This window comes from Andrographis paniculata, unplaced genomic scaffold (assembly GCF_009805555.1).
Source record: "Andrographis paniculata isolate CXL003 unplaced genomic scaffold, ASM980555v1 Contig69END, whole genome shotgun sequence".
Taxonomy (NCBI): domain Eukaryota; kingdom Viridiplantae; phylum Streptophyta; class Magnoliopsida; order Lamiales; family Acanthaceae; genus Andrographis; species Andrographis paniculata.
Genome location: NW_026137605.1, coordinates 6,976,228 through 7,048,316, shown reverse-complemented (window position 1 = coordinate 7,048,316; position 72,089 = coordinate 6,976,228). Strand labels below are relative to the sequence as shown.

Sequence of the window (72,089 nt, the reverse complement as noted above, 5' to 3'; positions counted from 1 at the left end):
AAATTATATTTTTAATAAATATTTAAATTTTAACTTACATTTTTATATAATTTATAAAATTATTAAATTTGAATTAATATAAAAATAATTGTTAACTTTTGTTGTATGTGTGCTCAAAAGTCTATTGTACTATTTATTTTTGCAGCATAAACATTATACAAAGAAATAAAATAAAATGTTCTTATGTAACATAATTAAATTGGGTTTATTGGACTATTCAATATCAATTATTCAAAAGTTGTATAGAGAAGAAGCTTATACAGAGGAATCCAATCTATAAGAAGTCGAATCTCATATTCTTTTATTATTCTAATTTAAAAGAATTTATTATTAGATTTCATCCGTGCACAATTAGTACACATGGAATCACTTTTCTAAATTTCTGTATCCTATAGGACTTATTTTTATACAATTAAAAATATGTCATTTTCATATTTTCAATGAAAACCGAAGAGAAAAGAGTGCTCCTATTTTGTTATGTTCTTTAATCGTATTCTTCTTGATTTCATATGGTATCAGAGCAGATTATGTGATTTTAGAGATTTATCATGTCTCATATTTTACCTCAAATGAAATCCTTTAACCAAGCAATAATTGTTGAAACAGTTCGTACCGCTGAAGCAACAGCTTCATTTGGAATTGAAATTGTCTCCACACAGTAAGCTTACTTGCCCAAAGCTTTGTTGTTAACTAATGGAAATCAACCAAATCTATGTCTATCCTCAGTCCCTCTTAACGGAAATAATTACTTCACCTGGTCTTGTAGAGTGTGGAATGCACTCATTACCAAAGGAAAAAATGAGTTCCTTACTGGAAAGTTATCCAAACTAGGGGAGGACAGTCCAGGGTATAAAGCATGGCTAAATGTAGATGCATTGATCAAAACTTGGTTGATCAACTCTATGATTCTATAACTTGAAGGCGTATTATCTTTGTCTCCGCAGCCAAAGAACTTTGGAAGAACATTAAAGAAAAGTATGAGCAATCAAATGGCTCAATTTTCCATCAACTCAATTCATCACTTACATTTCTAAAGTAAAGTGATGATTCCATTGCTGCTTATACTACCAAGCTTCAAGAACTTTAGCAACAATTACTAACCATTGATCCACCTTCTAAGAGTGTTCATGTAAAGCTCACTCAAAACTCATGAAAAGGTAAATCATGAGTTTTGGGAGATTTAAAAATATCTTTAAGATACAAAAAAATGATATATCTATAAAATAAAAATAATATTGTGCGTGTTCATGTAGTAACTCCAAAAACTTTGTCAAAAATAAATAAAAAAAATTCTTTAACCGGTGAGTGTCCAGGTCGAACTCAGAGAATATGCAAATATCTTATATTTAATTAAAAAAATGCAATGAGTTAATGCAATCGAAAGGGCTGAAAAGATAAATACGTGGAAATTAAATTGAACTAAAAAACAATAAAATATACGTATCTCGAAGATAATAGAATGAGACATTTGTGTGTGACTTTTGCGTTCCTCAATGGCTATATTTATATGGATGAAATGAGCGGGATGACAATGGTGTGATAGCGGATAATATATGTATAATTGCGGGACGGTTCGGTGGAACGAACGTGATCATACTTTTTCGCTTAAACTTGACTTTTGACTCGGTTAGTACTTGACCTTAGGGGATTTACAACAAAGCTTCAGCGACATCCGACAAAGAACATTATTTGTTAGAAAAGCCATTGTCATTGAACATTTTTATGACCCGATAGGCAAACACTTATGTCCAATGAATTATTCTTCTAACGTTTCACTAGTGACGCTATCCCTCTGATTCATCTCTTTAATTGGGATTAAATTCGGCTCACAACTAAGCAGGTCAACAAAGCTCTCGCGTATTTATATGCTACGAACCACCTAAGTCTCTCACTTTAAATAGATGTCATTATTCCTTTAACAATTGTTGATGATTATTCTTTAGGCATATGGACCTATCTTTTGCCTAATAAACAAAACATCCATCAAATAATATAAACTTTCCTTGTTCTAGTCCAAAATCAGTTCAATTCCCAAATAAATAAGGTAAGAACTGATCATGGAACATAATTCCTTAACCAAAATTGTAGAGCCCTGTTTAATAAATATGGCATCATCCATGAGCACTCATGTCCATATTCTCCCTAACAAAATGGATGAGTGGAGATCAAGTACAAGCACTTGTTGCAAGTGACCAAATTCTACCCTTTTATGCTTCCTTGCCCAATAAATTTTAGGGATATGATCTTCTCCATGCCTTATAGCTACTTAACAGAACCCCTACCTCAGTTCTTGACGGGGTCATTCCCTACAAAAACTCTATCAAATCCAATCAATCTATGATCACCTTAAGGTGTTTAGGTGTCTCTTTTATGCAACCAACATCACACTTGATAAAACCAAACTTGACACTAAAGCCCTCAAGTTTATTTTTCTTTATTATCCGGTCAGCCAAAAAGACTTTAAGCTCTTTGATATAGAGAACCAGGAATGAATTGTTGTCTATGATGTAATCTTTTATAAGCATGAATTTTCCTATTATGTTGTTAATTCTCAATCACCACCCCTGTCCAATATTCTTGCTTGTCCTAGTCCTTATGATCCTATTCTTATCACCATTGATCCCATATTAACACCGCACACCACCCCTTACAGCACAACAAACACCACTCCTCAAAGTAATACCATTACACTGCTAAAAGAAGAGTCATCTCATAGTCATCACTTTGGTGATACTGGATCTAAATCCAATGAGCCTTCCTACCATTCTTCTATCCTTCTTAACACCTTGCCAACTGAACTACCACCTAAACAAGGGAAACCACCGGCTTGGCTTAATGACTACATATGTCCTGCCACTAATTCCATAGCAAAAAATAGGTCAGCATACCTACATGTGTGGCATGCTACATTATCTGATCATGATCAGAAACCGACTTCTTACATTCAAGCTCAACATGTAAAAGAATGGAAAGATTCCATACAAGAAGAGTTGAATGCTTGGAAAAGAAAGAAACATGAGAGATCATCATTGTCTTGGTAAATGGAGCTCGTCCAACGTCATGCAAATGAATTTACCAAATTAAAATGAATGGTGATGGAAGCATTCAGATGTACAAAGCTCATCTTGTGTCCACATGATACCTTCAAATTCCTGGACAAGACTTCACTGATTCATTTTCTCTTGTTGCTAAAGTTGTCATAGTTCAAATTAATAATGCATTCTTGCATGGATCTTTGGATAAGGAGATATACATGGTTTCACCTCAAGGCTATAATGTTCCTCCAGTCCATTTTTGCAAGTTGAAGAAGTCTCTTTATTGGCTTAAGTAGGCCTATGGTACAAACAGTTCACCACCAAGGTGTTGGAGTATGGTTTCAAACAATCCACTCACGACCACTACCTATCCATCCTTAATAAAGACACTGACATTATTATGTTATTGGTATATGTTGATGACATTTTTATCACATGAACTAATTCCCAAACCATCACAAGAGTTAAAAAGTATTTGGATCAAACATTCACCATCAAAGATCTGAACCAAGCTGACTGATTTCTTGGAATCCAGATTGAAAGATCTGTTGCTTTGGCTGTCTCCCAACATAGGTTGATTCAAGATATTCTTTTGGAGACTAGAATGCAAGATGCTAACCCTGCGACACTCTATTTGTCACAAACTGGAAACTTCAGCAAAATAGAAGACAAGTCACCTCAAATCCTGGAAACTATAAACACATTGCGGTAAGACTCCTATATCTCACCATGACAAGACCAGGCACGTGCTACTATGTTCAATAGCTGAGCTAATTCATGGCCAATCCAACTATTGAACACTAGAAGGCTGTACAACGGATCCTAAGACATTTAAAGGGAACCATGAACTTACATCTCCTCTTTCCAGTTGGTAAGGAGCTCAAACTTAGGGAATTTTCAGATGCAGACTATGGGTCATGATCGAACTCTCGGAAATCTCTTATGGGTTATTGCCTATTTCTTGGATCATGTTTTATATCGTGGAAAATCAAGAACAAACAATTTTGGCTAAATCTTCTGCTGAAGTAGAGTACAGAGCATTGACTGCCACAGTTTCTGAGGTACTGTGGATGACATACTTGATACATAAGCTGTAAATTCCCGTCACCTCTTACATACCAATTTTCTGCAACAATCAATCCACAATTCATATGGTGGATTGCCACTTCATTTGCCATCATTTTGCAGAAGGTGTTATCACTCTTCAGTTTGTCTCATCTGAAAAGTAATTGGTTGATGTGTTGACGAAGGGACAGTCAACTACCCATCTTCGTCGCGTCTGTTGCAAGTTGAACTTGGGATATACTACCAAAATTCACCTTGATGGGCGAATGTTGAGAGAAGCCAATATAGAGGAACCCAATCCATGAGAAGCCCAATCCCGTATTCTTGATTATTCCAAATTAACAAAATTTGTTATTAGATTTCATCCGTGCACAGATGGTACATTATTTTCATGGGACCACTTCTTATAATTTCTATCATATTAGATCCTATAGGACTGATTTTCATGCAATTAGAAATATGTCTATTTCATAACTTCAATGAAAACCGAAGAGAAAACAGTTGTTCTATTCTTTAACCATCTTCTTCTTTATTTCATCAAATATCAACTATTGAAATGTTGTATTTGACAAATTTTATCTTTTTTTTTTGAACTATAAAACAAACAAATATCTTATCTTGATTTAGACCTATTTTTATGTCACTTGTTAGGTTTTGATCACTTATTATTGAGGTAATTATTTTTTGCTCTTGTTTCTTTTGATTTCCATTATTATATTATTATAAACTTAGACAATTCAGATAGTGAAAAGAAAAATACTATTACCTCTGTCACATAAGAATGACGGTATTTTTTTGTGTCATTGTACTTAACATAAAAAATATCATTATATTTGTATAATTTACTCCACAAATGTCATTGTATTTGTATTATAAGAAACTAATAGAGGTATTTTTGTTCTTTTCTCTTAATTTGGAGTATGTATTATATAATAATTAATATTCAAATATCAACACGCAAAAAGTTCATGGTACCCTTAATATGGGACGAAATGAGAAATACATTTAGAAATATGCATGGTTACTATGTTGAATTTTAACTGTGCTAACAACACATCGTGTGCTAATAAACATCACATGATATTACTATAAAAAAAATACATTATATATATATTAATTTAATATAAATCACCATATAAACTAACATCATATGATATAATTTCACATATCACATATAACAATTAATTTTAGCATATGATTTATTCATATACAATATACGCTATAAACATAAATTACAACATATCTTTTATCGGTACTGGTTTTGAAAAATCTAACATGGTGTTGATTTTTCCTCCCATCCAAATACTATTGTATTAAGTATATATATACATTTTAGAATTAATTTATTTTCTCTCTGTCCGCCTCTAAAGGTCACATTTACCTTTAGCGTCATTGTACTTAATATTAATAATATATTTGGATTTGTATAATTTTTTGTACAAATGTCCTTCTATTACTATTATAAGATACTAATGAAAGTATTTTTGTAATTTTTTTTTTTAATTTGGACTATGTTTTGAAATAATAATTAATATTAGAAAATCAGCACGCAACAAGTAAATGAGACTCTTAGAGCCGGACAGAGGTAGTAGTATTTACTCACTTATTTTCCCACTCCAAAAAAATATAATACTCTTATATACAAATTTGTATAAGAGCAGCTCAGCGTGCACTATAAGAACTCTACTATATATATATATATATATATATGTCATGGTTGACATTCCTGCCCCAAATTTTCGGCCATAGTCTGTCCCATGTGTGCGAGTCTCTGTTATGTACGACTGATTGACGGCATATGTCTTGGTGCAGATACGTGTTCTACATGATTCTTTCATATTGTATGGTATAATCCCGGGCGTGTTGCGGACAAGGGACGGGTGGTCTGGACCTCAGTGCGGGTGTGGTCTACGGGTCGGACGTGTTAGCTTTCGGACACGTTATACATATATATATAAATATATTCCTTTTGTCTCTTAAATAAGTATTCGGATTTTTTACGTAAATTTTTTAATATTGATAATATTGATATGTAGGACAAATTAACAGAAAAATGCCAAAAATAATTTTATTAGTATCGTATGATATAAAGGTAATGGTATTTATATATTTTCTTCGTCTGCCAAATTTATTCTCACCTTCCTTTTTCGTCCGTCCGTTAAATTTATCTCATCGCTATATTTAGAAAAATAAAAGAATCTATATTTAATTATTACTATAATTCAACACTTATTTATTACAAATATCACTAACGTTATTACTTTTTTTTCATTTTATATTATTACTAACTAAATTTTAAAAATACTCCCAACTACTTTTTTTAAATTTTTTCATTTTTTAATAAAATATTTATTTTTCTTAATTTATGTGTCGTGCTTAAACGAACTAAATATGATAACAGAGAGAGAGTAATATATTGTAAATTGTAAAAGTATTTTTAATGTAAAGTAGATAGATAATACAACTATTATAAAAAAATAATAATAAATAAATAAATATTTTATTATGGTTCATTTAATGTTAAGTAGACAGATAATATAACTATTATATATATAAAATTTTAAAAAAAATGAATATTTTATTATGATATCTAAAATAAAAAAATAAATAATTTATTAAAGCACTGAGCGACAATATATTTTCAATATAGACAAGTCATAAATTAAACACGGGAAGAAAGATGTTGGCAAAAATAGGGATGAGCAAAATATTCGAAATCCGAAAATCTAATTCGAATTAAATCGAAATTTAAAATTTGGTTCGAATTTTTCGGATTTTCAAATTGAATCGGATTGAATTTTTAACAAATTTTGGATTTTCGGATCGAATCGGTATACTTAAATCCGAACCAATCCGAAATATAATATTTTAATATATTTTGTATTATACATATTTAATATTTTATTAAAAAATATTATATTTAATATAAAAAAACTCAAATTTATTAATTATATTTTAATATATTTAATATTTATATATTATGTATATTTAATATTATAAAATAACAATAAAATATAAAAGAAATTTAAAAATTAAAAAAATAATAATAAAAATATTTAGAATTTCGGATTTTTCGGTTTAATTCGAATTTTTTAGTTCGGATTACGAATTTTGGGATTTCGAATTTCGATTATTTCGGTTCGGTTCGATTCGAATTGATTTTTTCAAAAATTTCAAATTTTCGGATCGGTTTCGAACCGAACATCCTAATGCTCACCCTAGGCAAAAAGAAGCAATACGGCTTCTGATTTTAACATTACTATTAATTAAATTCACTTCTACACCGTAGCATTAGACTTCTTCCGCCATAGCAACAAAACGAAAAATAGTATTGGGACGACGACATCCATGAATATTAATTTCCCACATTTATTTTGCACCATCCCTTTAATTACACTTTGCATAATATAATAATAATTGCCGCATGAAAAAGGAAAAAAAAAAAAAAAAAAACAAGAAAAGAAAACCAGAGTCGATCGAAACAAGCAAAAGGAAAGGAAAGAGGAGAGAAGAATTAATCAATCAATCAATTAATGTTTACGTATGCATGCATGCATGTATCTGTTTCTTCCCCAATTAATCAATTAATTAACAGTATTTCCCCGGACGGCACTTCAGAGCTCCGGCGGATCTCGTGAGCCTGCCGGCGTACGAACCAGGCTTGAACTTCACCATATTCTCCGCCGTCAACTGACTGTTCTCGTGCACCAGCGGCGGCCCTGACTCCAGGAAGTAAGCTCCGTTCTTGAACATGTCCCCTTCCGACCTCCATTGCCAGTTCCTCCACTCGCTCTCCGACGCGTAGTCCCTCTTCGTCACCTTCATTCATATTATTCAATTAATTAATTAATTGAATTCAATGTTTAAAATATTAATTAAATAATTAATTACCTGCTTGGTGTAAGGGTTATTGGATGCCCTAAATCGATTGCCCTGGCTGATAATGGTGGGGTGAGAGCTACCGCCGATGGCGTAGAGTTCCCAGTGGGAGTAATCATTATTGACGACGTGGGCGAATCCCCACCGTACCCTCGGCATCCTCTGGATAAGCCCTTTGCCGAACCTATTAAACGCGACGGTGACTTGCATGATCGAGTCCTTCTCGCTGTCGTCGTGGGCCCCCAAAAGCATGACGTCGTTATGGTTGTTGAACTTGCAATTGGAGATGGTGACGGCGGTGGAGCCCTCGATGACGTCGATGAGGCCGTCGGTGCCCTTGGAGAGCGACACGTGGTCGATCCAAACACGGCTGGAGCCGTAGACGGAGATGGCGTCGCCGTCGCTCCTGGTGCGCAGGCCGATATGGGCCAATGCGTCGCGGATCATCCCGCCCGACTTGGGGATTATGTTGTGGATCCATATGTTGTGGATGATGACGTTGTGGACGAACTGGATCGTGATTCCGGCGCCGTAGGCGATGTGGACTTGCTTGCCGCGGCCGTCGATGGTCTTGTCGCTCGTCATCATCAGCTCCTGCTTCAGCTGGATGACCATGCTGTGCTCGAAGATGATCCAGAGCGGCTCGGTTTGGATCACGGCATGCCTTAGAGTACCCGGCAAAGGGTTGTCCATGACGTCATCCGACGGGTCAGATACCACGTAGTACCGACCTTCTTTCCCGCCGGTTGTCTCGTGCCCGAACCCGCGGGCGCATTCCGCTAGCCGTTTACGGTTCTTGGCCCAGTTCGGGTCACACCGCCAGCAACGGTCGATCGGGTTCGTCGCCATGCACCCGTCGTCTTCATCTTCTTCTAGATGCCTCCTCGAGGAGTTCTTATGCTTCAAAGATCTGTTTAATGATTGAAAAAAAAGTAAAAAGTTAGTATTTGATAATACAATAAAATCTTTGCTTTGTCCTGTTTTGTGGGAGGAGGGGTGGGGCCCGGGATTAAAAACAATTAATCCTGACTTTTTGACGAGACTGGTGAAGTCGTCCGCGACGCCTAGGGGATTAGGGTTGTAGGCTTTCATGGAATCCTCGTAGGCTTCGGCGGCGGCTTTCCGATACTTCTCCTCCAGAGTGGCATTGGTGACGACGTCTGCGGTGGCGGAGAGGAGAACAGAGAAGAAGAGGAGGAATGCTATTAAGTAATGAGGTTGATTGGTAGTGGTGATCCCCATTTTTGGGATTAATTGATCCTTATTTCTTTCTGCCGATTCTAATTCTTCTGTGTAGCGAAATCACTGGAAGTTTGAGCAAACCAGTGATTCGCTGTTATTGCCTTCAATGTGTTTATTGAAGATTGTAATTATTGTATCTGCGATTTGTGAGAGGTGCTTCAGACCCAATTTATACAGTAGGATATGCCCAAAATCTTTGTCTTTAATTTGTGGTTTTCCTGTTTTTACGACAGAACTTTGTGGGATGCCATAGAATTTTTGGGGTACTTATTCCTTAATTTGTTTCATTTCCGACAAGGAAGGCTCTTTCTGCGCAACGCACACGCACACACATAAATAAGGTTTCAATTTAGGTTGGCTTTGGGTTTGGATTTTGATTTTAATTTTAAATTAAAATTATTATTTAATTTGATATAAAAAATATATTGGTATAATATTTTAAATATAAAACTATATTTGAGAGGTATATAACAGCATTACAGTTCTTATTTTATAAAATGTCATCGACGTTCGGAGTCGAGCTGAAAGGTGATTGGTCAGAGTGCATGGAGTTCGGAGTCGAGCTGAAAGGTGACTGGTCAGAGTGCATGGGTTGGTTTGGAGGTTTTTGGGATTTTGAAAATTTGAAAAATAAAAAATAAAAAGTAAAAAATTAGTATTTAATTTGATGTTTTGTGAAATGAAAAATGTATTTGATGTGATGTTTTTTTTTTTTAAATATAGTGTCAAAAGAGTGAAAATAAATTTTAAAATTTTCTTAATTAAAAGATAAAATAACAAATTTGCCCTTAGAGTGGTATGATCACAGCTACGAAGAATGCTTTCTATGGCTTTTGTGCATAAAGTTCAATATGACCGCACCTAGGCACCCGATGCCTACTTTAATAGTTTTTTAAATTCTCCATTGAGTTTTTCTAAGTAAAAAAATATATATATCAAATCAAATATGGACGATGGTTTAAAAAAGACACTAAATAAAACAATATAAAAAGAGTTAGAAAATTTAAGTTGCTTTTCAATAATCATATTTATTTAACGTTTTTAGCTAGACATAATTTTTATGTTATCATTGGATGGCACTAACTTGGACTGTCCCATCCACTTCAATTTGCGTATTTTATTTTCATGTTTTACTCTAAGAAAACATTCATATAGCCATGAAAATTTGCTATAAAATAATTATATAACAAAATTGCTACAAGATTTGTTCATAATATAATTAAAAAATATTTATTCATAACTATTTCCATAGCAAAAATAGCAATACATGTTTACCATGAAAAATATTGAAGCACATTAGCTGCAAAATATTTTAATGGCAAATTTTTTTTACTTTTAGTCACACATATAAATAATTATACATATATATTTATTCATGTCAAATATTGTGGCAAAAATTTTGTGTGATAAAATTATTCTTAATGAGCCATAACTACCAATATTATTAATTTGTTACTCCATCCGTCCCACATAACTTGTCCCTATTTTCTATTTTCGTCAGTCTCACGTAACTTGTCATTTATTTTTTGGAAATATGATTATCCATTTTAATCACATTTTAAGTTTTAAATTTTATAATTATTTTAATCTTAATTAAATTATTTACTTATTTTAATTTTAATCTTAATCTATAATTATTTTTACTAAATAATAATTATTTCTATTAATACACTTCTTAATTATCTATTAATTATATTTTACCTAAATTCTCGTATCTACAGTAACACATCCAAAATATACGGGACGGAGGGAGTAATATATAGTTATAAATACATAATGTGCCAAAATATGAAATTATATATATTATGATAAATATAATTAATTAATAGATTTATTAGAAAAATAAAATATTTATAATTAAAGAATAATTTAATTTGTGATAGTTATTTTTATCAAATGATATAATAGTCATTAATAATTATAGAAAGAAATACATGTTATCTAATAAATATTTATCAGATTTTATAATATAAATAAAATAAATTTGATATGTATAATATTTTGTGACATATAATATTATAATATATTATTCTATCTAATTTAATACATGGACTTTTAACATAGATATTTATATACATAAACATTACAAGACTGTTAAATATTTGTGAAATTAACCAACAAAATATAATAAAATGTTAATATAAATATAATAAGAAAAGTTAAAAAAAATACATAATTTACATGATTCAGGATAAATTCCTATGTTGACGGACAACAACAACAGTAATTCTACTAATCAAAAGAAATTTTCAAATATAATGTCTTCAACAATAAAAAAATAATTATAATAAAAAATGTCTCAATGAGTAAATATTTTTTATTGCACATGATTAAAAACCACACTAATAACAATTATAATACTCATAATAACAGTAAAATTGATCATATGTCCGTTAAAAAACTATATTCCCTCAATTCTTTAACAATATATTTATTTTTTCAATTTGGTCCGTCTCATAATAAAGTATCAATTTTATTTTTAGTAATTGTATTATCTACTAACATTACAAATATCCTTCCAATTTGTAATATATTACACAAATATCATTACTTTTATATCATACAATATTATAAGATTAGTTTAATCTTTTTATTTTTATTTCTAATATATCCTAATATAATATTAATATTTCTAAAATTTCGGAAAAAAATCAAATGAATAGATAGATATGGACGGAGGGAGTATAATATAACATTATCATATATGAAATATATTAATAATAACAAATACATCCAACTTCTTTTTTAAATGGGTGCATAATTTATTAAATTATCGTTATAATATCTATAAAGAAAAAATTACAATTGCTCTTTAATTATGACAATTATACACAAATAAGTGGGTTTGTTTTGTGTTTGTTTGTTTTTTTTATTTTTTTATTTTTTATTATGTGAGTTATAGAGAACACTGTATATATTATAAAAATAATAAGGGTAAATTGTTTTTTGACCCCCTTATCATTTTAGTCCCGTAAGTGGAGCCTGTCGCAAATTAGTCCCATAAGTGAAAAATTTTCGTTGTTTTAGTCCTCCGGCGCCGGAGATGCCCGCGTGGCTCGCCGGAGGTGACATGTCCGCCAGGTGTCGCTGATCTGGCAGACACATGGATTTTTTATTTATTTTTTCATTTTTTAAAATTGTTTTTAAAACTTATTTTTAATTTTATTTGTATTTTTTTATTTTTTTTATTTGATCCAATTTTTAAAAAAATTAAAAAAATTAAAAATAAATAAATAAATCCACGTGTCCGTCATATTAACTTTTTTTTTTAGAGAAATATGTTGAACTTTCTTTTAAAAAAGAAACAAACCCGTGTTTCAAACATTCATATTTTAAGTCTCGTAAGGAATGACATGGTGGTGTAGGGTTTGGACTTGTGACCGTTAGGTCATGGGTTCAAATCCCCGACGTCTCAAGTCACCTGCCACACATGGTTCGCCTAGTGTATTTTTTTTGTCGAGCATTAGGTTCGGCCGAAGGTTTACCCCGTGCGTACTCTTGGGTAGCGATTGCGAATTCCCCCATTATTAAAAAAAAAAAAATTTATATTTTAATCACAACATTCATATTAACAATTTTCAATTAATACCCAAAGTTACAATCCAAACGAAGAAATATGAATTTAAAGAAGAAATGAGGTTGACCTGTGAAATTACAGTGTAAATGAAGAAAATTCAAAACATCGTCAACTTGATGCCCCAAATTTATATGTTGTGTCGTGGTTTGAATAAAAAAATATATAAAAGAAAAAAAAGGAGAGTTTGAACGAAAAGTGAAAAATTAATGTATTATACTATTAAGTATTTTTTAAAATCTAAATGAGATGTCTTAAAATAATTATAAGAATATATTTGTGGGTAAAATTTGTTATTTGAGTGTTTAAATTAAAAAGAAATACAATATATAATTAATTCAAAATCTAATTTTATAAAAATAAAATAAAATAAAAATCATGAGCTCCTATGACTCCACTAATGATAGTTAGGTGTATCCTTCTTTAATACACAAAGACTACCAACGATTTCACTATTAATCGATTTTTTTTCCCCATTTTGTCACATATTTCCTTCATCCTCGTTTTGTTACTTGATTATTTTCTAATTTGACTTATTATGGAGTTGGTATAGATCTCAGCACAATACAATAATATTTGATATGTGTAAAAAGTTAAACTAAAAAACTGAAGTAATTAAGTAGCAGAGGTTCTCTTGTGTACTGAAAGAAGCATTGAAATAATTCTGCAAAATTTCAGGCACATTAATTGATTTCTTGTTTCTGAAAAGTACGATGTCTTACTGATAGATTATTTTGATAGATTGTTTTGTGATTTTTCTTATTGATGATTTTGTTTGGAGTAGAAAAAAAAAACGCAGTAGAAAAACAACAATCTATCTATATATATATATATATATATTGCTATTGTTATTATTTTTTTATTTTATATTATAAAAATATTCCCTCCGTCCCGACTAATTTGTACCCTTTAGCTTAGATACAGAGTTTTATGTAGTGTGTAATTAGTAAGTAATTAAAAAGTGTATTAATGAAAATAGTTATGAATTAATAAAAATAATTATAGACTAAGATTTAGATAACTAAATAGTTTAATTAAAATAAAAAAATATATATAAAATATAAAATTTAAAGTGTGATTAAAGTGTATAATTATATTTCAAAAAAAAAAAGACAAATTATATTGGACGGACTAAAATAGAAATAGTTGACAAATTAAGTGAATGAATGAGTATATATATTTTTAAGTTGCTCCTCTGCAAATATGTTTCTTGTATATCTCTTAAAAACTTAGAAGATTAAGCCGTTACATTGATAGAGAACCTTTATATTTGCCAAAATGCTTAGACATAATAACACAATATCTTGTACATTATATTCTTCGAACTATAATCACTCTCTTAGTACAAATAGATCACATTTGATAACTGATGCATGTTTTGATCTTTTTTGTTGTTATTACTACCTACTACTTGTTAGCTTTTCCTTTTCATTTAGCAAATAAAAAAATAATTTTTGCATATCCTTGAACATGAACTAAGTGTACTCCTACATCGTTTAAATCTATATACAACCAATATTATTATTACTTCTTATAATATAATGTTATTTTAATATTAATATAGTAGAATTGAAATTTTATAGAATAACGAAATGTATATGCTTCTATTGGACATGCACAAACTATTTGGAATTTATAGGCTAAAATTACATTAAATCCCATCAAAATATAGATATTCAGTTTGTTAACTCAGCGTTTTTAGATGAATGGATTTTTTATATGTGGAATGAGAAATTGTGTTGATAATATAAAAAATAATATTTTTTGTTGAATTATTGACTTTCTATGAGTACATATATTTTATATTAACGTGTGTATATTTATATTTTTTTAATAATATTTATACATAATTGTTCCATTGAAAAATGTTAAGTGAACAAAGCAATTATTCTATACACTATTTTTTTCCTAAACATATTTTTTATATACATATAAACTAATATTATATTAAATATTATCTAGATATAGTATCAACACTCCTAAATGATAATGAAATGAGAATGACTAATTATATTCAAAATAGAAAAAGATTATCATCTCCGCAACGATTGCATAATCTAGTAATTAAACACTTCAACCATTATAATATAATTCAGATAAAACACCCAGACCACCGCAGGCAAATCTACTCAAATCCACCTTCGGCCAAATGACATGGAGTAAGTTGTTTACTAACGTATGAATTCAAAGTTAATAAATATAATACACAATATATATTTCAAGAATTAGTGCAAAATTCATTTAGTGTGTCATTTAAATTATTTTTTTATTTATGTACGATCGAGATTTTAAGAAAGCTTTAGGAGAGATCATCAAGAGTTCATTTAATAAACCTTGAATCTCATTTAAAAAAGTTTCAAACAAAAATAAGCAATTATGATTTCGTCAAATAAAGGTTCTTAAGCTAAAATTCGTCAATACTATTTACATTTTCAATAAGCTATAATATTTCATAATAAATAGTTCAATGCAACTGAACATCTATAGACGAAAGTCATTTTTATAAGTATTTCAAAGCAAAGGCCGGATAATGGATGAGAAATACATTTATGAAGTTATGTGATGCGAAGAAAAATGACACATTGGACAACGATAAAAGATAATGGATTACAAAAGAAGATTGGACAACAATGCTATAAGAATTGAATTCAAAATACTTCAAATATATTAGTACTAGAAATCGTCGGAGTCGAAGTGCAAATGCAAACACCAACACAATATTGTATTGAGGGGCCTCGACTTCAATGTCTTAACATATGAGGAAAATGGTAATACTTTCATACTTTCACTTTATGTTTATTTTATTTTTTCATAAAACTTGATATTAATATGAAATTGTTTCAAGTTTTATTAAATGTTGGAATTGGGAAGGGAACCAACAATAATGAAAGGTAATACATTAATACCAAAATACTCTTAACATTACTTCAATTACAAAAATATCTTTACACATATAATTACTTTATACGTAAACTCAAATAGAAAAAATGTCAAAAAAATCTTACACACTTCCACTAACTAATAAAATAATATTATTTCTAAATCTTCTACAAAACCCCAAAAGGCGCCTTCGATTTAGGATAGAGGGGCTAATATGTATGTTAATATTCTTTTGCAGTATTTTATTTTGTTTACACAATATAATTTTTACATTTAACCTAATTTTTTTATATAAATGTTGAAAATAAAATCCTATTAATTTCGGCATGATGATCTTCAAACATCAGGCGATCAAGAAATCAACATCGAGAGGATTGGGATAAAGAAGAGAAGATTACCAAGACTTGATTCTGAAAGTAAAATAAGACATAAAGTTTCTCAATCTATCAATTTCAAGGGAAGTTCAGAGGAAAATGAAGAAACTATCAAACGTTTGGAGGAGTAATGTACAAAATTTTAGATTAAAAATGTTGAAATAGAAGAACGACAAGCACAATTAGAGAAACAATGACAAGAGTTAATATCACAATTCCAAGTTCAAGTAAAAACTCAAAATAAAAAGTTTCAAGATTTGATTAATTTAGTTTTACAAAGACCTTAATTGATTAGAAAAATATCGTTGAAATTGTTAGATTTTTATTTATTAATTTTTATTGAATTAACTACTTGTGTTTTATAATTTTTTGTTTGGAATATTTAATTATTAGTCATTTGAATATTACGTTTAAAATTTTGATTTTGTACCGTAGTGAATTTTTAAAGTATTGTGTTTAAAATTTTAAATTTTGTGCTAATAGTTTGAAATTATTTTTGCATTCAATTAATATTTATAATATTTTATTTTTAGAATGTAAATATTATATCATGATTTTTTTGTTGCATATATTATTTATGTGAAAAAACTGCATAGTATATATAATTTATATAATTATTTTATTTTATTTTAGCAAAACTCATTGTAATGAACCATGACAATTTATGTGACAAAATATTGTAAATTTATTTTATAGAATTATTCAATGACAAAATTCATAGCAAACATATTTTGTGGCTATGACAAATAAGTTTATGGAAAAATTATGTAGCAAAATTTTGTGGTTGTTTATGTAACTAAATTAGATTTACTACTTATAGCCAATAAATACTTCGTTGTGGCTAATTTTATAACAAAATAATTTGTCATGTATATTATATAATTTTTCTATATCTAATTATATGGTTATATAAGTATTATCTTGTAGTGTTTAAAATGATGATTACTCGCAAATTTATTATTATTTTTTTTTTTGCAAGATTCATATAATCATTTAAATAAGTAGGCTCTGACTGATTCGGTGGGGGTTTCGATTTTATGTCAAAATTGATTTGTCATTCAATCTCAAAACTCCCTGCATATTTTTGTCAATAATATTCATATTAAACAAGATGTTGGATTCTCTAATTTATTTCATAGAATCGAAAAATATTAAATTGAACTTCCTGACTATCAAATTTAATAGAAAATATAACTTGTTTCACATCAATTTTAATTATGCAGTGCACATAAAGAGTCTACCAAGTAAAATCGGTGAAGAATTTAGAGATTTATCATGTCAAACACATAAATATCAACAATAAAAAGTCAATTCGTTAACCTACACCAGGTGATTTAACATTTGCAGTTTGGATGCGTGCAGATCAAACACCATTAAATAAAAAAAAGGCCGAGGGAGGAGTTAGTAATAGAGTTTATGAAATTACGAGGAAATTTGACACAATTTTAAAAGTATGTGAAATTTGGCATAATTTTGTGAAACCAAATCTTTTATTGTTTTGCCCTATTAATATATTTTAATTGTATAATTTATTAATATCATATTGCATACAATATGCATAGAGATAAAAATGTGTATATGTTTATCGTTTAGTATTGTTATTTATTTTGATATACATTATATTTTCGTTTATACCATTAGACTTTTGTTATTTTTCATTTCAATAATTTCAATTGAAAAATTGTTATAAATAATTTATTCAATTTATTTTTAAAATTTTTATTTATCTTAACATTAAATAAATAAATAATGATGATTATACTACTCTTTTATTGAAGGATAAAACCACACATACGAAGCTCCTATTGGGACGCTGGTACAAGCTGGAGAAAGGACGAATAGAAGCCGGAGAAGTGAAATTAGGGAAAAGGAGACCTCAAAACCCCAGTCCACCGGTCGGAGGAGCCACCGGAGCGCCGGCGAGGTTAAGCCCTACCTTTCATGAACGACGGGTCGCCGAAGTGAGGAATCAGCGGGAACAGCGCCAGAGAGGAAATCGACGGATGGCGACCGTGGCGGCGGGAGGCGGAGGGAACCGAACCGGCTTGGCTCCGGAGGGCAAAGAGGAGGAGTCGCATATCTCGTGTAAATCTTCTTCATTTCGAATTGTCTGTATTTATTGTATTATATTATTTATAGTATATTATATTTATATTTATTTGTATTTTTATATTTATAAATATAATTTATTATTATAAAATTTTTATTTTTATTTATTTTATATTAAAATTGTTAAAATATGTTTTCAAATTTGAAGTTTAATTTTTTAAAAAAAAAAATTATTAAAAAAATATGAAAATACGTGTTCATTTATTAAAAAAAATATTTATTTATATTAATTTTTTAACTATATTTTTTTTAAATTTTAATTTGTTATTTTAAAAAATATTTTATATAGAATTTTTTTTAATTTTTATTTACAAAATATATTTTTATGGGAATATTTTTTATATTTTTTTAAAATTTAATTTTTCTATTATCATTTTTACTTTGAAAAATTAACTTTTACTACTTTTTTGTAAAGTTTGAACAAACGTAACAAATATAAATAGGACGATATTTTCTAATAGTTGCAGTTGTTACAGAAGAAATATCGCAAGAAAAACAAAAAAAAGTTGACCAAACAAATTTTTTTTTACGAAATATTCGGTTAAAAAAACAGCTTTTACAACAAAATAATTATTGTGGATGAGAATCCGCTATAAATGGACATTATTTTGGTAGTGTCAACACATTTTTTAAAATGCTTTTCAACTTAATGAAATTTCTTGAACTCTTGAACTTTATAAGTGTATTCATTCACAAAGAAATCATTTCAAAGTATCATTTCCATCAAAAAAAAATAAAAATAAAAATAAAAAATTCTCACTATCAACTTCAACAACATCATCTTTAGGACCTGAAATAATATTGCAATATAGTATTTAATCAATTTCTTATTGAACTTTTACAAATATGACATTTGTGTGAACTTTTTGGAGTTGACCCTTCCATTAAAATTTAATTTTGCATGCTTTGATCTTTATTTTTTAATCAAAGTTTGTCATAAATTATTTCTAAATCTTCTTGTCAATTGTCACAACATGTTATTATATGAATTCTTTCAGTGTGCATCTTGAGTGGATATAATCATAAATATATGTGTGCATTCCTTCACTTCTTTGTGTTGAAATCTTATCAACTCATAACATGTATTCAAGCAAATTGAAAACCACTTTTTCTTCTCAACATATAAATCTCAAAGCCAAACTTTGTTTTTCAACCCATATTTGACTAAAAATTCAACTCAATTTTTTTCAAAATTAGGAACCGTAATACTATCATATACAATTCATTTAAATTCGAAAATCATCTTATTATACTCCTGAATAACCTTAAACTTCAAAGGTAATCTCAACGTTATATGCCACAAACAATATCGATGTTTGTCTAGAAACACCTCTCTTACTGCTATTTTAATGTTTTCACATTAATAAATCAATATGGCTTTAGGTCGCAACTCATACATTGCTTGAACCCAATTTAAAAAATCTATTTAAATAAAGCCGAGTCTTTATGTGTCATCAGAGTACATCCTAGCAATATAGACTGACTATGATGATTAATTCCAACAAAAGCTCCAAACGGCATGTTGTATTTATTGACAATGTATGTTGTATCAAAGTTCACTACATCATTGAAGTTTTCATATGATACTTGACTTTTTGGATAAATCCACAACACATTTTTTAACCTTCTCATCATCAATGTCTATCGCATAAAAAAAATTCTATCTTGGATATTGCAATTTTGCAAAAAGTTTGTGCATAACTTATGCATCTCCATCATCTAATCTCAACATTTTTCTACTCTTCATAAAATTTTTACAATCTTTTGGAAGACATTAATGCTTTCAGGTTCACCAGTTTTAACTTCACACAATTGCATGTTCTTACTTGGCCTTATGCCCGCAATGTTATTATCCTGCAATTGTCTCTTAATCTGTATACCAATTTTCCTTTGAGCAGACATTAGAATTTACATATTTTGATGGAGATCATGATTGTATGTTGTAATTGTTTTTAAAATAATTCATGATCCATCTTCTTACTTATGATATTGAGATGGATGGGATATCCTACTCTTTTGGACATCTTATGTGTCGAGGCTATTTGTGGTTTATCTCGTACTATGTATGCATATTTTTCTTTTGTTAATACCCTTTTTAAAACACTATTTTTTTTTTGATATCTTGACTTTTTTATGTACTTTTGATAGTATTGAAATATACTTTAATAATTATCATATATCATTCTTTTATATGACCCATCAATCTGCTTAATTTAATTTTCTTTTGGATTTATGTCAATAACGTGTTCTTGAATATGCTATTAACTATTAATTTTAAACAGTACCAAAATTAAATTAAGATTGTGTAATAATAATAATACCGTTGGTTATTTTTAATCTCAATTCAATAACAAAAATTTTCATGATTTATTAATAAATCTTCATTTTAAAAAATATAAAACTAAAATAATTAAGCCTATTTACATTTAAAATAAAAATAAAAATAAAAATTATTATTATTTCTATCTCTAAACAAAATATATATCATAAAAATATAATCATTAAAGATAAGTTATATCATTAATTAGACTAAATATTATTTCAAATTGATGATGTCGATTGTTTGTTCAATTTTTATTTTTATTTTATTTTATTTTTGAGCAATATATTTTTTTATTTATTAATGTAAGTAGTTTTTTTTGGGCCAATGTATTTTTCAAAACTTTTCTTGTTTTACGGAAAATTAAATTCAATCATTTAATTTTTATTTTTTTTTTATCTCAATCGAAAATAAATATGTATTTACTTATATCTTGAAAAAAATTATATGATATCGTTTATTTTTATATTTTTATTTTCTATTTTTAATTTACCGTTTTATTAATTTTAATATAATTTCTATATATGTATGGTTTTATTTTTAGAAAATTATGTATTATTTTTTCTTTTTGTACTCAACAAAATTTTTCACCTATCTCTTTTCTTATTCATATTTATTTTCTTCTTTTCACTAGCAACTCTAAAAAATAAAATAAAATTCTCAATAATCTTTCTTCTCTTAATCTCAAATATGAGTAACGTTCACCTAAAAAAATCATATTTTTATTTTAAAATAAGAATATATTGTCATATAATATAAATTTATTATACAACATATAGAAAATTATACTAAGCAATAAATTCAAAGAAATACAAAAAATTGCATAAAATTACAAAAAAAAAAAATCTTCTATAAGAAAAATAAAATGAGAAGAATATCATGGATGTTTGAGCAAAAAAAATCAGAAAAAAATTGTTTATATGTGAGAAGAAATAAAATATCAACAAATTTATTAACATGTTTAACATCAATTTCGGAATTTAGGTCAACAAAAGTTTATTCTTGAATATCACCGTTCACCGTATCATCAACTTGAGAATCTTAATATTGAACATTTGATCATTTTCTTCTAAATTACTACAAAATAAATCGTATATAATATTTGCTATGTTGGTATCCATATCCATATGTTCAAATTGAAGAAGGAAATATGAGTTCAAATAGAAGAAATAAAAAAATTAACTGTTAATATATATATTAATCCAAGTTTTAAATATATTTTTTCTTTATATATTATCAATAAAGATTTAAATTAGTTATCAAAAAAGACAAGTGACTATTTTTAATGAATAATTACGGGTTTATTTGTTTGTAAAAAATAAAATATATTTTCAAAAATAACTAATATACACATATATTTTTTTATATTATTTATACAATTAGGTGAATTAAATAAAGCAGTCCTTGTCCGTCCTCTTAGGGCATCCACATCGGGGTTTCTCCATTGCAGAGAAACCCCGGCGTCATTTACCTTATAAAAAAAAATTAAAAAAATGACATGAAAATTAAGGGAAAAGAGCACTGGTGCTCTGCCCGGCAATTCAACAACAGAGTTGTTACACGTGTCCCAATTAAATTGAGATATTAAAAATTAAAATATGAACATAATAATAATAATCATATTAATAAATATTTGTTATAACATATAAATTAAATTATTAAATAAATATTAAGAAATATGTATATTAGATAAAATTATTTTAAAAATTAATAATTTAATAATATAGAAAAAAAAATTAAAATTTGTGTAAATTAATTTTTTGATGTGTATATAAAATTATATGGATTTTTAAGATAACGTGTAAGAGAGAATATGACGTAGAGAAGAAGAGAGATGGAAGAAACCCATTATGGGTTTCATTGACGAGGACTTACTCCCGAGCAGCTCCAACAATATATCTTTTAAATTTAAAATTAATTTTTAATATGATATTAAAAATATATATTTGATTTAGAGTCTGTTTCTTTAGATCAATTTTTTAAAATTTTATTATTTGAACTTTACGTTTTTTTAAAAAAAATACACTTTTCTCACAAAATATCTCATCAAAATATTATTTTAATACCAAATTCAAACCAAAATTTTCCAACTCAAGCAAAATGAACATAAAAAATAAAATCCGTTGGATTGTAAAGAAAAGGATCAAAATTGATAAAAATAATTTTAATTGATTTTATTTAATGGTAAACTTTTGATTTTTGCTCGAGGAGTCCAATTTCATTGAATTGTGTGATGTGTATTATCTTATCTCTACATTAGCTACACAAGCCATAAACAATGTCCGAATGGCATGAAAATATTACAGTGACTAATGTAAATTGAGAAACCCTTTATAATTAATTCTAAATTTCTCATGTGTCTTCCAAAATAATCAAATCAGATGCCAACAATAGGAACCACAATATAAAACTTACATTACACTAAGTAACATTCACCCAAGCTTCAAACTTTCCTAAAGATCAGAATCACAAAATATCATCATAAGCAACAATTTCCCTGCCCTTGAAAGTCCGATCCATACCTGAATCAGCAGCAATGGCGCCTTTAAGCTTATCATCTTCACCAATGGGATCAATAATTGTACTTTTGTCATCTCTGGGATTCACAATAGCTGAACCAAGCTTATTACCTCTCCCATGTCTACTTAAGGGCAACTCTGCCCTGACCAGTTTTGAAGACAGACCGTCATTCCTCCCAATTCCTCTCTCCCACTGCGGAATTGGATCGCTGGCAAGCACTACCTGCACCTTCATTGACGAACTGAGTCAAATTCAACTCTAATTTATATAATTAGGGTTTCCGATAAAAGAGGAGGGGGGAAAGGGCAAATTGGGAATTTGAAAAGGTAAAGAACCGAGGGAGCATACTGGAGTCGAATTTAGGGTAATCGGAAAGCTAGAATCTCGAGCTGCGTCGACGGCGGACTGAGCGGCATCGGCGGATCTGAAATTGACGTGAGCGACGCCGTTGGGCTCCATCCGCGTCCGTGATATCGGCCCGTACATCTCGAATCGGGATTTGATATCCAGCACGGAGCAGTCCGTCGGCACTCCGATTACCACCACGGAGGTCTGCAGCTTGGCGGCGGCGGAGGTGGAGGAAGAATCTTGGAGCGCATCGTCGGCGTCGAGGGGCAGTGGGCGGCGGCGGCGCTTGTGGAGGGCGTAAGGGGCGTGGCGGGAGGAGTAGGGTTTTTCTCTTTTCCTGTTGTTCATGATAATTATTAGGGAGAAGAATAGTACGATTTGGCCTTTTTTATGGAGAGAGTTAAAATTGATATCTCTAATTTACAGAGGGCTTCTTTTTTATTTTATTTTAAAGTTCGATAGAGGTTCAGGTCGGATATATTGCAAGTTAAATTTAAAGATTTGAATTTTTGTATTGATTTGGATTAAATTTTTATAAATTTTGAACTAATTAAAAATCTAAAATACATGTATAAATATTATTGGATATGAATCCAAAAACACCTGAACGAGAAGGAGACTTAAAGATAAAAGTGGTGCCAGAGCTCATTAGCCACGAAGCCGCTCAACAGCAATAGAGTTTCAAGCATCGGAGCCAAAGACTGCTGCTTCCACAGAGCCGAAGACAATAGTTTTCATTAGATTGTGGTGCTTTCACAGAGCCGAAAGCAGCAGCATCCATGGACCTTAGGGCAGCAACTCCTTTAACTATGGCGACTCCATCCCGGAACAATGCTTCTATAAGGTCAGAAAGTGTTATCTCCATTGGGTTGAAAACAACTACCTCCATTGGACTGCGGTGCTTCCACAAAGTAGAGAAAGGCTGTCTCCACAAAGTAGAAAGCAACAGCTTCCACAGATCATGGAATAACTACTTCTGTTAACCCTAGGTTAATAATTTCGTACTTAACATTAGTGGAGGCCAATACACTCTCATACTTTATTTAAAAAGCTCTATGGAACAAGCCAACAAGAGGAAAATCGAAGATTCCATTTAACTCGAGGTTGTTGGGGATACATCCCCGTGGACCGGTTAGGAGTACGATGGAAACAAGTCGGAGTAAACATCAGATATGGTCCAGAGGCAATGGAAGAAGTTCAGAGCAAGTGGAACCCGGTCGAGAGGCAATGGAAGCGGTTGAGAGCCGATGGAAGGAGGTTACAAGATGGTTAGGAGCTTATGGAAGGAAGTTACCAGGGAGTTCATGGAAGAAAGTTACTAGGCAGTTAGGAGCTAGTGGAAGGAGGTTACCAGGTTGGAGGTAGTAGTGGGAGGTTACCAAGTAGTTGAGAGTGGTGGAGAAATAATTGTAATCGCTCCTTTTAGTGAGAGAGGTGGTTATTCTAGTTTAGGATTAAAATTAGGAAAAAACACAACACACAGCCACAAAAAAATCAACTCGTATTTTTCTCTATTTTCTCTTCATGTTCTAGTTCCGTTTTTAGGTATTTTAATTCGAATTAGATGGCTTTATGTTTCTAGCTTATCTTTATCCATTTTCCAGTAGATTAATTCGAGTTTTAGTAGATGTTATTTTAAATCCATCGAAATCGGTCGTCTAGGCTCGAAGCCTCGTGTAAGATCGAAGCTATGCAGGCTCCATCGTAGGAGCAGCCTCCAATCCGACGACGGACAGGCTCTTTAGAGTACTTCCGGAACTCACACCAACAAATCGACGAACATTCTTGGAACCTCCGAATTTTAGGATCCAACAAGTATATATAGTTAATATTTTAATGAAAAGTATAAAAAAATTATCAAAAACTTTTGGATTTTTTAAATATATTATGCAATTTCACATTTTTTTTTATGTTCAGATTCTAGATTTTCAGTTCCGTTCTGATTTTATAATCAAATTTCAGACAATTTAATTGGTCCGAATTGATTTTTTCAATAATAATAAGAAAACCATTTGAATTTTTCAATCAATAAATCCGACCCTAAACCCAAAATCCAATCCTCACAACTGTTTTTTATTTGTTAATGGATTCTATAAAACTGATCCATTAATATAATACCCTATTAATTTTTTAATATTAATTAAATTAATTAGTTATTTTAATTTTAATTTATAATTGTTTTTATTAAATTATAAAAATTTGCAATAAAAATACTCACTTAAAATATCTCTACACTTTCATATCACACGTTATCTTTCCTCCATGTCATATTTTTTCTCTTCCAATTCAAAAAAAAAAAAAATATTTATATTTATATTAAAACTAATTATTTTTAAAATTTTAAAAAATGTATCTATATATATATCATCATGTAGAAAATAAAATTTTATATAATACAAAAATATAAAAAATAATTAAAATATAAATAGAAATATTATAAAAATTAAATAAAACAAAAAGTAAAAATTTGATGAGTATCTCTGCAGAGATATTTACTAGATATTTTTTTTGGGTTAAAATTCAAAATGAAAATTCAAAATGCTGACCTGTCATCTGACCTGGGTATCTCAACAGGAAGAGACAGCCAGTTGCATGTCTTAATTAATTATTAATTATACAATACTTAAAACTTTGTACACAAATTAACTGAAACGGAGAAATCAAGAGGCAAGGAAGCAATACGTTCTTTCCATTCTAGTTGGGGGCGTCTCAGTGGTGGCAGCAGTTGGTTCCGAAGTTTCGGCTTTGTTTAGATAGAAATTTTTAGAGGTTTTTGAAAATTTGAAAGTTTTAAAAAAAATGTAAAATGTTAGTATTTGATTTAATGTTTTGTGGAGAAAAAATGTATTTGATGTGATATTTTTTGAAAAATGAATAGTATCAAATGAATGAAAATATATTAGGCAAACAAAGTCTTTCATCTTTTATGTATATAATATATATATATATATATTTGTGGAGTTACGACCTAGACTCTTACTTTTACGGGCCTCCGTTTTTTTTTTCTTTCTCTTGCGGAAATATGTTGTATTTTTGTCAAAAATAGATATTTTCTTGGCTAAAATTGGTTTTTTTAAGTGAAAATACAATATGTTTCTGCAAGCTTGCGGAAACATGCTTTGTTGCATCGGAGCACAATAAATATCAAGATTGTATATTTGTGTTTTTTTAGCTTGTAACATTTTATTTTTTAAGAGGTAATATCATGGTTTTTAGTGTATTTAGTGAAAAATTTCTCAGTTATTCACGGTAATTTTTTGATGCACTGCTGAATCAAATTAAAACACAAATGAAGATTACAAACAATTTAGGTATAATATTTATCAACAAAAATAAAATATTTAAAAGATATACAATGATGAACACTTCACTCACACAACTCGGCCTTACTAACAAGACTTGACCGCATTAAAATTATATTTTGCAATAAATTGCCCGACAATCATCAACTATTTCCTACAAATACAAAAAAATATATATTCAACAAATTTGAAAATTTTTAATATAAGAAATCAATCGATTTTATTTAACAAACATCCAAAATTATTATTCACGCAAGAAAATACAATCAAGATAAAAGAAAACAAACTAACAAATAATTTTGATAATATTTTGAATATTTTCAATATAAATAACTAGACCAAATAGCTACATTAATAATAAAAACATATAGAACACATTAAAAAATAAATAATACTACAAAATAAAATTAAAATTATAGAATAACATTAACTTAAAATAAATTTGTTTTTGACGGAAAGTCATTGCGGACGGTGTGGGCAGACGGCTGGCCAGGTAAGCGAATGGAGACGACGGCTGCGGCGGATCTTGTCAAACAGATTCAGTTAAAGCAAAAGAATTTGCACAATTTGAAAATTTTGAATATATTTGATAATTTTGTAAATTAGTATTTTATTAAAAAATAAAAATAAAAATTTGAAATTAAAAAAAATATAACGAGAGAGTTTTAGGAAAAATATAAAGTGAAAATTTTTTAGAAACTTTTTTGATAATTTGATATTCTCCATAAGTCGGTCAAATTTATTCTTAGTTTCTTTTTTAGTTTGTTTATTAAATTTATTTTATTATTAATTTTGGCAAAATCAACAAATTAATATTTAATTATTATTTTTTATTCAAATATTTATTTATAACAAATACTACTAATTTTATTATATATATTTTTTTTATTTATTTTTATTTTTTAATTAAAATTTTAAAAATATTTTCGTATAACTATCAATTTTTTAATAAAATATTTATTTTTTTAATGGGCCGAGTCCAAATAGACTAATTTATAATAATTGGCATTAAGTGAATTATTATTATTTTTTCTATTGCTTTTTTAAGTCAGTACTCTTTCATCACCCAACTCGCCGCTTCATCTTCTCCACAAAAAACCCTCACCAAACCCCTCTTTTTCCCCTCCTCTCCGCCGCCGCGGCGTAAAGCCTAATCGCTTGCTGCAGTAGTTGTGTCACCGCATCAACCGCTAGCTAGCAATGGCGTCTGTATCCTCAGCCTCTGAAATCGCCATCGAAGGACCTGTCCTCAGTCTAGTGAACAAGCGCCTTCGAGCCTTGAGGAAGAAGCTTAACCGCATAAATCAGATGGAGGAGTCTCGGTGTCAAGGCAAAACGCTCAATAAGGAGCAAGAAGAGACCCTACTTACCAAACCCTCGCTCCTCGCCGGCATTGACGAACTCGAAAAACTTCGCCTGCCTCTCTCGCGAGCAGTGGATCAGGAAATTGAACTCTACATGGAGAAAAATAAGCAAAAATCTGATGTGACTGCAGAAATCCAGAATGAGGCGGAACCGGAAGCGAATGGGGAATACGACGGCGTTTCGGAGGTTTCTGATCTGCTTAATCTTCTGTACTTTGCTACAGTTTTCGATGTGAAGACATTGATGAGGGCTCACGATAATATGCTTACGAGAACGCACGAGAGGAACTGCTGCTTAACTTATGATTACGTCACCGATGAAGATACTGCAGAGGATCCTCTGAAAGAGTGGGATTTAGACATAATTGCTACACTTGGAGCAATGCTAACTTCACGCCCAGTTAACTCACGCCTGTCGCATAAGAACGCGTTGCAGAAGTGTGTGGAGCATGCCAAGTTGTGGCTTGCGAAAGCAGATCAGCCGATTGAGCCCGACTCCACCATCACTTGTATGAAAGCTTAACCATTGCTCTTAAAATGTGCATTTCGTTTTAGAATCTCTTTTCCTGTTTCAATTTCTTATGCTCTCTCTGATTGATGAGACTTTTTTATTTTGCTTAAGGTATGATCCTATTGTTTATAGTCATTCTGTGTTTTGCTTAGAGAATACAATGCTGTATTGAAGTGTACGAGTAAATCATCTTTCTTGGTGTGTTACATAGATTCTTCTGTGCTGTTATATATAAATGCATATGATTAGAATAGATGATAATTTTTGCTTTCTAATTTGCAAGCATTGCATAGTTTCTGTTGCTATGATTGCATGTATATGTATGGTTTGTATTCATGTGGACAATATGCTGAATTGTGTGGTTAGTGGTCTCTCGAACTGAAACATGACTGATGTGTTTGATGAATAATACTCCTTCCGTCACCAAATTTATGTCCATTTGGGTTGGATAAAGTTTTTAATGAATATGGTATTATATTAGTTGATTGTGACATGAAGAAGGGATATTTTGAGATGCATATGAGTGAAGTAAGAGAAATTTTTTTATAGATTGAGTGTGGTATGTAGTTGTGATATATTTGTAAATACATGTAATATTAAATGTTATAAATTAAGGAGTGTATATGAGCTAGTTGTTACAAATAGAAAGTGTATATTTTTGTGGACAAACAAAAAAGGAAAACAGGTATAGATTTGAGGTATGGATTTAATGGAGAGAGGGAGCAATATTTTTTGTTTGTTTAATTTTGATTACCATTGTAGTGATCTCTAATAAGGGGGTTTGTGCTCATTTCGAATGTTGTAAATTGATACTTATTTTCTACATTATGTTCCTGCAGCTTATTTTTGTTGGCGAGTCTTTTCCAAGATGGATTAGATTTAATGAATTTTGAGTTTGTGACATTTTTGTATTCTGTGGCTGTCGTAGATGCTGGCTTGAGGGAAAAGTTGAGTAAAATTATGGCTTCAGACTACTTCACTACTGCTCCAGAAATAAAAGCCCCGGTGGAAGTGGCAGCTGCTGCTGGAGATTATGTTTTTCAATTGCCTGGGCATGCATCCATTACCATACCAGTCAGTGCGTCTGAACCAACAGAAGGATCGGCTGTGAATTCCCAGAAAGAGGTAATTTTTAGATGTTTATTCTCAACCTTAATTGATTCTTAATGTGGAACCCATTCGTTTGTAGGATGTATATATGCTATCACTTTAGGACATGCCGATTAACATGCCTAGTTTCTAGTTTCAATATTCTCTTATTTCGCATTACACGTTTCTTGATTTTGATCGAGTGCAGTTTTGCTGTTATATTACAGTTGTATGAGGACTTGGTTCACAGCTTTAATCGCCATGTTTATGATGTATTTTCTTGTATGCTCGCAAATATATCAGATTATGACCCTTAAATTGTATATATAATGTTACTTGTGATGTACTTTTTTGTCTGTGTAACAATTTTCAAACTCCGTGCAACACAGGAAGAACAATCCCCCACTTCACCCAGCAACGATGTTTATTACGACGAAACTGGAAAAGCCCATCAAGTAATAATTAGTCATTGCTTTCCTTATTAAAATTGAGCATATAATTGTTGAAGGCGTTTTTGTTCATTTTGGTTTTAGGAAGTTTCTGAGGTAGAGAATGTATCAGAGGTCCAGCCTCAAGCAGAGCACGCCATCCCTGATACAGAAATCGAACAAAATTCAAGGGATGAGGACTTGAAAGAGCAGCAGCACACCACTCGGAAACCATATCAAAATTACAGAGGTGGCCGTGGTGGCGCCAACCGTAGAGGATATGGAAACAGCCGTGGAGGGAGAGGCAACGGCCGAGGCGATTATCAGAATGGGCGCAACCTATACTACGACCAACCTGGCGGTTATTACCCGAGGAACAATTATAATTACAGAGGGCGAGGCGGGAGGGGTGCAGGCCCCCCCAACTATAGTCGCCACCACGCTCCTGTAGTTCACGAAAACCATTCCCAAGTGACATCGTGAACTCATTCCCTTAAGGTGGTTGTGATCGTTGGTGGTATTCCGACTAGAAAGTCGGTAGTTGGAGGCACTGTGCCTATTAGTCTAAGGTATTTATGGTTGTCTCCAGGTAACATCTGTTTTTTTGTAGTTGAGATTAATGGAATCTTTTGAACTGAAATGCTGCTCTGCCGTATTAAGATTATTATTATTATTATTATTATTTGAAAACAAAATTATTAGTTGGTTGTGTTTTGTTTTGTTTGATTGATGATTTGTATGTGTTTAGTTTGATTGTGTTTTATGTGATATTATACAATTATAGCATGTTTTTGTGTGTTTTAAATCATCTGGATAACCATAATGGCTAGAAAGCTGTATAAGATAACAATTGCATCTAGATAGGATTCTAGTAGAGTCTTGACGTGGTGCAAGGGGATTAGTTTTGCAGCTTACCATCCACGGAATCGGTCATGAACTCACCTTATGTGGGTTATGGTTTATTTGACTGGTATTAATTTGAAATTATTGTTATTTATTTCTATTTTGAATTTGAAGTACTCAGAAGAGTATTTAAATTTTTGCCTCGGACTATTGGGGTTACGGAAGAAATAAAGTAATGGTGAATTATCGCGTATTCGCAATTTCCGTCTCTATATTTAACCGTCTTTTCAATTAGTGTTCTTGTAACAATAATTTCGTAAAAAAATGTTCATTTTTTTTGCTAGTTTGCGCAAAATTTAGTCTGAACGCTAATTAGAAGATTATTAAGGATAATTGAAGAACGCCGTTGACAGAGTAAGCACGTGCCATTCACGTGACCTTGCATTAGACCGAACTGGTTCGGTTCAATCCCGATTCTGTTCAAACCGCTTTATATTTTCTCCAGATTGATTTCATTCTCCATTTCTCAGTCCAGTCGCGAGAAACCCTAGGTCCTTCGAGCATCGCCATCCTTAAACGAGCTAGATTAAAGGTAGAGTTCATTAAACGAGCTAGATTGAAGGTAGAGTTCAGTAGCTCATTCCTCCAATTCTTGCTGGATTTCAGAGAATGAGCTCGATGTTTTCATCCCGAGCCAATTTCTCAAGAAATCCGCGGATTAGAGTCCCCAATTGAGGATATTCCAAAGTTGGTGTGTAGATGTGGATATGAGCTCCCATTGCTTACCTCATGGAGCACAAGCAATCCGGGTAGGCGGTACAAAGCTTGTCCTAATTAGGCTGTACAAAACATACCTCCGTCGGTGCACATTGGCTATGTTAAACAGCATAGCAGTTTAATATTACTTAATATGGGGATTATTGCGCTCATTTTTCTAGTATTCGGCTTTATGGCGATAGTCAACACCACCTCACCTCCGAAATTGGCTATCGCCAAATAGTAATATTAGTGATAATGTGTTGCGTGATCCAGGGGTTGGATTGTTGTTGTTATATCGTAAGTTGAAATGTTGATGTATTGTGTCGGTCTATTGTGTTGTTGTAATATTTTTTGCTTGAAACTCGGCTTTGGATTCTCGTATTGGAAGGAGCATTGCTTGTTATTGTATGAAGAAATGTTGTAGTCGTAATATATTTCGCATCTTTAAGTTTGATCGAGATCAATTCGTTTGTATGGAATGTGATTACAAATTGGAGCAGCTTGTGTTGTGTATAGGGGAACCTGTGTTCGTTTGTATGGAATATCAATGGTGTGTAATTATACAACTCAGTGCATGAATCAACCTATGCAAAAACGTAAAATAAACAATCACAATTAGACAACGATTGATGAACCTGTGTGCATTGCCAAGAAAAAATAAAATTTACTTAAAAGTAAATCACATAAACAAATGTCAATACCTAAGTCCCCAAATATTTCAAATTGCATATCACATTGAAATACCAACAATCCATGATGTTCCCCATCAAAACATAATTCCCAAGAGTTTTCAAACATATTGACTCACAAGATGAAATGCAAATTAAGGGCAGTAAATTTTTATTAGGCGCATGAAGTTTCTACTTTTTCTTTTTGGTGGGTTTATCTTGCTTTCTTGGATTGGCTCTCTTTTTATCATTTGAGGCACCTCATGCCCTTATTTTTTATGTTGGCTGGATGTGTGCTTCGATTGGTGCCACGACTGTCGTGCTGCCACCATATACTCTATTGGAAACACACGATTGCAGTCTGGATAAGGTAATGAATGTGTTTCCTCCTTTTAACAATAACAAATGTATGAATGGTGTTGGACGTCGAAGGTATCTACAAATAAAGAGAGTTCATTTAGTACCAGAGTTGTGATAAAAATTGTATCTAACATTCCCAAAAAAATATTACTGTACTTTAATTGAAGCCATTTTTTTCCTTGGACTGGTGCGGATTTTCGCTTTTGAACGAGCATTGGTGTTAGCCTAGAAACACAAACAGCAGACCAGACAATGAACTTGTGAAATGAAAGTACATATAAACAGACCATACAATTACCTAAGTTGGTGTTTTTTTTCTTCCTTGGCCTAGTGCATGATCTTTTTGTTGATGGAGCATCACCAATATCCTGTAAACATTGAAACTAAACACGACGGTTATCAAGTGAAATGGAATTGAATTGAAGTTTTACAAAGCATACCATTGTGAGATTATCCGACTCCCTAATAGAAGGCTGCAAGCCAACAGCCATAAGTCCATCCACATTTGCTATGAACTTCATTCATGCTACGCAACTGCCATGCTTCATCACCCTGCACATTGGACACGAGCACGAACCACCCACACCTCTGTTTCTTGCATGTGGCTTTCAACATACTCTTGTCAATCTTTTGGAAATTGCACACTTATCCCCCTCTTAAAACAATGGCTTTCAATGGCAAACTCAGCCTCAACCCTCAACTTAAACAACAACTCCAATTTCAGCTCTAGATTTTCACCACCAGTGTTTGAATTATATATTTCAAACTGGTTTGTCCCCTCATTCTCACTTCTATCACTTTCCATCCCACTATTTAACTCACTATCACTACCCATGACATCTGCCTCACCATCCTCTTTTTGTAAAATGTTCAAAACATCTTCAGCAACTGTTGAATCATCCACAATTGATTTTCCTTTCATCCTACCTTCAATGTCAACCCCGAGGACCCCACTCTCTAACTCAACTTCATTATCTGAGTCATCAAAATCAGAATCATTTTCTTCCATTTCACTTTCTACACAATCACTAGCCTGAGGAACTTCACCACCTAAATCTTCTATTCCACTAATTAGATTGGATTGAGGATCTTGGCTAAGCCCGATATCCAGATGTTCTAAGTATATTTCGAGTTCATAATTATCTGGAATATGTTTTGTCATCCACAATATATCCTTATAACTTTCCAAACACTTGCATTGTCTATCAAAGTTGTTACCGTACTTCAGCCAAAATCTAACACTATTCGCTTCTTTATATCCCAATTCCTCTGCATATCCCCACATTTTCAACACACTTAATTTATCCATATCAACAAAATCAAAATAATCATGTTCTCCCCCTAAATATTCCCTACGAGGCTTATGTCTCATCACCCCGCCAAAATAAATTTTCAAAGTAGCAGAAGAATCTTCATTGAACATCGCCCCTACATTTCAATAATGCTAAGTGTTTAACATAATGTAGTATATTCATTCAAACCAGTAGAACAAAAGAATATAAATCAACACGTAACCACAATGTTATTTACTGGACATAATTCAATTTCTAGCACAATATAATCTCTTTTGTTTACCTCATTTTATTGAAATTTAAGCCTTTCATAGATGACATCAAACAAATTAACCACAATCCTATCATAGACTGAAAAAATTATAATACGTAAACCGTAAGCATATTTCAAATTAAGGGCTTTCAACTTACTGTAATTGGGGGTGAAATCAAGAGCGTGCTTGCTTCTACGCGCCATTGTCAACCACACACTGGAATCTACGCCTCCACGACGGAATTGAACGAACGAACTCCTGAACTAACTCCGCCTTCAATCCAACTCGACTAGAGATGACAATGATTGATGAGAATTAGGGTTTTGCAATTGTAAATATGGGTGGAGTATCGGTGGGGAAAATGGGGTGGCGATGCTCGAAGGACCTAGGGCTTCTCGCGACTGGACTGAGAAATGGGGAATGAGATCGGTCTGGAGAAGATATGGAGCAGTTTGAACAGAACCGGGTTCGAACCAAACCGGGATTGAACCAAACCGGTTCCGTGGAGAACCGGGTCTAATGAGAACCGATTCGGTCTAATGCAGGGTCACGTGGGTGGCACGTGCTTACTCCGTCAACGGCGTTCTTCAATTACCCTTAATATTTTTCTAATTAGCGTTTAGACTAGATTTTGCGCAGATTAGCAAAAAAGAGGGACATTTTTTACGAAATTAATGTTATAGGGACACAAATTGAAAAGACGGTTAAATATAGGGACGGAAATTGCGAATACTCCGTGAATTACCTTTGATTGTTCTTATATATGTTCCTAACAACTGGTCAGAATTTATGGATTTTTTTCCGTTGGGATGGTTCTGTCGAACGGGGAACGTTTGACTAGATTGGAGTTAGATGAAAATGAAATCAAGGAAAAGATAGATGCGCAAGATGCGAAGCTAGATGCACAGGTGACACAACTCGCCGATATTGCGGCATCTATGGCTGCCTTGACAGTAGGACTATTTCTTCTGCAGCTGGCTGTGCAATCGGCAAATGGAACACCACTGAGGGGGAAGACGCCATAAGTGGCAGTAGATGAGATGAGCCCGACGAGTGGGCAGGAAGGGGGCATACTGCAGTCGGGTGGCAATGCGACAACAACTGCATGGGTGACGAGAGCACTGAGTGAAGGGAAGCGCATGACACAGTGGGATAATAGTGCAATGGCGAGGGCTGAACAATAATTCGAGATTTACGGCACGTCACCGGAGCAGAAGGTAGCAATGGCGAGGGCCACAATGGAAGGACTAGCATTGTATCGACTGATGTGGCTATGTGCACGTTGCCTGGGGCTACCATGGGAGGAATTCACCCATGCACTAGTGGCGCGGCTTGACATGTGTTTTAAAGGCATCTGTTTTGAGCGATTATCAAAGGTGAAGCGACATTGAATAGTGGATGAGTATATATCGCACTTTGTTCAATTGACAAGTCAAGTTTCCGGATTGTCGGAGGTGAACTACAACCGACTAATTTGGAGACCGCGATGAAGTTGTCCAGGGTTATCGAAGATAACTTGAGTTTGCAGAATGACAAGCAAGGGAGCCAGTCAATTGGTAACTTTGGACACCGTTCATAGGGGTTTTCTTGATCATCAGACGATGGTCCAATTTCCGGAAATATGACCAATATGAGTGGTAGTGGCCCAAGGGTTGGAAGCCAAACTGTGGGTATAAGCTCGGTGTCATCCGGACTGTCGACGGCACGTTTTCGATTTACCCGACTTCCACCCAAGGTATTGAAGGAACTACGTGCGAAAGGATTGTGTTTTCGTTGCAAAAAGTCATTCTCGCCGGGACATGATTACCCCCTCAAGCAACTACAGGTACTAATCGCTGAGGAAGACGAGGAGTTAGCTCTCCAGCAGTACGGTTTGCTAAATTATAAATATCCATGTATTTTTACTTTAACAAATGCTCTGCGTATTATTAGTAAAATTTCTAGCTTGACAGCGCCGCCAGACGTAGTTAATCTTAATCGAACTGAGTAATCAAATTTTTATTTATTGTGTTTTTGTTTGTTTTCTTCTTGATTCTCTCAAGTTTTGTAACAAGTAACAAGTGGTATCAGAGTTATATCTGGTTGATTAATGATATATTCGTATAAGTTTGATCTGGAGAAGTTTAATGGGTCGAATGCTTCACGCTTTGGAAGGTCAAGATGAGGGCACTTCTGATTCAAAAGGGATGTGCGGTTGTGTTGGAGGGAGAAAACAAGTTTCCTAAAGACACGAAAGAGAATGTGAAGAATGAAATTTTGGCAAAGGCTCATTCTGCGATATTGTTGTCAGTTACTGATTAGGTGTTATGGAAGATTGTAGATCAGACGACGGCTTTTGGATTATGGGATAAACTGTGTGAAAAGTACCAGAACAACTTTCTCACGAATAGGTTATATCAGAAGCAACAATTTTACACCTTTCAGATATTTGAAAGTACTCAGGTGAAGGATCATCTCGATGCTTTTAATCGAATTATTCTTGATCTTCAAGGAGTTGAGGTTAAAATAGATGATGAAGATCAAGCCTAATTTTACTGTGTTCACTACCTGGTTTATATGAGAGTTTTGTGGATACTATGTTGTATGGTAGAACTATACTTTCTGTTAATGACATAAAAAAAGCTCTTATGTCTAAAGAATTAAAAAGAAAAGTTTCTTGGGAAGGAGGTTCTGGTTCAGGTTTTGCACCTGTTGGTCGATATTCGTGATTTTTTAACAACAATTTATTATTTTGTTCGGTCAACAAAAGACATGTGATTAGTTCAGAATATTTCTAGAAGATTCTTTTGAGATAAAACTGCTGCAAAAGCATATTAGAAACATTAAAAATGGAGAAAGTTTTTCCCATCGTATTACTTTTAGATATATTTTCGCAACAGTGATATAACTGCGATGTTATTTTAAATATGACATAATTGTATTCTTGAACAGTTCTAAAGACCTAAAGTTGAAAACTTTACCATTCGCTTCTTGCCATGGAAATAAAGTCAACTATATATTATCGGTCTTTTTTTCAATATCTCTCACAATTCGAGCGAGGATTCCAGTGTCATATATTGCATTTTCAGTACCTCATCGATGTGATGTCACAAAAGATCATGACTTTTGGATGATCTTGGCTCGTGGGATTTTTTATCCCAGACAATAGTATTTTCTTAGCCCATTCACACTAGATGCTTTTTCACATTGTGAGCTCATGCTATATAGTTTTGGCTAAGACGAGTGAGAAATTCTTGTTTGACAAGATTACTCAAAATAAACAAATAAAATATCAAATATTACATTGCGAAAATTTTAAAACACAATCGTGGTGATAACATGTTGTGATATTATTTTAGAGATAACTAATAAAAATATTAATTATTTTTAACACTAACTATATATTTTATATATATCGTACATATATATGTAATGTATGAATGGCGGACTGTGTAATATATTTAAGTATATTATGTATGATGTATATTTGAGCAGTATGTAATTATATATATATATATATTATCAGCATATGTAATTATATATATTAGATATATGAGTGCATGTGTTTCGAGTATCATATATGCGTGCAATGCATGTATGTAAATGGTAATAATGGAAAGAGAGTTGTGAGAGAGAAGAGAGAGAGTAGATAGGATAAACTTGAGACATTTTCATTCATTAAATGGGATATATATATATATCTGATTTAGTGATTTATTTTAGTGAATGTGCTAATTTGTTTCATATAGATTGTTGAATTGGTATATTTGGGTGTTATATTTTATATGTATATTTATTGAAACGTGAAGGATCAGGTGCTGATATTATACTTTAATTCAGCATTGCTGAATTGAAATTTAATTTTTCTAAATTTACTAATGTGCTTTCTATATTTATTTATTGTACATTGAATTATATAGTTGTTTGCCTTAAATTTATACAAAATGGAATCTACTTGTTTGCATTTTAATGGTGTTGATTTTATTTCATAAAATATTATAAAAATTAATTAATTATTTCCTGTAGATTTTATGAGTCGAGCAGCAAAGGAAGAGACACATGGGTGTGTTTGTTTGGCATTATTCATCTTATTTGTTTTTTCTCGAAAACATCAAATTAAACATATATTTTTCATTTTTTATATTATATTAAAAATCAATTTTACATTCAAAATATCATATCAACACTTATCTATATCACATCATACAACTATTCAAATTCAAAATTTTTACTATTCAAATCCCAACTTAAAATCCAAACCTCCAAACAAATACATAGACTATGATATTTGGATGCGAGAAAAAAAAAATATATATATATATATATTCTAATTCTCTTTGTATCTTAACAAGGAAATTATTTTTTATTTTTGTTCATTTTAAAGCAAAATATTTAATTTTAAAATAATTGTCTTCTCTATTTAATATTATAAATATTTTTAAAATTTATAATATATTACAAAAATATGTATCTTTATATTACACAATATTAATAAAAATATTTTAACTTTTTTAATAATAATTTATACTATATATAAATAGAATACTAATATTAAAAGAGGTACGTGTAAAAAGCACATTAACTAATATTATTTTAGTTAATCATATCTAAAATTACATATTTATCCTCTAATTAATCACAACATTTGGATTAAATTTAATCCAACAATTTAGCCTTAAATCAACACCAAAATTTAAAGCTTATTATTAACATTTTTTTTTTTTGTGAAAACTGCAGCCGCTACCCGAAAATACGATTGGGTAAACCCCCGATCGAACCTAGTATCTGTATTAATTTAAAGCTTATTATTAATTGATTGTGATAGGACTAGTTTAAGAAGTATTACCAAAAACTTAATGAAGAGAAATATATATATACATATATATATTTTTTTGTATATAGATTGTGTAAGTAGTTACAATATTTTTTTGTAAATAAGTACTCTTTCTGTCCCAAATATTTTTTAATATTTTTAAATAAAAAATTATTAAATATATTTAATTTCTACGTCACATTTTATTCCATCACATTTTTTTTCTCATCATATCAATTTAATACTCAAATTATTCTATTTAATACTAGCCACTTAAATATTGCACTATATTTGAAATAGAGAGAATATAATATTGAAGATTATAAATAAAAAATATATATAAAAACTATTTGCTATAAACGAAAACAAGATACTTTTCGTGGACAAAAAAAAGGAAGAAATAAATAGAAAATGAATATATATATATATATATAATTTTTTAAAACACAAAAAGGAAAAATACACATAGATTTTGGGAGATGAAGTAATATAAACTTAATATCAATAGTACACGACTTAAGGTCTTATAATTTTTCCTAATTTGTATAAAGATTACATAGAAATCAATCTTATTTTGCCCAATAAAACATGCTATTTTATCCAAAAAAAAAGAAAAAAAAGAAGGCCCCTTATTGGTTAAAGTAAAAGAACACATCCAGAATTCGGTGTCTAAAATGAATTCGATGCCCCAAATTTCAACCCCAATTGGATGTTAATTAACAAATGCAACACTACATATATAGCTTTTACGTACTCAATGTCCGATCCTAACATTCCCCAAAACACTAATTTGATTCCAACATTATTTTACTGACACGACAGATGAATAAAAAAATACATAAAGCAGCATATCGAATATTGCAAAAATCATCAAACCATAAAAAGCTGTATTTACAAGCAACGGCTCCAATGTCTTCACCTTCTTTTAAAAACACATAACCTAATTATGCCTAAACTGACATATTTAAACCAACGGACAACACACCAGCATGTCCTAATCAAGAACATATTCTGCAGGCCCATATCTAACATTTCTCCAAAAAGCTTCAAAATAAAATGAACAGCCCAAACTCTTTTGACCAGTATAAAAGGGAATGGTTACCTCAGTTTAGACGATCCACACTCCATTCTACAAATCTGGAGAAGAAACTAAGATGGGGGCCAGTGTTTCCCATGTCTCCGATCCGTTGCCGCCTACAAGATTCGACGGACACGGTCAGGTTATTGCATTTCACTCATCGTCAAAGCTCAAAGTCCATTTCGAAGCATCAAAGCAAAGCAACAAACTGGTAAGAATGTACTTTTGCTATTTCATGCTGGTGTCTTGGGGTTTCTGATCATCTGTTTTCGGATGATGCAGGTGGTTGTCGACTTCACGGCTTCTTGGTGTGGCCCCTGTCAGTATATACAACCTGCAGTTAATGAATTTGCAGAGACATATAGAGATGTGGAGTTCATCAAGATAGATGTGGATGAACTGGAAGTAAGTCTATATGTGTGTAAACTAAATGCCGTATCTGTTAAAAATCAAGATATGACTTTGCAGACAATGACCAAAATTACGAATTGTGTGTGTGTGTGTGTGTGTGTGTAAACAGGATGTGGCGAAGCAGTTTGGGGTGGAGGCAATGCCGACTTTTGTTCTTATAAAGAAAGGGAAAGAAGTCGACAGGGTTGTGGGGGCGAAGAAGGAAGAGCTTAAGAAGAAGATTGAGAACCACAGGCTCGGAAATGCATGATGCAATGTAGAGCAAGAGATTCAGCATTGCTGCAAGAAACAAGACAAGAAATTACGAGACTGAATTAAAGAAATGCTTAGATTCTTATGCATGAAATTAAAGTACATATCATGGGCTAGTAGTATACACATAATTGACGCGATGACGATAAAGTTTCTAAGAAAACAGACTTCTTACAGCATTGGATTATTCAGAGAAGTAATCTATCATCCAATTATTCAACATAAAAGAATTATGGAAACAGCTACAACAGCATGAAAATAACTCAACACTTCAAACCAAGTTATGGAATTTGTATATTTATCGAATGTTAAAGAAAATGAAAACGTAGTCTTTCCTTCCATATATACACAACTTTACCAGTCAGAACCGAATTCATATATACACTACATTCCACGCTTATAACTACAGGGAATGACATAGCAACCATTGAAAAGAAAACCAGTGCTAACCCGATGATCTGCCCAAGATCCTCTGCAAATCTGACTTCTGTTCGGAAGTAAGCCTTGAAGGGAACTTGATATTAAATTTGATCCTCAAATCACCATTTTTGCCAGGCTCTTTAGATATGGGCATACCTTCGTTTTCAACTACAAGTTCATATCCAGGCTTAACAATGTCTGTTACTTGAACAGATATATCTCTTCCGTCTAAGGTTTTTATGCTGAGAGACTTTCCTGTAAGAGCATCCACTAGAGATATCTTTTGATTGATTATTAAATCATTTCCATCCCTCTTGAAAGCAGGATGAGATTTCTGATCTACAACAAATATCAGGTCACCCGGTGCAGCACCTGGTTCGTGGTTCCCTTTCTCGGGGAAAGTAATCCTCGTTCCATTTTTCCAACCGGGTTTAATATGTATAGACAAGACCTCTTCAACAGTTACCGGCTTCCTGCAATAATAACATTAGTTACTTTGTTTAGTAGCTATATCATCGGAACAGAAACATTTATCGAACACTCTAAATTACCTTCATTCACAAAAGACCCGAAAAAAAAAAAATGATAAATACTAACTATTAGATTCATCAAGAACTGAGACAATGCATCAGAGTAAGCATTTTCATTATACATAACCAACACTATAATGCTTCGATTCTCTCATCATTTCGAAAAAAATGTCTATTCCTTTACTGTATCCCAATTTTATGCAAACTCATAGAACAATCAAAGATTCCAATCCACATAATTGCACCAACCATGAGTCATCGACAACCAGGAAGCAAAGTAGCTATGAAATTTGCAATTAAGGCAAACAAATTCCACCAAATTCCGACCCCTAAAATATCATTCAACAGCCACTCAATCAACACATCAATTGCATCATGAAACTAGACTGAAATTAAATCAAAATTGAGCCAATAACAATGAACCTACCCTGAATCGTCAAGAACGATTCTGGATATCTTCATTTTCCTCTTCGACCCCTTGTACAGCTCCTCCAAGCTACACGGCAACTTGGTCTCCATAACCGCCGCCTTCTTCAGCCTTCCTCCGCCGCCAACGGCGCACTTACCTTTCCCTCCATCCAGTTCACTGAAAAATTCCTCAAAAATGTCCTCCGCATCTCTCGGACTAAACTTGAAACCCTTAGACGCGGAATCTCTGCCCTTCGAACTCCGCGGCGGATGCAAACCAGATTTCAGCCCTTCCTCTCCATACGAATCGTAGATCTGCCTTTTCTGTGGATCGCTCAATACATCATACGCCTCACTCAGCTGCTTGAACTTCGCCTCTGCTTCCTTAGCGTTTACTGCATTCTTATCCGGATGCCACTTCATCGCTAACCGCTTGTACGATTTCTTCACATCCTCCTCCGTCGCATTCCGCGAAACTTTCAATATATTGTAATAATCAACCCCCATTTCCAACAATGCAACAATTACCTCCTTTTACCCTCAGATAATACAAAACCTTGATCCTCCCCAAAATCTGATCAAGATCGACCTCTTACACGCACACACGAAGGATCAATCTCTCAAATACTCCAACTACTAGTGATAAACAAATGGCCGGCGGTAGAACGGCCGCCGACGGTGCGGAAAACGATGCGCAGCGACGGTTTCCAGGAGGTAGTTAAAGTGACATGGGTTGCAGATTCTCTGATATACTTTGCAAGAAAAGTAGTTGTGACTGGTAGAGGTTTGTCGTAGGCTTGAGTTTTAGAAAATTTGTTTCTTTTAATATTTTATACATATCGTTATTATTTTTATATTTTTTATATTTTTACATTAAAAATATTAATTCATATTATCTCATAAAAGAAACCTTATATATATATATCTATATATATTTTTAAATCTAATAAATAACGTGAAATAATAATAATAAAAAATACAAAAGAATACATACATGTAAATAAGATTTTATTAGTACATATTCTTGTAAAATATATTTATTTTACTATTTTAATTTATTTATAAAATATTTGCAAATATTAGTAAAAAGTAAAAATGTTTAACTGTTAAGTTAAAAATTATATAATTAAAAATATAAAAATAATATTAAAAGATCATTTTTTCTTTTTTAATTTCAGCGTCCAAAACTTTTTAATACATTTTCCGAAGAGGAGGTAGTAAGTTTGTTTTTTTAATCACATAGTTCTCATAAATATTATAAAAAATATAATTTATAATAAATATTAATACAATATATATAATATATTCATTTTATGCATTCACAAAAATTAATTATTTAATATAAAATATTATTTTTTATATTACCGACATAATTTGTACTTAATGTAAAAAGAAAACACATTGATCCAAAAATATAACAAAAGTAGTGTGTTCTTAGGCATTTCTCCAAAAACATACACAATTCCATGTCCTTTGCATAATATTTTTTTTTCCAACCAATTTTGCTAAACAAACACACCTAACACACAAAATCTTTATTTGGTGATTTTATGTATTTATTATTACATTTGTTTTGAAGAATATTTGTATTTTTCTGTAAAATATTTATCAATATAAAAAATTATTTATCTAAATATTATTTCAATAATTTATACCAATCACGGATCAGTTCACTAATAAAGTATTATATTGAGTAAATTATTTAAATTAAAATTAAAATTTCTAAAATTTACCTAAGTAAATAAACTATTTACAATGAATATATTTCATATAAAGTATTATTTGTAAAATATATCATTAAAAATCATACATTTTTTTTTTTTTAAATTGTCACGGAGAAGCGTGGGAGGGAGAACGTGGGGGGAGCGTAAGGGATGGGGCCTGGCCGACAAAGTATCTCCTTCTTTGTGTTAGGAAAAAGCGTGCGTTTCCGTACCAACTATCGAATCTCCTCTGCCGTTCAATGCTGGCAAAGGAGCCAAAGCCAATTTCAATTTGGCGGTTAATACGACGCCGTATCCTGGACCGCTTGCAAACTACGTCGTTTTGCATTTCCGCCCACCATTACTCAAAGTTTTAAACTTTTAAATATTTGATTCAAGCCAAGTTGAGTTGAGCGGGGCTGTAATGTATTGTTGCTGAAAGTTAGGAAGAGTACACGTGGTATGGTACTCACAACACATTTATTTAGACATCAAAATTTTGACCGTTGCTTTTAGAGCTATTAAGAAAGGCGGATTGATCAATCTACAGCTTGCAGTAATTCATAATTTAACAAGTTTTTTGGTACGTCGGTACCGCAATTTGGTTTATAGGTTGTTTTTATTATTTATTTATTATTATTTTATAATTTTTATTAAAATATTATTTATTTTTCATTTAATTTACAAATATTATTGTTTAAATATTTGCGTTTGTATTATCAACTGGATAATGAGAGTTCCAATATCATATATATAAATATCTCCCAAATAATAATATATAAAAATATGCTAACTCTTTCAAACTCAATGTGGTAAAGTAGAAACTAATTATATTTGCAGTCTGATCCTCAAAAGAGACAAAAGATAGATGAACATTACTTGCAACAATATGCTGGCGAACAAAGTGACAATCAATCTCAATATGCTTGGTGCGCTCGTGAAAGACATCATTATGGAATATTTGGATTGCGCTCATGCTGTCACAATGGAGGGAAGTTGATGATCATTCGGGTGCAACGTAGGGGTTGCATTCTAAAGTGGGGGAGGATGTGATACCCCCAGAGTTGGGCCGGTGCTAGGCCAACTCCCATGGATGAGATAGTGTCAAACCATCCGATGTTGAATATAGGTTAAATGGATTGAATAGACTACTCATGTAAACAATGTGCACATTCCTTTTCGAGAGCCCTACTGAAAGAACTCTATATTTAAGTGTGCTTGCTCTAGAGTAATTTGAGAATGTGTGAACCCCTGAAAAGTCTTTCAGGGTGCACGCGAGTGAAGACAAAAACACGCTGGAAGGACTCGTGTTGACTTGTGGGGCCAGTCTATTGAGGATAGGTGACCCCCTGAAAAGTCTCTCAGGGTGCACGTGAGTGAAGACAAAAATGCGCTGGAAGAACTCGTGTTGACTTGTGGGGCCAGTCTATTGAGGATAGTTGACCCCCTGAAAAGTCTCTCAGGGTGCACGTGAGTGAAGACAAAAATGCGCTGGAAGAACTCGTATTGACTTATGAGGCAAGTCTACAATCCCGACACACCCAGCTTTTCGCGGCTTGCGGGCTGGGGTGTTACGAAAATGGAAGAAGACTGAGAAACCCCGAGATAAAAAAGAAGCCGACGAAGCCAAATGAGCTTTGAAGTCAAATCCGCAAGAGCATGATATTCAGCTTCTGCACTGGAGCGAGAAACTAAAGTTTGTTTTTTAATGTGCCAAGAAACAAGGGAACTCCCAAACAAAAAAATAATAATCTGTGATGGAGCGATGATCAGTTAGATCACCTGTCCAATCAAAGTCATAAGAAGATGCAGAAGAGCCATACTGAAGGAGCGCAACACTAAACTTGGTGAACCAAGCTCGGGGCGCTTGCTTCAGTCCATAAAAGGCACGGCGCAGCTTACATACCTTCCCTGAAAAATCTGAACCAGGTGGAGGAGTCATGTAGACATCCTCAGAAAAATCTCCATGAAAAAACGCATTCTTCACATCCAACTGTAATAGTTTCCAACGTCGAACAACGGTAACAACATGGAGACAATAGACAGATGTCAAGCGAGCAACTGAAGCAAATTTCTCCTCATAATCAATACCATACTCCTGCGAGAAACCCCTGGCTATAAGGCGAGCCTTGTAGTACTCAACAGAACCATCGGAGTGAGTTTTGATCTTGTACACCCACTTGCAGCTAATAGGTTTCTTGCCAGGAGGGAGTTCGACGATATCCCATGTGCCGGTTTTCTCAAGAGCCTGCAATTTCTCAAATTTAGCATTGCACCACAAGGGATCACAGTTCGCATCACGAAAGGTCCTGTATTCATGGTGAGATAAAATGACAAAAAAACAAATTATAATCACGTAGATGAGAGGGATGACGACTTACACGGGTGAGTTGCTGATCAGTGGCGGCAGGAAATGGAACTTTCGGAGGATCAAACACAGGCTCAAAAGGCACAAGTGGTCAGCTGGTGGGGAAGGATCAACATCAAATAGATAACAAAAACGGATGGGGGTTTGAGACCTGCAGGAGGAGGAGAGAAATCCATAATAAAGAAGGGAGACTCCGACTCAAAGGGAATGGAAAATTTAGACTCAGAGGAAAAGAACTTATGCTCCCAGAAAGTAACATCCCCAAAGATACGTGGACAATTCGACATAGGATCCCAACATTGATAACATTTATGTTCTATCCTATACTCGGGTGCGTGGTTCTGATTTTTTTCGTTCTTGAGAAGGAAGATGAACAAAGCTGACACAACCAAAAGAATAAAGATGAGAGTAATCAGATACCTGGCGGAAGAGCCTCTTAAAAGGTGTGGCATCCCGAAGAATAGAGATAAATAAATTAATAGGAGTATAATAGTCTTTTGACTATATTAATACATAATTATTAATTATTCTGGCATGGGCAGAATCTGTCCATTTAGCAGCACCCTTAAAATAATAACAAACTTTACCTACAAAATTCAAATGATCATGGTCAACATAAACATATAAAGCTACTTATATTAATTCATGTGTTCTTTTCTTGTTTTCCGGTGGTTAACTGCTATGTTCTTCCGTCACCATTTTTCAATTGCGATTCCTCAAAAATATAATAAAAACACAAAATATTTTGTACAAAACTAAAAAAAAAAAAAAAAAACTTCAATACTCATTATAAAAAAAAGTCATTACAAAAATTAAAAAAGTCAAACGTTCAATCTAAAATACTATATTTTATATTTTTGTCACAATTTCTCGTACCACACCCTAAAAATCATTTCATCTAAAAATGCTAGGTGAACGGATTATGTTTCAATTGTTTTTATATGTTTTCGCATTTTTAACACACTTTTTATGTGCAAAAATCCTAAAACAATATTTGTCGGCCTCAGTCGTGCTGGCAGTTATAAGATGGTAGGTGTTGACATATGTTAGATATTCAAATTTAGTAGATTTATATCTAGATTTGATCTTATTCATAGATTAGATTACTTAGATTTGAGTCTATTTGAGTCTATTTTGTATGACTTATATATAGGCTTCTTATTTTGACGATAATAAGACAATCATATTATTTTTCCCCCAAAATTTCTAACAGTAGATATGGACAAACTTCTTTTGTCCAATCCTCTAATCCCAACAGACCGCCTGCTGATCGACTAGTGGATTCCAGACAACATCCGGAAGCCCCAACCCGGATTGTACCCTCAGAACAGCACCTCGTCGACGCCAGCATGATCTTCAGATTGTTTTCTGGATCATTAAATGCCTTGATCACATTCTGGCGGTGCTTCTTCTCTAGCTTCGGAATTTCCTGCCAAACATTTCACTAGTGGCGGAATTAATGTACTGGCGGCTGAGATAAACACTGTTTCCTTCAACATCAAACTGAGGTGGAGAAACTACAAGATGAATTTTGTATAATTTTGACTATCTGTTAGGATTGAGCTTGCATGCATCAACTGCTTGTATATATCAATGAACAATGGCTGCACAAAGATCACAGAAGCCTCTCCACGGCACGGTTGATGGCTCCGGGAGCGAAGCAGGCTGAGAGCTTTGGCCTTTTATTCGAGGACTATCTTTTTTTTTTTTTTTTATTTGAATGTGAAATTTCAGTGAAAGCTCAATCTTACATCGCCATTTCTGCCACTGTGGGCCTAAAAATCTTCACCTTGATTTAACATTCTACTCTACAACCAATTCGTATAATCTTGATATTTTTGAATTCTAATTGCTTTTTGAAATGTGCATAAGCTGCATTATATATAAAGGAAAAAATAGATAAGATTTTATTACTTATTTAAAATATGTCCGAACGTACTATAAAATCCAACTATAAAGAGATTTAGTTAAAAACGTGAAAAATTCATTATCATACTCAACATTTTAATCAAACACACCGTCAATATTATTTTAAAAATTTCAAATAGAAAAAAATGTACAACATAAAATTCTTAAAATTTTGTAAAAATTGTGATGAAATTCTACAATTGTATAAAAATTGAACATATACAGCAAATTGTAAAGTGTAGCTAATCCCAAAAAGGCCTCGCCTTTTTCCACGAATGTGTTTTCACCATGAGGATTGCCTTCATATCTCTGCATCTAATACTCCACATTATTATTATTATTATTCGCAATACATTATCTTCTCTAGATCATTAAATAACAAAAATATTGTACAAACAGACCTAACAAGAGACAATTAAAAGATAAAAACTATTTTCAAAGTTTTAGTTGTTATATATAATAAATCTATGTAACAAAAGGATAACACAGTATACCGACAAACAATCACTATTTCGATATTCTTAAAACCTTATAAACTTAATCTATCCAATCGAACACATTTAGTCCAAACTTAGAACAATTTCAAATTAACATTATGTCAAAAAAATATATGCTTGGGAAAAAATCCCTAGCATATCAAGTTATCAAATTATTTCCTTTGCAAAATCCGCTAGCGAAAGAAGTTGTACAGGAATAAACACCATCGCTATTCACCTGCTCGCTAATTTGGATTTGACGAGAAATTCCCTAGCAACTTTTTGCGAGTGAAATTTGGGGAGGGAACGATACCTTCATAAAATTCACTTTTGTAAAGAAATAAAGTCCCTCGCATTAATTTATTTGCAAAAATCCATCACAAACCATTTTACAAATTTCTGCATCACATTCATTTCAAATTTCATTTCGAATTCCTATCCCTGTCTAGGAAAAATTATAAACTAGAAATATAGATTCATTTCAGAGTTGTGCACCTATCCCTAACAATTACAAATTAACAATATAAAAAGTCATTCCAACAACCTGAAGGGACGGATGCTCGTTAAAGTACGAATCATCCCATTGTGTGAATTTAGTAGGAAACAATAACAATAGAATAATCACGCCGAAAATGTAATGCAACCAATCAACAAGGACACGAGCAATTTTTTACGTGGAAAACCTCCTCGATTTGAGGAGTAAAAACCACGGGACCGAAGTCCACAAAATCTCCACTATAATCAAAAGGGGTACAAATCGTTCAATACAAAAATCAACCCAAGTTCCAACTCACAAAATATAATACCAATTTTGTCAACGAATATATGAATGAAATAGAAAACTTACCCTTCTGTTCAGACCCAAATACTCGATGATCCAGACGTCTGATCACGATCTCCCCCATTCATAATTTACTCCACGATGTCCCAACAACATACTCAAATTTCAGCCTGATCCAACAGTTAGATCTTCCGATTCGATATCAACACCGAAACTAGTCCGAAAGAATCTGGGAGGGAACAGAGCTCACTGTTAGTGTCTATATCAGAACTTTTGATGTTCCGATTCCGATCTCTACTGTTCAGAATGTAGAAATTTAAGTGACAAACCTTCTGTGTAAATTTGGGGACAATCCGACGGTTGGATATTCGTAGATCGTCGTTTTACCGAGACTGCGCACACGGTGAGCAAAGTGGCGGCTGCACCTTTCTTAATCACTCTGTAAACCCTGCGTAATACAAAATAAACTTCGTCTCCAATACCATACGACAACATAAAATAAACCAATCATTCCATCAATCCTGAGAATGCCAAAAGTAAGCAAAATAGTAAGCGAACATACATCATGCAATCGGGGAAGCACCGGTATCGCCATCTAGGTCACGACGGTCTAAATAAGCAGGAATTTTCCGTAACTGTTCCATGATAGTCATATTTTGTTCTCTCGTGCTCCTGCTCCTGCTCCATGTCCATCAAGGGTTCTCTGAATATGATCAGAGGGGAACTCTAGTCAAGGCAACAAACATTGATTATTTGTTTATCATCGAATAAAAAAAAAAAAACACTAGCATGGCACCTTCATTAAACATGGCACTTGAAGAGGAAAACGTTCAGAAACAAAGGAAGCAGAAGCTGCAAGTCAGGAAAAACCATTAGCAGACACAAGCTTTTTAATCACAGGCATCTTTTCATACATTTTATTATTATAAACAAAACCAATTTGTACAAGTTCGAAAATAAAAAGAAAAACAAACCTCAAAGGCAGTCGTATTAATTGCTGCAACCCTTTTCTCTCGCTTTGCATTAGCACGTTCTACTAGCATCCATTATTAACATCCTCAGCAAGCTTAGCTTCATTTTCTGCCCACAAAAACAAAGGTTCTACTGAACTGTTATCACTGAAAACTCATAATTGTACCTAATACAAAGCCAAGAAGACAGCCTACATGCATCCTTTTTTCTTGCCAATTCATCTTCATACCCAGCCATCTGCGACTTTATTTGTGCTTGTTGCTGAGCTAACTTCTTATGGTCATCATATATCACCCTTTGCCTCTTCTGTCACGTTCTGAAAGCCATATTTGAACTGATCAATTTATAAAATGAAAAAAAAAAAAAAAAAAAAAATAGTTCTAGTATATGTATGCATGCCATCTTGTTATTGATCTACTAGAACTTTCACACAAGGGGGTAGGATAATGCCATTAATCCTTTCGATCGAATACGTTTGAATCTTCAATGGCCACGATTATACTGATTAAAAAGGATAGTTGGACACCTTTATCGCATGTGCTAAGAGAGTTCATGCAACTGTGACAATATTGACATAAAAAACACATGAAATCACTACAATGCAACACAATTTTCAGAGCATTCACCACCAAATTTCATTTTCCATCTGCATATCAAGTAACAAAACTAATAAATTTAACTGACACCAAAAGCATTTATCCCTAATAGACATAATCGAGATCTAAAATATCTCACTTATCCTCAATCCATAAAAAAAAAAATTAATTTCTTATTCAAACAAATCATTTGTAAAAGTGCTCAAAACTAAGAAAAATTGATTTTGAAAAAAATTGGACAAAGGAAACGCGAAATATACACACCCTAACAATCAAGAAATTGCTCTCTTTATACATCATCCAATCACTCTTTAACAAAAGCAGAAAATGAAGAAAAAGGCAATCAAAGGAAAAACATGAATACTATTTAGACTCTCTGTATGCATATTCATATTCACTTATTTGTAGCTAACATCAGAGATACAAACCTGGTTGCCGTGTCTCATTTCTTTTTCCTTAAGTTGACGGCCCGATGATGCAGACGAGCATAACACCTACACAGTAATTTACATGAAAGACATTTCAGTTTATCAAGAAAATCAATCATGAATCAGACATAAACCATCTTTGCATTAAGAAAATTTCATAACACATTTACTTGATATGGCTACTTATGCATTCCACAAAATGTCACATATATACAAAATTCATCGTAAATCTATACAAATCACAACCCATCCTATCATGTTTCTGCATTTAGAAAATCATCAGACACCTATATAAACAACAATTGATTATATTTTGTTTATGCCATAGAACAATCTAAAACTACCGAATGATAAGAGGGGAAAAAAAAAAAAAAAACAACTCCAAACTTTCTCAAAAACTATACAACCCACACATATTGTTTCTTGCACCAAATCAACCAAACAATTCCCAAACAAAAATGATCAATCAACTCAAGAATTTGTTTCTTCCAAAAAACTTTAACTCAACACATACCTTTATAGAATATTCTCAACCTCTGACGCCCAAGGACTGGATCAAGTCGGCGCTCTTCGGCTGGTGGATGATCTTCTCAAATATATCTTTTGTCTTCGCATGCTGGACCATCTCTTCAAGAATTCTGTCCTCAATCTCCGGCATCTGCTGCTTTGATATATCCTTCTCGTTCGAAGAAGAACAGAAGACTAATTCTGATAGTCGCTCTTTCTCAGCTTGCCGGCAGTATTTGTCCGCCTCAAAAGTGCCAGCAGTCATTAGGTGGTAGGTATGGACAAACTTTGTTTGCCCAATCCTATAAGCCCGACAAATCGCCTGCTGTTCCACAGAAGGATTCCAGACGACGTCCAGCAGAATGACTCTGGAAGCCCCGACCAGACTTATGCCCTCAGAGCAGCACCTTATGGACGCAAGCAAGATCTTTGAATCATTTTCTGGATCGTTGAATGCGTTGATCACCTTCTGGCGTTGCTTCCTCTGCAGCCTTCCTTCCAGCCTTAGGATTTCCTTTCCGGGATTCAACTGGAAGGTCGTGGTCAGATGCTCTTCGATCAGCTCCAAGGGTGGAATGTATTGGCTGAAAATGAGCACTTTTTCTTTCAGCATCATACTGAGGCGGACAAACTCGAGGACGAACTTTGTTTTGACTCCATTGCCAGAATTGAGCTTTGATGCCTCCACTGCTTGCATATCTATTCCATCGGTTGGCACTTGCGACTTGCAGTGTTGGGTGAGGTAAGGATGAACAGATACCAACGAAAATCCAAATTCACTCGGAAGTCCTTTCCTTAACCTTTCTGCTTCCAACCTGTCGATAAGTGTCTTCTGCAATCCAGTCGGTTTCAGGAGGATGAGATTATCTTTTAATCCGGGGAGATCCTGCAGGACAGTTCCTTTGTGCACGTGCACAAACAGCGACATGGCGACTTTAAGCCTCTCTACTGCACGATTGACTGCTTCAGGAAGCAAAGCAGCGCGAGAGCTCTTGTATTTCTTATCAGAATGCAGAATCTCAGCAAATGTCCTATCCTGCATAATCGCTTCTGCTTCTGTCGGCCTTACGATCTTTAGGGTGTTGAACAGCTCTTGGAAATTGTTTTGGAATGGTGTCCCCGACAAAATGACACGCTTTTCTGTCTTGAGCTGAACCAGTGAAGTCCAAATCTTAGTCTTGTGGTTACGAGGAGTATGGCCTTCATCAAGAATTACTAGTTCAGGCATCTCAAGAAGTGTCGACCTGAGAACTTCCAAGTTCTGTTCAGCACCTGTTCTCTGCACCCCCTTGCCTGCATTTGCTGCCAGGTGCTTCTCCGCTGTTAGTTTCTCAAAAAGATTGTAACTAACCCCCAAAAGGCCTCCCCCCTTCTTCCATGAATAAATCTTGACCATACGGATTGCCTCCAAATCCCGGGAACTGATCTTCGCCCCATCGAAGAGTTGGTCTGCAGTCTCTCTCTCGTTGCCAATGAAAGCCGTATTGTTGAGGTTGTGGAAATTAAACCCAGCCTTCCACCTTTTGAACTCGCCTTCCCAGCTACAAAGTATGTTTGCGGGTACAATGATCATCGGCAGGCAGTGTGGATACATCTTTAGATACGTCTCCAGGAATGTAATCGTCAGCCGTGTCTTTCCAGTCCCTGGTGCATGAGAAATGATGCATCCGCCAACTCCAGGTAGATTTGAGTACTTTAGCTCGGCAATGTCAGTACTGCCTGCCAAGTTCTTCCAGAGGAACTCAAATCCTTCTTTCTGGTGTTCATACATAGTCTCTCGTACACCAGCCATCATGCTCCAAACTGAGCCGCTATTCCGGCTGCTTCCTTCAGCTGTATCCCCTACTGGGAGACTGACAGTGGTGAGATCCAGACCCTCCCCTTTCTCCGACTGCTTCTTCTTTCCCGGCCCATGACGTGCTTTGATCACCTGCAAAAAGGAACAAGAATTCGTTTTAATGGGGATAGCTGCAAAAATTTTAAATCAACCTAAAATTGAACTGAGCTACTTTCCGATAACAGATTAGTGCAGAATTAGGGAGAACAGATAAACTAAAAGGAACAACTTTGATGTTACCTACAGTTGGATGATTTTCTGATTTTAGTTACATTCTTTAAGGAAACAATCTATATATACTTACCCACGGAGGAAGTACATCCTTCGGATGAATCTCTACATGTTGACAGTAGATACAATACAATCCTTTATCGTCTTGTAATGTCAACTCATGCAGCCCTCGAGCACATCTGCGCTCCTGAGTGTCTTCCTCCTCCTCATCCACTTGAACAATCTGCAGGCAGTGAATGCATCGCTAGTTATCATAATGCTTTCTGAATAATAATAATATAGAAATTAACCTACACAAGTATAGAAACTAAATGACTTACCTCACGGCTGGTAACTGTTCCTATATCTTCCACACCGCAGTTAAAGTTCAGCTCATCAATCAAGTCGTCCACCTCCTTCGCAAACTCAGCTTCTCTCTGCTCCTCTTCTGTCAGTGGCACGACAGTGTCTTCAAACCTGAACTTCCTTGGAAGAGCAGGGTAGTCTTCAGCTTCGCCGGTCTTCATTGTCCCAGATGATGGTCTGAAAATGGATTCTTCTAGGAACTTGGACATGTCAAATCGTTTTGGCTTCGTCTTCTTCGCTTTAGCCCCTGTCATGAACTTGGTCATCTCTTTAAGCCAATACGGCATGTCATCTTTACCACCGCTTTTTCTGCTAATCCTTGGAGCTTTGGAACTTTGTGCATGTACGACTGTGACCTTTGGCCCTCCTGCGTTGTCTGGTCGCTGATCAGTGCCACAGATTTCTGATAGCATCCTCTGCTTCTGACGAGAGTTCACTGCAGCCTTTTGTTTTGGAGTTCCTATTCTACGCTGCTCAGAAGCCTCCACGGGCGTGCTGCCCTCTCCAGTGTCAACTCTTTTATCATTGTTTACTTTTTGCTTCTTCCTCGGAGTACAGTATTCATCCCCAAAAAATTCACTCAGCTCATCCATAACATAAATCGACGACAGGTGAGTGTTGATCCTTCTGGTAGATCGAATCTGACCTCCACTGGCAGCATCATTGTCATTCACTACCACAACACCATCATCAAAATTTGCAACTTCTTGGCATTCTTCTTGGGCAGCCATCTTGCAGGAGGAGGTATCATTAATGCCTTTGCTAACAGTTTCTACCGAATTGTCATCTAAACGAACAATGTCAACACCTTCTTCAATAGAATCCAGCGAATTGGAGGGCCTATCGGCACTGCTGATGCTGCTGGTGCTGACACTATCCCCCAAATCTCTTTCCAAATTATCAATTTCATAATGGCATTCTTGGACGGGAGCCATGGCATTGGAGCAGCTGTCAGAATTGTCCTGGTTGGAGTGGCTGTCTACTTGAGGGACTGTAGACTCATCACCAAAAATTTCAGCATAAGTATGAGTTCGACTCCTCAAATACTCCAAAATCTCTCTCAATTCGTCTTCAGAAGGCTGCATCTTATACGTGCTGCCTTTCTTCTGCCGCACTTTCCTCTCATTTTCAGTTTCTGTCCCTGAACAAAGAGACGCAAATGTAAGACACCAATCAGTGATAATTTTCAAATAATAGAATTTTCTTAAGTCAGCCATTACCTTCTTCATCTACGTCTTCAGAGATATTGAAATAAGCGTTTTCCACCTACAAAAGCAAAAGACAAATGCACATAAGCCGATACTTGTATTTCTTAAAATGGGAGCAGTATAGCATAAAGATCGATATACTTACCCATGAGCTCATAACCTGGTATGCATCAAGCTCAACATGACCACAGGATGTACAAATCAATCCTCGGCTGCCCATATAGGACAGCTTATGGTTCCCGTTGGTGCATCCTTCAGTTTGAGCTGCTAGAAGCTCTTCATTGACCTGTAGGCCATGGAATTTCAATTTCAATATTGAATAAAAGATTAGGAATGCATATTTAGTAAATATAATGTTCACTAGAGGCATCCAATAATGAATGGGAACTAATAGAATTATTAGCACCTTATGGTCAGATCCAGATGTCGTGGGAAGGTCATCGCCAAAAATTCTATCATAAATATGAGCTCGATTCCTCAAATGCTCCAAAATTTCTTGGAGTTCTTCATAAGTAGGCTGCATCTTGCATATGCTGTCTTTCTTCTGCAACACTTTTCTCTCATTTTTAGTTTCCTTCCCTGGACAAAGTGATGCAAATATGAGTGATAATTTTCAAATATTAGAATTTTCCTAAGTCACCCATTACCTTCTTCTTCCTCCTCTTCAGAGCTGTCGAAATAAGCTTTGTCTACCTACAAAAGCAAAAGGCAAATGAAGATAAGACTATGTTTGTAGTTCTTAAAATGGAAACAGTATAGATTCATATCAATGTACTTACCCACGAGCTAATAACCTGGTCTGCGTCAAGCTCCACATGACCACAGGATGTACAAATCAATCCTCGGCTACCCATATAGGACAGGTTATGGTTCCCGTCCGTGCATCTTTCAGTTTGAGCTGGTAGAAGGTCTTCGTGAACCTGCAGGCCATGGAAGTTTAATTTCACTAGCGAATAAAAGATTTCAAATGCATGTTTAGTAAAGATATTATTCATGGGAGGCATTTAATAACTAATGGGAACTCATAGAATTATGGGCACCTTATCGTCAAATCTAGATGTCGTGGGAAGATCATTTCCCATCTCGTGTTGGTCATTACATCCTGTCGTGTCTTGAACATGACCACCGTCAATTTCAGAATCTGCAAATATGTTGGAGAAATCATAGCGTTGCATTTTGCAAAATATAAAAACAAAGAATTGTAGCTTCAATTAATATTTTAAGTATTTTAACATAAAATCACACATGATTATCCAACGTTTAATCCTAAACTCAAACTCGAATCAAAAGTTGTATTCTATTTTCAATCATCTTCTTAAATAATTAGACCCAACTCTAATAAAAATATTTAAGTCCAGTTTAGATATACAATATATTAGAAATCTGTTATCATCCCTCCATGGATTGAAACTTTCCATTGTAAGCAATCAAAATGATTTAATGAAATATCTTCGTATGCATGACTAATGACAAATTTACAAAAATAAAAAAAAAAAGAAGAAAGAAAGAAAAGGAAAAATATTCTGCAACTGAAATCATGATTTTTAGATAATGCATATGCAAGAATAATAGCAAAGTTCTAAAATGAAAATAACATAGGTCTTGAGAGATGCTTGTAAGAATATACTTAGTAACAATAACGCAATGAAAGTTATGCTAATGCTTTTAAAATATTAAACCTACCTCTGTTCGAAGAATGTGGTTGTGTTCTATAAGAAGTAGATGGTCCATCCTGACCACTAGGAGTATATGCAACCAACTGTTGTTCACTTTGAGCATCATTTGGCCACGATGCTCTTCCCTCTCCTTGATGACTTACTGATTGACGATTATCCTATATAATGAGATCAATATGGTTAAAAATAATTGAATTCTTTGATAATAAATAAATAAATAAATAAAACCAACGGTCTTACAAGAAGCCATATATATGTCATCATGATTCATGATTAATATAAGGTAACAAAAAATTCGTACTCCTTGAAAAATATGAAAAAATATTATGAACATCTTCAAATTGTAGAATTCTAAAACAACAACGTAGATGATGATGAAGTCATAAAAAATTTGAACTTTAATACCACCAAATTGATCTAAGTAAATACCCTTACCTCAATCCACCAAATCTATCCCATCAAAGCATATTTGCAAATGAATTAGTAAATAAAATCACCATATATACTGTTGACATACACGGCTAACACTTTAATTTTTATATAAGAGACAAGTCCTTTCTTTGTAACAATAATTTAAAAACTAGTCACTAACTTTATGTTTTTAACTACACCAAATAATTTACAACAAATTTCTTAAAAACATATAAAATGCAATTTATAGTTAGTAGGTGGGGCTTTTCTTTTGTAGATAATTTTTATGCCTCCTATGTGATAACAATGATTTGCAAGAAAGATGAGGTTTTTTCGTTGATAAAGAATATCCCATTTGTGAAAAAGTATATGTAAAATCCAAAAATATGTACAATTAGGAGAGATAGAGCTACTCTAAAAGCAGAAGAATCTAGCTGTATGTGATATTATTATATGACACTTTTGGGATAATAATAATAATAATAATAATAATAATAATAATAATAATAATAATTTTATTTAATTTAAGGATTAAGCAAAATGAGTCTGCAATGATACTTATTACAAAAGCTGCCCTAAACCCATCAAAAGAAATATTATTTTAAGAAATTGTAAATAAAATTAAATGTTAAAAAAATTAAAAAATCTTACCATTTTGTAGAAATTGAAATCTTCAGCAATGATAGGAATTTGTTGCGGCTTTTTTCTGCCTTCAAATTTTCCTCAAGAATACTGCAGAAATAGAATAATTTTTTACAAGTATCGAGTTGATAAAAATAACAATAACAATCTATAAAATATTTGCTTTATTTCGGCAATCTCATCTATTTGAGTTTTTTTGTTATGGATCAACTGTACACAAAAAAAAAAAAAGCAAAGGAAAACCTAAAGCATGTCAAGAAACTTGTTCTAATGGATGCATAGCAAAAACTAATTCAATAACAACAACGACCATAATGTAACAAAGGAAAAATAAAAATGAATATGAAAATAGATTGAAAAATAATTACCTTAAGTTTATATTGTTCGACTCTCCAAGATACCGATTTAGTTTGAAATATCCTAATACTCACTCAATTCTAGATTCCATAAATGTAAAAGAGGCCAAAAAAAAAAAAATAATAATAAAATACAGTCATACTTTAATTTACATTGGGGCCGACATTAAAAAAATAATCATATGACCGGAATAGAGAATGAAATTAATTAAGTATGTAAAATCTCTATATTATACTCAATATTTACTTGTGACTTCAAATTTATTTTACCCTCAAAACCACCTAGATCTAAAACATCCAAATTAAACCAAATCCCAAGTAAACACGCCGGATAGTTCAATATGTACAAATTGTCAAGCCTATCTTCTTTCTATATAGCAACTCCCTATCATATAAAATATATATAGAAGCAAAGTAAGACAATGAAGTTTTAGTGAATCTCATACCTTGCAATGGTGATATTTAAATATATATATATTTGCAAAATATAAAAATCCGATCATAGAATTCCAAAAACAAAAAATAAAAAGGATTGCTCAGGGCATTCTATTTTTTTCAATTTTGATACCACAAAACTAATCCAACCAAATGCTGTTACCCTCTTCTCCAAACTAATGCAATTAAAGCAGTTTTGAATGTTTTGAACATCATCCTCCTTATAACTGACCAAAATCCACAGTAAATGGAAATGGAACTCTAAAATTCAGCTATGATCACTTTCAACAAAGTTATCGGAAATTGGGACCAATCTTACATGAGCAAAGAAATCAAACACAAGGATAATCTTTCCATCATATCACCGAAATGAATGCAGAAAACTTCTTATTGTTTTATAAATGATGAACATATGTTTTAATCCTAAACATGATCGCGAAGTTAAGAGAAAGCAAGGAAAAAAAATTATCTTTATTATATGTAGTGATTGAAATGAAGATAGCAATATTGTATTTCTTTTGTTTTTTGATTAATTTTCTGGATATTAAATAAGTTTTTCTTGTAGTAAATATCATCATCGAATACCAACTTTTTATACAAAATGTAAATTAAAATCCTTATTTTAAATTCAATTTTTTTTAATATTATCAAAAAAAAAAAAAAAAAGAAACACCTCGTAACACAGATAAATACATCATAAATTATTCAGTGCAATAACTTTAATGATAATTATTACAAAAGTAATCTCTTAATATAATTTTTTTTATCATCACTATGTAAGAACTGTTTGATAATTTTTTTTTCTAATTTAAAAAATGTAATCATCAAAAGCAAATACCTCATCGATACTATTTATAAAAATTGCAAAGAAAAATAAAGAGTTTGTTCACCCACTCTAAAATATTTCCACACTTCCCCATTAATATTACAAAAACTACAATGTATACATATATTTACACATATTATATGATATATTATATCCATTAAAAAATTAACAATTAAACATAAAATTATCTTTTATATTACTGATGCAGTCTCCTATATCTAATATAAACAATACATTAGACTCAAAACACAAAATAAACACAGTCAAATATACCAAACAATATAAATGCTTACAGTTTTGTAAAAATTTAACAAAGGATGATGAATTCTTGTCTTCTTGAGTTTTAATAATTGCTTCTAAGAAAACTGCATACATGGAATAAATTTCACAAATGTTAGAGTTATATATAATGAGAACAACAATTCATGAAATCTTACTTTATTTTTACCATCTCATTTATTATAAAGGATTCCATCTTCAGCAGTTTTTGTTTTAATTTTGGCAAATGATTGAGTTTTAGTCAAATGGGGGGTGTATGGAAATAAGCTTAAATGTATATGAAAAAAAAGAGACTAAATGTATAACAACATCATAAAGAGAAAATGAAACATCATCTTGAGTTTTTATTCAACACTCCAAATAATAGATGTAAAATTTGAATTTTTTGACTACTTATTATGGATTCAAGAAACACACACACACACAAAAAAAAAAAAAAAAAAAAAAACTATTTTTATAGTTTCAAATTAAATTATTACTAACACAAAACAAAAGCATATGATATAGAAGAGAGAAATGATTTTAAAATTTTGTTGTGTTTCTAGTATGCCGAAATTATCTCGAATATGTCAAAAGACTTATCTCTTAAAACTAAATGAAACAATTAACATTGTATCAAAAGAGAGGAAAAGAAAAATATGAAATATATAATTGAAAAAAAAAAAAAAAACATTGCTTGAAATTTATATTCAACAGCTTAAATAATTGTAGAATGTGAAAACTTTGAATTCTTGACTACTCAATTATAGATTTGAGAACCCTGAACATCTATAATGCATCAAAAAGAGAGAACAATTATTATAATGTATCACCTTGAGTTTAGATTAAACTACCCAATTCTATAGAGGAAAAAAAATAATATTATGTAGTTATGTCTAAATTATAACCAAACATATGACAAAATCATTTGGCCGAGAAAGAGAAAATAATTTTGAATTTTTGTCCGACCTTGAGTATATCGAAAACCACTACAAAAAAGGTATCTAATTAGCTACAATACTTTTAACTATAAAATATTTTAGTTGTTAAAACGTGTCATTTACAATGTAAATTAATTCTATCACTAAAAATAAATTATATATTACAAAATTAATTTGGTCACTAGAATTTTTTTGCTAGAAAATTCTATTTTCATACCAAAGAGTTTTAGCTACAAAATTATTTTTCATAGCTAAAACCATTTGGCTAAACAAATCATGCATATTTTTGTTACTAAAACTCTTTTATTATGAATTTTATTTTTATAGGAAAAGAGTTTTAGTTACGAAATCATACTTTTGTAGCTATATCTTTTTTTTTTTTTTAACTTTTATTGCAAAAAATATATTTTTTGTTACGAAAGTCATATTTGTCGCCAAAGACCTTTACTAACGCAGTATAGGCAGAGAAATGAGTTTCTTCGCAAAAATCTTTTTGCTATGAATTCATTGTCTTTTGCTACGATTTATTTTTTATAGCTAAAATTTCAAATTTTTTGTAGTAAACTTAGATCTAGTTGAATTGTAGCCTAAAACTAAATGAGTAACAATATCAACATTGTATGAAAGGAGAAATAAGAATGCATATAAGAGTAGATTGAAAAATAAACATAACCTTGTGTTTAGATGTCACTCTCCAAATAATTGATGTAAAATGCGAAATCTCTAAACTCTCGACTACTCGATTCTCTAGAGTAATTTTGAGTTTTTTCGAACCCCAAATAAATTGAGAACTTAGATCCAATTGAATTGTAGCTAAAAACTAAGGTAATAACAATATCAACAATGTATCAAATTTTTTACTACTCAATTCTCTGAATTTATTGTAAGTTTTTGTCCAACCTCGAGTATATCGAAAAAAAAACCTCAAGTATGTCAAAAAGTTAGATCTGGTCGAATAATAGGTAAATATTGAATGAATAATAATACCAACAATATCTCGAAGGAGAAATGAAAGTGCATATATAATAATAGATTGAAAAAGAAACATAACCTTGTGTATAGATGACAATCTCGAAATAATAGAAGTAAAAGGTGAAATCTCTGATTTCTCGACTACTTAATTCTGTAAAGAAAGAAAACAATATGATATCAATTTTTTTATAAATTATTAATGGAATTCCACAATATCATCTTACTAAAAATGAGATAATGGTTTCAAGTTTTTCTCAAATCTCGAGTGTATCGAAATAACCTTGGGTATTTCAAAATTAAATCCAATATAAATTAGACAAAAGGAAAAGGAAAGGAACATATATGAGAATAGAGTAAAAAAGAAAGGGTACTAAAATATCTGAATGAGAAAGAGAGAAATTATTTAATTTATTGTATGGAATTTATTATTTCCATTTGTATTCAAGATCGATACTATTTTTTTTAATGAAGTGGAAACTCGCAGTCGCTATTTTCGACTGAACCTAATAGCCTAGAAACTAGGCTGACAAGACAAGTCACACTAGACAAATCATACTTCAAGATCCGTACTATTGATTGAATAGAACCTATCTTAAGAACATTGAACAAATCCAAAATGACTAAAATTTTCAAATCAATGTATTAATTATATATACGTATAATTATTCACTCTATTATTTTATGCAAAAGATAACATTCAACAATTACTTTTATCTCAAAGAAGGCAAATATAAAAATAGATTGAAAAAGAAACACCGCATTGAGTTTATATTTTATTATTTAAAGAATTGTAAAATGCAAAAACTTTGAATACTCTTGACAACTAAATTATAGTTTTGAGAAATGTGTACATCAACAATTGTTGGAAAAGGAAAAAGGAACAATTATAATAACGGTTAGAAAATAAAAATAAAAATCACCTTGAGGTTAGATTAAACTACACAAATCTAAAAAGGGAAAAATGATATTATACAGCTATATTGAAGTTATGACCATACTATGATAAAATCATTTGGCTCAGAAAGAGAGAAATGATTATGAGCTTTTTTCGAATCTCAAGTATATTACTAAAACTTAGAGTGTATCAAAAACCTAAATCCTGTTAAATCATATCTTAAAAAATTGAACAGACAACAGTATCAACAATGCATCAAATGAAAATGAGCATCAAATGAAAATGAGAGAATACATGCAAGAATAGATTGATAAAAGAAACATCACCTTGAGTTTAGAAGCCACTCTCCAAATACTTGATTTCAAATGCGATCTCCGATTCCTCGACTACTCAATTATGTAAAGGGAAAAAAAATATTATATCACTAAAAAATAATGATTGGAAATCCACAATATCATTTGATCGAGAAAGAGATAAACAATTTCAAGTTTTTGCCAAACCTCGATTGTATCGAAATAGCCTTGAGTGTATCAAAAGACTCGCAAGTGTTTCAAAAAAGTAAATTTAACCAAATTGTAGTTAAATCTAGATAAGTAACAACATCAACGATGTATCAAGAGAGAAAGAATGAAGGAATATAAGAATAGAGTAAAAAAGAATCATCACATTGAGTTTAGATTAAACGATCCAAATCTAAAAAAGAAAAAAAAATGATATTATATAGCTACATTTAACTTATGACCATAATATGATAAAATAATTTGGATCAGAAAGAGAGAAATGATTTTGAGCTTTTTTCCAACCTCAACTATATTGCTAAAACCTAGAGTGTATTGAAAACCGAAAGAGAAATAATTTCAATTTTTCTATGAACATTGAGTATATGTATCGAAAACCTAGATCTTGTTGAATCATAACTTAAAAAATGGTTGAACAACAGCATCAACAATGCATCAAAGGAAAATGAGAGAATGCATACAAGAATAGATTGATAAAACAAACATCACCTTGAGTTTAGAAGCCACTCTCCAAATACTGGATTTCAAATGCGAGATCTCCGATTTCTCGACTACTCAATTATGTAAATGGAAAAAACAATATTATATCACTTAGAAATAATGATTGGAAATCCACAATATCATCTGATTGAGAAAGAGATAAACGATTTCAAGTTTTTGCCAAACCTCGATTGTATCAAAATAACCTCGAGTGTATCAAAAGACTCGCAAGTGTTTCAAAAAAGTAAATTCAATCAAATTTTAGTTAAATCTAGATAAGCAACAACATCAACGATGTATCAAGAGAGAAAGAGTGAAGGAATATAAGAATAGAGTAAAAAATAAACATCACCTTGAGTTTAGATTAAACGACTCAAATCTAAAAAGGGAAAAAATGATATTATATAGCTATATTTAAGTTATGACCATAATATGATAAAATAATTTGGATCAGAAAGAGAGAAATGATTTTGAGCTTTTTTCCAATCTCAACTATATTGCTAAACCCTAGAGTGTATTAAAAATCGAAAGAGAGAAATAATTTCAATTTTTCTATGAACATTGAGCATATGTATCGAAAACCTAGATCTTGTTGAATCATAACTTAAAAAAATGGATGAATAACAGCATCAACAATGCATCAAAGGAAAATGAGAGAATGCATACAAGAATAGATTGATAAAAGAAACATCACCTTGAGTTTAGAAGCCACTCTCCAAATACTGGATTTCAAATGCGAGATCTCCGATTTCTCAATTACTCAATTATGTAAATGGAAAAAACAATATTATATCACTTAGAAATAATGATTGGAAATCCACAATATCATCTGATCGAGAAAGAGAAAAAAGATTTCAAGTTTTTGCCAAACCTCGATCGTATCGAAATAACCTCGAGTGTATCAAAAGACTCGCAAGTGTTTCAAAAAAGTAAATTCAATCAAATTGTAGTTAAATCTAGATAAGTAACAACATCAACAATGTATCAAGAGAGAAAGAGTGAAGGAATATAAGAATAGAGTAAAAAATAAACAGCACTTTGAGTTTAGATTAAACGACTCAAATTTAAAAAAGGGTAAAAAATGATATTATATAGCTACATTTAAGTTATGACCATAATATGATAAAATAATTTGGATCAGAAAGAGAGAAATGATTTTGAGCTTTTTTCGAACCTCAGGTATATTGCTAAAACCTAGAGTGTATAAAAAACCGAAAGAGAGAAATAATTTCAATTTTTCTATGAACATTGAGTATATGTATCAAAAACCCAGATCTTGTTGAATCATAACTTTAAAAAATGGATAAATAACAGCATCAACAATGCATCAAAGGAAAATGAGAGAATGCGTACAAGAATAGATTGATAAAAGAAACATCACCTTGAGTTTAGAAGCCACTCTCCGAATATTGGAATTCAAATGCGAGATCTCCGATTTCTCGACTACTCAATTATGTAAAGGGAAAAAAAATATTATATCACTTAGAAATAATGATTGGAAATCCACAATTCATCTGATCGTGTAACAGATAAACAATTTCAAGCTTTTGCCAAACCTCGATTGTATCGAAATAACCTTGAGTGTATCAAAAGAATCGCAAGTGTTTCAAAAAAGTAAATTCAATCAAATTGTAGTTAAATCTAGATAAGTAACAATATGAACGATGTATCAAGAGAGAAAGGGCAAAGGGAAATAAGAATTAGAGTAAAAAATAAACATCACCTTGAGTTTAGATTAAACTGACTCAAATCTAAAAAGGGAAAAAATGATATTATATAGCTATATTTAAGTTATGACCATAATATGATAAAATCATTTGGATCAAAAAGAGAGAAATGATTTTGAGTTTTTTTTCGAACCTTAAGTATATTGCTAAAACCTAGAGTGTATCGAAAACCGAAAGAGAGAAATAATTTTTATTTTTCTATGAACATTGAGTATATGTATCGAAAACCTAGATCTTGTTGAATCATAACTTAAGAAAATGGATGAACAACAACATCAACAATGCATCAAAGGAAAAATAAGAGAATGCATACAAGAATAGATTGATAAAAAAGAAACATCACCTTGAGTTTAGAAGCCACTCTCCAAATAATGGATTTAAAATGCGAGATCTTCGATTTCTCTACTACTCAATTAGGTAAAGGGAAAAAACAATATTATATCACTTAGAAATAATGATTGGAAATCCCCAATATCATCTGATCGAGAAGAAGATAAACGATTTCTAGTTTTTGCCAAACCTCGATCGTATCGAAATAACCTTGAGTGTATCAAAAGAATCGCAAATGTTTCAAAAAAGTAAATTCAATCTAACTGTAGTTAAATCTAGATGAATAACAACATCAACGATGTATCAAGAGAGAAATAGTGAAGGAATATAAGAATAGAGTAAACAATAAACATCACCTTGAGTTTAGATCTCGCTCTCAATATAATAGATGTAGAGTGTGAAATCTAAGTATTGACTACCCGATTCTAGATTTAAAAAATGTGTGCAGTTTGCTTTATGTAAAGAAACAAAATAATATTTTATAAATTTTATTTTAGATTATGACTAAGATATGGCTGAATTTTGTAAGAGATAATGATAGAAGAAAAAATATTGTGCTTTTCTCAAACCTATAGTATGTCATTGAACCGAACCTCAAGTGCATAAAAATGTAGGTTCGCTTGAAATTTCATTAAAATCAAATGATAATAGCATCAACATTGTATCGAAAGAGAAAAAGGAGGAGATGATAATGTATTGTAAAAGAGACATCACCTCGTTTTCAATGTGACTCTCCAAATACTAGACGTACATTCCAAAACTTCGAACTCTCAACTACTCAATTCAAGAGTTGAGAAATATGCATGTTCGCTGTCTGTAGAGAGAAAAAATAAAAATGACTAACATACACCTAATTGATCTGACCAGGGAAAAAGAGAAATAATTTAGATATAGAAATTTATATTCAATGTCGGTACACTTAATTGAATTGGGCCTTGCCATGAACAATGAACAAATCCAAAATGACCAAATTTTAAAATAATGTTTATTAAGGGTTTCTTTACTTATTTTTTAAACTTATTTTCACACTTTTCCATGCACTCTTATTAACAAGAATATATCATATTCAATCACTAGTTTTCATTCAAAAAATCAAATACATTAACTATTGTCATCTCAAAATATAAAATTTGAAAGTTTGAGTGATACAGATATACTAATCACTCTACTCTTTATTCTTTGTAGGGTTGCTATACTAATTACTCTACTCTTTATTCTTTGTAGGGTTGCTTCAAAAAATATATATAGGAGTGATACGGAATAACCGATTATTCTACTTTTTCTTGTTTGTAGGGTTACATCAAGAAATTATATAGGAGTGATAAGGATATACCGATTATTCAACATCTTTTCTTTTTTCTGTTGTAGGGTTTTCTCAAGAAAATACATAGACTATGGATACACCGATTATTTATTTATTGCTTTTGTAGGGTTGCTTCAAGAAAATATATAGGAGTAACGGATATACCGATTATTTTACTCTTTCTTTTTTGTAGGGTTGCTTCACGAAAATATATAGGAGTTACGGATATACTGATTATTTTACTTTTTTTTCTTTGTAGGGTTGCTTAAAGAAAATATACAAGAGTGATACGGATACACCGATTATTCTAATGGAGCCTAGCTTAAGAACATTGAACAAATAAAAAATGGCTAACATTATCAAATCAATGTATTAATTTTATAAATGTATATTATATTCCATCTCTATTTTTTATCCAAAAGATAACATTCAACAATTACTTTAATCTTAAAGAAGAAAAAAAAGGCATTGAGTTTATATTTTACTTTCTAAATAATTGTAGAATGCAAAAAAATTGAATACTCTTGACAGCTAAATTATAGTTTTGAGAAATGAGTACATCAACAATTTGATGGAAAAGGAAAAAGGAACAATTATGATAACGGTTAAAAAAAAAAATTAAAATCACCTTGAGGTTAGATTATACTACTCAAATCTAAAAAGGGAAAAATGATATTATATTGTTATATTTAAGTTAGGACCATAATAAGATAAAATCATTCGACTCAGAAAAAGAGAAACGATTTTGAGCTTTTTTCGAACCTCAAGTATATTGCGAAAACCTAGAGTGTATCGAAAACCGAAACAGAGAAATAATTTCTATTTTTCTATGAACATTGAGTATATCAATAAAACCTAGAGTGTATCGAAAACATAGATCCTCTTTAATCATATATTAAAAAATTGAATGAACAACAATATCAAAAATGCATCAAAGGAAAAATGAGAGAATGCATATAAGAATAGATTGATAAAAGAAACATCACCTTGAGTTTAGAAGCCACTCTCCAAATACTGGAATTAAAATGCGAGATCTCTGATTTCTTGACTACTCTATTATGTAAAGGGAAAAACAATACTATATCACTAAGAAATAATGACCGGAAATCCACAATACCATCTGATTGAGAAGGAGATAACGATTTCAAGCTTTTTCCAAACCTCGATCGTACCGAAATAACTTCAAGTGTATCAAAAGAATCACAAGTGTTTCAGAAAAGTAAAATTAAATCTAATTGTAGTTAAATCTAGACAAGTAACAACATCAACGATGTATCAAGAGAGAAAGGGTGAAGGAAAATAAGAATAGAGTAAAAAATAAACATTACCTTGAGTTTAGACTAAACTACTCAAATATAAAAACGGAAAAATAATATTATATAGCTATATTTAAGTTATGACCATAATATGATAAAATCATTGGATCAGAAAGAGAGAAATGATTTTGAGCTTTTTTTGAACCTCAAGTATATTGCTAAAACCTAAAGTGTATCGAAAACCGAAAGAGAGAAATAATTTCTATTTTTCTCTGAACACTGAGTATATCAATAAAACCTAGAGTGTATCGAAACCATAGATCCTGTTGAAACATAACTTAAAAAGTTGAATGAAAAACAATATCAACGATGCATCAAATGAAAATGAGAGAATGCATATAAGAATAGATTGATAAAAGAAATATCACCTTGAGTTTAGAAGCCACTCTCCAAATACTGGATTTAAGATGCGAGATCTCCGATTTCTCGACTACTCTATAATGTATTGGGAAAAAAATATTATATCACTAAAAAATAATGACTGGATATCCACAATATCATCTGATTGAAAAGGAGATAAATGATTTCAAGTTTTTGCCAAACCTCGTTCATATCGAAATAATCTCAAGTGTATCAAAAGAATCGCAAGTGTTTAAAAAAAGTAGAATTAAATCTAATTGTAATTAAATCTAGATAAGTAACAACATCAGCAATATATCAAGAGAGAAAGGGTGAAGGAAAATAAAAATTGAGTAAAAAATAAACATACATTGAGTTTAGATTAAACTACTCAAATCTAAAAAGGGAAAAACGAGATTATATAGCTATATTTAAGTTATGACCATAATATGAAAAAATCACTTGGATCAGAAAGAGAGAACTGATTTTGAGCTTTTTTTGAACCTCAAGTATATCGCTAAAACTTAGAGTGTATCGAAAGCCGAAAGAGAGAAAGAAATTCTATTTTTTTCTGAACATTGAGTATATCAATAAAACCTAGAGTGTATCGAAACCATAGATCCTGTTGAAACATAACTTAAAAAATTGAATGAACAACAGTATCAACAATGCATCAAAGGAAAATGAGAGAATGCATATAAGACTAGATTGATAAAAGAAATCACCTTGAGTTTAGAAGCCACTCTCCAAATACTGGATTTAAGATGCGAGATCTCCGATTTCTCGACGAATCTATTATGTAAAGGAAAAAAACAATATTATATCACTAAGAAATAGTGACTGGAAATCCACAATATCATCTGATTGAGAAAGAGATAAATAATTTCAAGTTTTTGCCAAACCTCGATTGTATCGAAATAACCTCAAGTGTGTCAGAAGAATCGTAAGTGTTTCAAAAAAGTAAAATTCAATCTAATTGTAGTTAAATATAGATAAGTAACAATATCAATGATGTATCAAGAGAGAAAGGGTGAAGGAATATAAGAATAGAGTGAAAAATATACATCACCTTGATTTTAGATCTCGTTCTCTATATATTAGAAGTAAGTGTGAAATCTCTTAATTACAAACTACCGGATTCTAGATTTAAGAAATATGCGTAGTTTGCTTTATTTAAAGAAACAAAATAATATTTTATAAATTCATTTTAGATTATGACTAAGATATGACTGAATTTTTCTTTAGATATACAAATACCCCACTTTGTCCATGTCGAAGAGATAATGATACGAGAAAGAATATTGTGCTTTTCTCGGGCCTAGAGTATGTCATTGAACCGAACCTCAAGTGCATAAAAATGTAGGTTCGCTTGAATTTTCGTTAAAACAAAATGATAATAGCATCAACATTTTATCGAAACGGAAAAGGGAGGAGATGATAATATATTGTAAAAGAGACATGACCTTATGTTTAAATGTGACTCTCCAAATACTAGACGTAGAATTCAAAAACTTCGAATTCTCAACTACTCAATTCAAGATTTAAGAAATATGCATGTTAGTTTTCTGTAGATGGAAAAAATAAGTATGACTAACATACAACTCATTGACCTGACCAGGGAAAATGAGAAATGATTTAGATATTGTCATTTATATTCAAGGCCGGTACACTTAATTGAATTAGGCCTCCCCATGAACAATGGAGAAATCTAAAATGACTAAATTTTAAAATAATATATTATTAAGGGTTTGTTTATTGAAATTTACTTTCACACTTTTCAATATATTCTTATTAACAAGAATATATAATATTCAATCTCTAATTTTCATTTAAAAGATCAAATATATTAACTATTGTCATGAAAATATAAAATTTAAAATTACTAGTGATATAGATATACTTCTTCCGTCTCAAACACCGTGCAACATTTTTTTTTTGTTTGTCGCAAATCTACTGCAACATTTTCAAATTTAGAAATAATTAATTATATTTATATATAAATATAATATACACTTCACTTTGTCTCATCATATCACTCAAATAAAAATTATATATGTTTTTCTCTCTCCAATCATATTATTTAATCTTTAATTATCTCAAATTATTTTACTTAATACTACCCACCTAAATTACTGTGCCAAACTCAAATATTGTGCGATGAAAAAGCGCATTGACTTTATATATTACTTTCTTAGTAATTGTAGAATGAAAAAACTTTGAATACTCTTGACAACTAAATTATAGTTTTGAGAAATGTGTACACTGACAATATGTTGGAAAAGGAAAATGAAACAATTTTGATAATGTTTAGAAAATAAAAATAAAAATCACCTTGTGGTTAGATTAAACTACTCAAATCTACAAAAGGAGAAATGATATTATATAGCTATATTTAAGTTATGACCAACATATGATATAATCATTTGGCTTAGAAAGAGAGAAATGATTTTGAGCATTTTTTGAACCTAAAGTATATTGCTTAAACCTTGAGCGTATCGAAAACCAAAAGAGAAATAATTTTGATTTTCCTATGAACATTGAGTATATATATAAAACCTAAACTGTATTGAAAACCTAGATCTTGTTGAATCATATCTTACAAAATTGAATGAACAATAATATCAACAATGCATCAAAGGCAAATGAGAGAATGCAGATAATAATAGATTGATAAAAGAAAAATCACTTTGAGTTTAGACGCTACTCTCCAAATACTATATTTAAAATGCGAGATCTCCGATTTCTCGATTACTCAATTATGTAAAGGGAAAAAACAATATTATATTACTATAAAAATAATGATTGAAAATCCACAATATCATCTAATCTAAAAGGAGATAAATGGTTTCAAGTTTTTGCCAAACCTCGAGCGTATCAAAATAACTTCGAGTGTATCGAAGGAATAGCGAATGTTTCAAAAAAATAATTTCAATCTAACTGTAGTTACATCTAAATAAGTAACAACATCAACGATGTATCAAGAAAAAAAAAAGTGAAGGAATGTGAGAATAGAGTAATAAATAAACATCACCTTGAGTTTAGATCTCGCTCTCTAGATAATAGATTTAGAGTATGAAATCTCTTAATTGCTTACTACCCGATTCTAGATTTAAGAAATATGTGCAGTTTGCTTTATGTAAAGAAATAAAATAATATTTTATAATTTTATTTTAGATTATGACTAAGATATGACTGAA

General features: G+C 31.9%; 6 protein-coding genes across 14 annotated transcripts; 2 read left to right on the top strand and 4 right to left on the bottom strand.

The window, feature by feature from the left end:
- Positions 1-7,688: 7,688 nt before the first annotated feature.
- On the bottom strand, positions 7,689-18,127 carry LOC127263981 (pectate lyase-like). Its single transcript, XM_051293304.1, has 4 exons — positions 17,986-18,127; positions 9,010-9,268; positions 7,992-8,889; positions 7,689-7,919 (listed from the first exon to the last, which is right to left on the bottom strand). The coding sequence occupies exons 1-4, from the start codon at positions 18,125-18,127 to the stop codon at positions 7,689-7,691; spliced, it is 1,530 nt and encodes a 509-aa protein (XP_051149261.1).
- Positions 18,128-22,808: 4,681 nt separating this feature from the next.
- Positions 22,809-23,736, bottom strand: LOC127263770 (uncharacterized protein At1g27050). The gene is made up of 2 exons (XM_051292979.1): positions 23,347-23,736; positions 22,809-23,226 (listed from the first exon to the last, which is right to left on the bottom strand). Exons 1-2 carry the CDS (start codon positions 23,692-23,694, stop codon positions 22,945-22,947), a joined length of 630 nt encoding a protein of 209 aa, XP_051148936.1. The 5' UTR covers positions 23,695-23,736; the 3' UTR covers positions 22,809-22,944.
- Positions 23,737-27,701: 3,965 nt separating this feature from the next.
- LOC127264048 (uncharacterized) lies at positions 27,702-30,741 on the top strand. Its single transcript, XM_051293391.1, has 4 exons — positions 27,702-28,521; positions 29,452-29,648; positions 30,002-30,067; positions 30,146-30,741. Exons 1-4 carry the CDS (start codon positions 27,849-27,851, stop codon positions 30,521-30,523), a joined length of 1,314 nt encoding a protein of 437 aa, XP_051149348.1. The 5' UTR covers positions 27,702-27,848; the 3' UTR covers positions 30,524-30,741.
- Positions 30,742-39,873: 9,132 nt separating this feature from the next.
- On the bottom strand, positions 39,874-42,893 carry LOC127264142 (uncharacterized). Of its 2 annotated transcripts, XM_051293563.1 has the most exons (4): positions 42,127-42,893; positions 41,200-41,642; positions 40,310-40,403; positions 39,874-40,202 (listed from the first exon to the last, which is right to left on the bottom strand). In XM_051293563.1, exons 1-3 carry the CDS (start codon positions 42,612-42,614, stop codon positions 40,315-40,317), a joined length of 1,020 nt encoding a protein of 339 aa, XP_051149520.1. In that variant the 5' UTR covers positions 42,615-42,893; the 3' UTR covers positions 39,874-40,202; positions 40,310-40,314. The 2 variants fall into 2 exon arrangements, with proteins under 2 accessions (XP_051149520.1, XP_051149519.1); XM_051293562.1 differs by having other exon boundaries at positions 39,874-40,403.
- Positions 40,155-40,912, top strand: LOC127264143 (thioredoxin H2-like). Its single transcript, XM_051293564.1, has 3 exons — positions 40,155-40,297; positions 40,369-40,491; positions 40,607-40,912. Exons 1-3 carry the CDS (start codon positions 40,163-40,165, stop codon positions 40,745-40,747), a joined length of 399 nt encoding a protein of 132 aa, XP_051149521.1. The 5' UTR covers positions 40,155-40,162; the 3' UTR covers positions 40,748-40,912.
- Positions 42,894-49,290: 6,397 nt separating the features above from the next.
- On the bottom strand, positions 49,291-69,631 carry LOC127263850 (SNF2 domain-containing protein CLASSY 4-like). 8 transcript variants are annotated; one of them, XM_051293111.1, is made up of 22 exons: positions 69,618-69,631; positions 63,206-63,265; positions 62,064-62,135; positions 60,107-60,178; positions 58,206-58,286; positions 57,151-57,301; positions 56,508-56,608; positions 56,247-56,387; positions 56,115-56,160; positions 55,874-56,046; positions 55,613-55,753; positions 55,480-55,525; positions 54,235-55,400; positions 53,988-54,137; positions 51,854-53,776; positions 51,340-51,405; positions 50,510-50,631; positions 50,318-50,423; positions 50,140-50,195; positions 49,906-50,046; positions 49,673-49,791; positions 49,291-49,572 (listed from the first exon to the last, which is right to left on the bottom strand). In XM_051293111.1, exons 5-15 carry the CDS (start codon positions 58,206-58,208, stop codon positions 51,869-51,871), a joined length of 4,026 nt encoding a protein of 1,341 aa, XP_051149068.1. In that variant the 5' UTR covers positions 58,209-58,286; positions 60,107-60,178; positions 62,064-62,135; positions 63,206-63,265; positions 69,618-69,631; the 3' UTR covers positions 49,291-49,572; positions 49,673-49,791; positions 49,906-50,046; positions 50,140-50,195; positions 50,318-50,423; positions 50,510-50,631; positions 51,340-51,405; positions 51,854-51,868. The 8 variants fall into 8 exon arrangements, with proteins under 8 accessions (XP_051149068.1, XP_051149069.1, XP_051149070.1 ...); XM_051293112.1 differs by lacking the exon at positions 69,618-69,631 and adding an exon at positions 68,922-68,935; XM_051293113.1 differs by lacking the exon at positions 69,618-69,631 and adding an exon at positions 68,224-68,237.
- Between the last annotated feature and the right edge of the window lie 2,458 nt (positions 69,632-72,089).

Excerpts from the sequence above, each read along its gene's own strand:
- LOC127264048 (XM_051293391.1), top strand. The coding sequence starts at position 27,849 with ATGGCGTCTGTATCCTCAGCCTCTGAAATCGCCATCGAAGGACCTGTC. Across the intron at positions 29,649-30,001 it reads CTGTGAATTCCCAGAAAGAG|GAAGAACAATCCCCCACTTC; the intron begins GTAATTTTTAGA and ends CGTGCAACACAG. Across the intron at positions 30,068-30,145 it reads AAACTGGAAAAGCCCATCAA|GAAGTTTCTGAGGTAGAGAA; the intron begins GTAATAATTAGT and ends TTTTGGTTTTAG.
- LOC127263850 (XM_051293111.1), bottom strand. Across the intron at positions 54,138-54,234 it reads GAACAGTTACCAGCCGTGAG|ATTGTTCAAGTGGATGAGGA; the intron begins GTAAGTCATTTA and ends CACTGCCTGCAG. Across the intron at positions 53,777-53,987 it reads AGGATGTACTTCCTCCGTGG|GTGATCAAAGCACGTCATGG; the intron begins GTAAGTATATAT and ends TCCTTTTTGCAG.
- LOC127264143 (XM_051293564.1), top strand. The coding sequence starts at position 40,163 with ATGGGGGCCAGTGTTTCCCATGTCTCCGATCCGTTGCCGCCTACAAGA. Across the intron at positions 40,298-40,368 it reads CAAAGCAAAGCAACAAACTG|GTGGTTGTCGACTTCACGGC; the intron begins GTAAGAATGTAC and ends CGGATGATGCAG. Across the intron at positions 40,492-40,606 it reads TAGATGTGGATGAACTGGAA|GATGTGGCGAAGCAGTTTGG; the intron begins GTAAGTCTATAT and ends GTGTGTAAACAG.
- LOC127264142 (XM_051293562.1), bottom strand. The coding sequence starts at position 42,614 with ATGGGGGTTGATTATTACAATATATTGAAAGTTTCGCGGAATGCGACG. Across the intron at positions 41,643-42,126 it reads ATCGTTCTTGACGATTCAGG|GAAGCCGGTAACTGTTGAAG; the intron begins GTAGGTTCATTG and ends TTATTATTGCAG. Across the intron at positions 40,404-41,199 it reads GATCTTGGGCAGATCATCGG|GGGCCACACCAAGAAGCCGT; the intron begins GTTAGCACTGGT and ends ATATACTGACAG.
- LOC127263981 (XM_051293304.1), bottom strand. The coding sequence starts at position 18,127 with ATGCGACTCCTCCTCTTTGCCCTCCGGAGCCAAGCCGGTTCGGTTCCC. Across the intron at positions 9,269-17,985 it reads CGACCCGTCGTTCATGAAAG|AAGAATTAGAATCGGCAGAA; the intron begins GTAGGGCTTAAC and ends TTCGCTACACAG. Across the intron at positions 7,920-7,991 it reads ATAACCCTTACACCAAGCAG|GTGACGAAGAGGGACTACGC; the intron begins GTAATTAATTAT and ends ATATGAATGAAG.
- LOC127263770 (XM_051292979.1), bottom strand. The coding sequence starts at position 23,694 with ATGAACAACAGGAAAAGAGAAAAACCCTACTCCTCCCGCCACGCCCCT. Across the intron at positions 23,227-23,346 it reads TTACCCTAAATTCGACTCCA|GTGCAGGTAGTGCTTGCCAG; the intron begins GTATGCTCCCTC and ends TCGTCAATGAAG.